This window comes from Bos javanicus, chromosome 25 (assembly GCF_032452875.1).
Source record: "Bos javanicus breed banteng chromosome 25, ARS-OSU_banteng_1.0, whole genome shotgun sequence".
Lineage (NCBI taxonomy): Eukaryota > Metazoa > Chordata > Mammalia > Artiodactyla > Bovidae > Bos > Bos javanicus.
Window position 1 is genome coordinate 41,594,381 of NC_083892.1, and position 69,623 is coordinate 41,664,003.

At 62.4% G+C, this 69,623-nt stretch overlaps 1 long non-coding RNA gene across 1 annotated transcript; it reads left to right on the forward strand.

The window, feature by feature from the left end:
* The first annotated feature begins 54,863 nt into the window (after nucleotides 1-54,863).
* Nucleotides 54,864-59,522, forward strand: LOC133238832 (uncharacterized). The gene is made up of 2 exons (XR_009733652.1): nucleotides 54,864-57,151; nucleotides 59,293-59,522. It is a non-coding gene; the product is annotated as an uncharacterized LOC133238832 (long non-coding RNA).
* Nucleotides 59,523-69,623: the final 10,101 nt, after the last annotated feature.

Consider the following 69,623-nt stretch of genomic DNA (forward strand, 5'->3'; position numbering starts at 1 on the left):
GACAGACAGAGACAGCGGGAGAGGAGAGAGCAGGACAGAACCAGCCGCTGCCCACTGTTCCCCGGGCATCAGGGGCCCTGTCTCAGCTCAGCTATCCCTCAAAACCTGTGTATCTGTCACAATCCAGCCCAGCTACGCCTGTGTCTGCCGAAGGCCCAGGCCTGACCAGGCTCTGGGGGCCGGGCCAGGACAGCCCCTAGGAGGTCCAGGCTGCAGTGGGCATCTGAGGGTGGACAGGACCCCAGGCGAGGCCCCAGGCGCCGAGTTAGCGGGGCCAGGATGACAGCAAGGTGGGCAGGCCCAACCCAGCACCGAGGTCCAGTGTTTGAACCGCTCAAATAAAAACAGTCCAGGCAGGAAAAGCTGTGTCTGAAAAGACACTTGCTCCTTGGAAGGAAAGTTATGACCAACCTAGATAGCATATTGAAAAGCAGAGACATTACTTTGCCAACAAAGGTCTGTCTAGTCAAGGCTATGGTTTTTCCAGTGGTTATGTATGGATGTGAGAGTTGGACAGTGAGGAAGGCTGAGCGCCGAAGAATTGATGCCTTTGAACTGTGGTGTTGGAGAAGACTCTTGAGAGTCCCTTGGACTGCAAGGAGATCCAACCAGTCCATTCTAAAGGAGATCAGTCCTAGGTGTTCATTGGAAGGACTGATGTTGAAGCTGAAACTCCAATACTTTGGCCACCTGATGTGGAGAGCTGACTCATTGGAAAAGACTCTGATGCTGGGAAAGATTGAGGGCAGGAGGAGAAGGGGACGACAGAGGATGAGATGGTTAGATGGCATCACCGACTCAGTGGACATGGGTTTGGGTGGACTCCGGGAGCTGGTGATGGACAGGGAGGCCTGGCGTGCTGTGGGTGTTGCAGAGTCGGACATGACTGAGCGACTGAGCTGCACTGACCTGATCTCCTTTCGGCCGTAGGCTGCAGTGGGCCTGGCTCCGCTTTCACCTCCAACCCCTGATGATGAGGTGGGGGCGAGGGGGGAGGGGGAGCGTGTGCTTCAGGTGGGCATCAGAGCCAGGGGCACCCCCAGCCCTGGGGCCGACAGGGATGGACAGGCACTGCGGAGGGTCTCGTCCATCCCGGGGCGGGTGGTGTGGGGAGATGGGGCGGGCCTGAGCAGGGCTGAGGGGCCCACCCCACTGCAGGCTCCCTGAGGCCGGCAGAGGACCGGGGGCACCTTTGGGACGTCTTCTCAGCGGGCCCTCAGTGAGGTGAAAGTCGCTCAGTCGTGTCCAATTCTTTGTGACCCATGGACTGTAGCTCGCCAGGCTCCTCTGTCCACGGGGTTGTCCAGGCAAGGACACTGGAGTGGGCTGCCATTCCCGTCTCCAGGGGATCTTCCCCATCCAGGGGTCAAGCCCGGGGCTCCTGCACAGCAGGTGGATTCTTCACCGTGGGGCCTTATTGTCCACACGTCAGATACCCCCGCCCCCGCGCCCCCCAGGGTCAGCGGGGACGAGCCCTGGGCTGCAGCCCCTCCTCGCCGCCTGGCCCTCTGTGCCCCGCACCTGTGCTGGGGTCACCCCAGGGCCCCTCTGGCCACGTGGCCGGTGTGTCCAAGCACGCTCCCAGCCACGCGTCGGGGGCCGCCTGCGAGAACACGCATCGTCCCGCGGGCGCTGCCCCCACAGGGAGAGCTGCGTCTGGATGGGCTGAGTGCCGGGCTCCTGGGAACAGGTCCTGGCGGGCTGACCCGGTGACCCTCCCTGGCCTTGCCCTCCACGTGATGCCCCCCAACCTCGCCTCTCCCAGCCTCCCTGGCTGTTCCTTCTGTCATCAGAAAACAGCATCTCCAGCGGGTGTGGGGGCAGGTGCAGGGAAACGGGGGACTTCAGCTGGGGGAGGCAGAGTTGGGGGGTCCACATGGAGAGACGGAGTGGCCCCAGGTCCTGGGCCCCACAGACCCTCAGGAGGTGCCCACTCTTGGTCTCGGGTGGACTGGCGCTCTCTGGGGATCTCGGATGCCCCCTCACCCCGGCCTGTTTCCTCTGGCCCTGGGCAGGTGCCATTGGGGTCCCAGCGGCCTCTGCAAGTGTAGAGGGGAGCTGAGAGTCCTGGCCGGGGTGACGGGAAGGCAGAAGCCCAGAGGCCGGGCCCTGAGCCCGGGGGCGTCTCTGGAGCCGCCTTGGCCCCTGTCGCTCCCCGACGCGGCAGCCTCTCCCCTGCCCTGTGGGCTCCGGTCCCAGGTGCCCGGGGGTCTCCCCCACCTCCCTCCCCACCACACCCCACCAGCCACGCTGCGGTTTCTGAGAGGTGGGAAGGGGGTGTCCTTGGAATTAAAACCTTGGGGGCCGGGAGGGGGCGAGGAGTGGGGCTGATGTATCTGAAATACAATGCATACAAAAACGTCATGAATGTTTAATTTTATTTTATTAAGTACCACAAGGGTGATGGCTGACACTTTATTAAAGTGTCAAAGCGAGTGTCCGAACGGTCTAATTACTTATTCCAACAAGGCAGGCGGCCCAGGCGTGTGGGGAGGTGTGGGCGGCAGCGCCCGGTAAGTCACACCTATTAAAGCATTATTTGCACCCAGAGGCATCTCATTAATACCTCGGCCAGCGCCTGCGCGCCGCCTCTGCAGGCTGACCCCAGGCTCGAGGGAAGCGGCGGCCGGATTCCGCCCCCGGCACAGCCTCCAGACCAGCAAAGCCTATACAATTAATAACGGCTCTGCCACCTAATTGAATTCCTGACAAACGGTGGGCCCACCGCTGTGGGCACCTCGATTCTGGGATTCGGGAGCCAGTCCCCACCCGGGGGCTCTGCCAGCAGGGAGGTGCAGGCCCGCTCCCGCCCAGGGCTGCCCACATGTGCCTCCGGGCCCTTCCGGCTCTGCCTTCCTCCTGTGCCACCTCTCGGGGGTGACCCATCCCCGTACCCTATACCCCCCATCCACCGTGCCCTGTCCCTTGCTGTGAGGGGCACCTCCACTGACCCTGCAGGTGCTGTGGGGAATAAGAGGGAGACGGGGCAGGGACAGCTCACAACCCGCCCCGCCTCCTGGGGCTTCCTGAGGCCCGCCCCGGTGCTGGGCTTTGGCAGGAAGCCCCCCCTGGCTCGGGCCCTCCTTGGCCCGGCCCCTCCTCCACCCTCTTGTCCGGCGGGCGGGCGACGCTGCTCCATGATGACCTCTCCCTCTTTGACCCAGGGGGCAGGGCACTAACTCCACCCTCTCTCCCACCTCCACCCTTCGCCCTGGCCGTCCCCACCTCCGAGCGTGCCTGTGCGTGCCTGGCGGTGCAGGCAGAGTCCAGCGCGTCCGGGGAGCCCTCCCTGCCGGCATCACCCACCCGCCACCCATCCGCACATCCGTCTGTCGTGTAGGGACCACTCAGCCATCAGTCATGCATCTGCTGACCTAGTCCCACCCCTCACTTGTCCATCTATCGACGATACATCGTTTACCTATCGGTCACCTCTCGTTTCTCCATCTAACACCTCTACCTACCATCTATATCATTTATGTATCGATCATTATCTGATTGCAAGAACACTCTGCTGACCATGCTCCTGGCAGTGTTTGGACGCCAGGGAGCACGCGTGCCACGATGCCGTGTCAGTGCGCGGGCCACCTCTGACCCCCGAGGTAAGAAGGACTCTGAGGTCTAAGCCAGGTGTGGCGCCCGAACCACGGCCCCGAGAGGTGTCCACGTCCTCGCCCCAGGTCCTGTGGCCAGCTCACCGCACGCAGCGGAAGGGACATAGCGTCTATGAGCAAGTTAGGGCTGCTGAGGTGAGCGAGGGAGCCTGGATTGTCCAAGTGGGTCTGACGGAGCCCAGGCGTCCTTAGGGTCAGAAAAGTGAGGAGAGCGGGGAGGGCCCCCAAGCCAAAGCGTTCAGGCGGCTGAAGAAGCTGCAAAAGGCCAGGAAATGGCCAAGAGCCTTCGGGAGGTACTGGCCCTGCACGTGCCTTAGACTTCTGACCTCCAGAATGGTACAAAAACTGATTTCTCTGTTTGCTGCCTTGCTCCAAGCTACTAAGTGCGGGGGAGTTTGGTACAGCGGCACTAGGGACCTGATGCACGAGGCTTGGCCAGAAAGGGTGCGAGGTCGGCCAGCGACCTCTGCCCTTGGCTTGGGCTGGCCCGCGGCAGGGCCCTTGCGTGTTTCATCATCTGTCAGAGGCTTTCTTTGAGGTGCGCACCCCCGTGGCAGGAATGACATTCACATGGTTGTGCCAGCATCTCCACCTTCCGTCTCCAGAAGTTTCTCACTTTCCCAAAGGAATGCTCTGTCCCCTAAACACTGAACGCCCTTCCCACCCCCAGCGTGTCTGGTGCCCAGCACAGAGCCCTATCTCCTCTGAGCCTCAGTTTTCTCCTCTGTAAAGTGGGGGATATCCTCCCCACATTACCATGAGGGTGCCTGAGGTCTGGCACACGGGGCACTCAGTCAAACCTTGCTCCCCGCCTCCTCTGCTCTGGTCTTGTGGGCCCTTCTCCCTTGACAAATGCTTGTCAAATCAATGTCTGTGGTATGCCTGGGTCCAGAGCTCAGTGTTGGAAACGGAGGGGCAGCGGGCTGAGAAAGGAGGAAGAATTCCCTCCAAATAAGAATGGACTTTCTAAATCTCCAAAATGCCCAGTCTAACCCTTTAGGCTACCTCGAGGGGTAGTGATCACCCCATCAGTAGGAGCATCCAAGTGGAAACCAATTGTGCGTCTGCACCTCACAGCTGGGCAGGGTGGGTGCTGGGCACTCCGGCCCCATCCAGGTGCAGCTGCTTGGCTGGCCTGTGCCCGACCCCCTGGTGAGCCTTGTCCTTCCCGGCACCCCAGGCCTGCACGGGACAGAAGTACTCGTACCCGTGCTCAGACATCCGTATGGGGCTGAGAGGGGATGCTGGGCCCGCCAGCCCTGCCCGGGTCCCAGCGTGTCACTGCTGGCTTCGGGCCAGTGGGCGGTCTTAGAGACCGTTCGGAAATCCTTTGTGCAAATACCCCAGGGAGACCCCATAACCCCTGTGAACACCTTCCCTGAGACCCCTCTCTCCTCCCTGGCCATGGACCTGTCTCGGAGTCTGTCTCCATCCTCTGACTCCGGGTTTCCTTCTGTTTCCGACACCCTGTCCGCGAGTCTGTCTCTGTTGCTGGGAGGAGGGGGCAGGGAAGGCCCCTGGACAGAGCCCCCAGCTGAGGCTGTGCGGGGGCCTTTGGCCTACCTCCCCTCTCCCCACCTCTCTGAACCTGTGTCTGTGCGTGGAGGGCCTCTGCTGTGAGGCTGGTGGGGTCCCCTACTGTACCCCAGAGCCCCCAGGACCTCTCCCCACGTCAGCAGGTGTGGTGGACAGGGTCCAGGAAGCCAAGCAGAGTCGCACCTGACCCAGGGCTCATGAACCGGGGTCCCCCCTCCCCACCTTGGCCACAGCCAGACTCAGCTGTCCTTACTCTCCTGCCCACTGCTCCCTGCTGACCCCACCGCCCTGCCCACCGGGCCTCAGCGTGCTGGTGAACAAGTGGCCAGGCTGCAGCTCAGAGCGGGAAGCGACTGGCCCCCGCTGCGCTGTGCACGCCCCGCAGGGGCCCCTCCCCGGGCTCTGCACCTGGGCGCCCCGCAGGGCCTCGGCGTCCTCGCCTGTGCAATGGGGTCGCGCGGCGGCTCGGGAGGGGCGGTTCTGCGCGCCGCCGCCAGGGGGCGGCCCTGGCCGCTCCGGAGGCCGCGCGCGGGGATCGCCCTGGATTTGCTTCTTTTCATCACCCCTGCGCGTCCAGCTGCTCCTGTCAACACCTTCTTACAGCGTGTAATTCATCGCCCCGCTGACAGCTGGAGCCGCCCGGCAGGCTGCGCACCTGGGGCTGGGCCTGGAGGTGGGCGTCTCCATGGGGGTGGGGGTCCCCCCAAGGACGGGCCAGGAGGCATCAGCAGGGCCTGGACTGGGCCGCCCTCCCCCTCCCCACCCCACCCTGCCCCTCACCCCTGGGGTTCCCCGGCCAGGGGTACAATTCCATCTGCCACCCCACCCCCAATTCCCTCCGCCTGGATTTCTCACCTAGCTTGATTTTATTCCATCTGCGCTCCCCTTGAAATCCCCTCAGGCAGGCAGGACCTCAGCCAATGAACAGAAATACACACTCCCACGGGGCAGGGGAGCATGGTGGCCACGGTCCTCGCCCGGGCCAGGGTCAGCGGGCCGACTGCCCTTGTTCCAGGCTCGCCAGGCTCTGCCTCAGTTTCCTTGACTGAAACAGGATGCTGGTAGCATCTGCCTTGAGAACTCACACGAGGGGAGCTGGGCCGGGCACTGCCACCTGGAGGCTGCCCAGGAAGCGGGCCTGCTGTGGTGTCCTGCCTGCTGGCTGTCCTCATCCACGGCCAGCTGAGTTCCTCCAGAGCTGAGAGGAAGCCAGCAGGAGGTGTGAGTGGATGGGTGAGTGCTGAGTTTTGTACAAGACGCTGTGTGGTTTGGGGTAATTACGTGCCCTCTCTGGGCCCCAGAACAGGAGCAGGTGGGGAGAGATGAGGGCTGGGGCTCCTGACACTGAGATCTTAGCTTTCCTGCTTGGTTTCAGCAAAGCTGCCTCCCTTCCTGGGGGGCAAGACTGAGACCCTGGGGAGAAAGAGCAAAAGCAAGCAGATTGTAATGTACGCCCAGAATAGGGCTTCCCAGGTGGCGCTAGTGGTAAAGAACCTGCCTGTCAGTGCAGGAGACCTAAGAGATGTGGGTTTAATCCCTGGGTCGGGAAGATCCCCTGGAGGAGGGCATGGCAAGCCACTCCAGTATTCTTGCCTGGAGAATCCCATGGTCAGAGGACCCGGGTGGGTGATAGTCCATGGGGTCGCAAAGAGTCAGACGCAACTGAGGGACTTAGCACACGCACACAGGATGGATATTTCCCTCCCCAGCCCTCTCCTGGCTTCCTCCAGAGCTGATGCAGTCACACAAAAGTGGACAGGGCAGTCCTTAGTCCTTCTGGGTGCCAGGGGTCAGCCTCCCATGAGGATGCCTGGGGGACACAGCCCACACAGACACGTGCCCGGCTGACAGGGGAACTGACGGCGTGGAGGTGTGGAGGGAGAAAGCTGTGCCCAGCCCCGCCCCGGGCAGAGCGGTGAGCAGGCCAGCGAGGAACAGATCCCAGCTTTCCAGGCCACCTTCCCACGCGCCTCACCCCGGGGGCGAGAGTGACCTTGCTGCCTTCCAGCGCCCTGGCCCCACCGTGATTTATGAGGGTTTCCAGTGTTTGTGTCTTCTTGGAAAGCAATTTGGGGCTGGAAGCTTTGATTGTGGAATCTGGAGTCTGGGAACCTCTCTGTGAAGAATGATCCAAAAACCACACATCGTCTGCAGCACAAAGATGTTCGGTGTGGTGTTTATAACCGCGAAGAATCGCTCCCAATCGCAGTGTCCAAGGAGGCCCTGGGGGCGACTATCCGTGAGCTGGGAACAGCCCCAGGGAAACGCTAATCCTGGGACCAAGTGAGAGGACAGGTGGGCACCCCAGTCCACATGGGGAGCTCGGCCCATGAAGGCCCCACACACAGACCGTGCAGGCGCGAGCGGCCCGGGGAGGCGCTGGACGCTGGGCCGCCGGGGTGGGCTCCCGCTCCCCGCTCCATCAGCCTGGACTGTACTGATCGTAGAAGAAACCAACATCATTTCAACAGCAGATTATTTAGAGCCCCATTTGTATACTGAAGTATTTATGAGTGAAATGATATGGTGTCTGGGATTTGTTTTAAAACTCACTGCAGATGTATTCGTGCATTACTTGTGCAATTAACAAGGAAGTTTAATAAAAACTCATCATGTGTGTTTGGGAAGGTCTGCACGGGCCTTGGCAGGACCGGGGGTAGAAGCTGCCGCTGGCGTCGCTTTGTCCCGAGCTGGGTTTGCGTTGGGCAAGGAGTCTGACCTTCTGGGCGACAGTCTTGCTCCCCCAGAGCCTGTGTGATGGGATGAGGCAGGAGGAGGGTCAGAATGGGGGGCGTGGGGGTGCAGCGTCCCAGCCAGTGGGGTTGGCGCCCGAGATCAGTCTTGGCTTCATCAGGACTGAGCGGGGGCTCTGGGCCCCAGAAATTCTGGCACGCCTAGGGCACGGGGAGAAACAGAAGCCTGAACTGGAGAAAGGATTCGCGTCCTGGCTGCAGCCCCAGGAAGGCCCTGGGCCAGGAGGGTGGGTGCCCTGGGCTGGCTCGGCTCCCGTGGGAACCCCGGGCTTGTTTATGCTCCTGGGGGCCCCCAGGGATGTGCTTCTTCTCGAAGCCTGCAGCCTGATTCTGCCTGCCCGCCTGGTCCCTGCTGAGCAGGGACAGCGTGTGTGTGTGTGTGTGTGCACGCGCATGTGTGTGTGTATGTGTGTGTGTAGTCTCCCCATGGCTTATGGGCTGGGCACCTTGACCCAGAACTCCTGACAGCATGTCCCTCCCGCCAAGGCGGAGCAGGGCTCAAGGACTCTGGAGCCCATCGGCTGGGACTGAGCCAGCCCTGCGGCGGGGTCGTCCTCCCCCTCCCCTGCACCTGTTTCCTGGTGGGGTCGACTGAGTTCCGGCAGTTCACACCTGCAGCAGCCCCAGGGTGGGGGGATGGAGTGGGGAGGGGCCCCGCGGTGGTCATCACAGCGGGACCACCGAAGCTCCACTCGGGACACCACGTCTCTGGGGGCTCTGGGGCCCCCTCACCACCTGCCAGTGCTAACTGGGGTCTGGAGCCTGGGGTGTCCCCCGCCCGGTGACCTCTGTCTGGCTGGGTCTTTGGGACATCGCACAGGGCCACCTGATCGGGGCATTTACCCCTGCAGCGGGTGCCTGGCTGGCGCTTGGGGGTTTGGGACGTGACTCTGAGTCCTGATTTCCAGCCCGGCAGGTCTCACTGTGTGACCCTGGGCAGGTGGGTCGCTTCTCTGAGCCTCAGTCCCCACCTCTCACCTGCAGGGCTCCGATGAGCCCCTGAGACCCTGTGGCCATGCTGTGAGGAGCCCCCGCAGACACCTGGAGGCGGCCGGGCCAGTGGGCCAGAGGGCCGGCTGGCGGCTGGCGGGGGCCCCAGAAATATGAGGGAAGATGTCTCCCAAAGGTCCCCAGGCAAGTCACCCTCAGCTCCTGAGGCTCCGAGGTCAGGCGAGACGCTGGGACAGACACGGGCCATCTCCTCCGCGCCCCGCCCGGATTCCTGAGTCCCTGGATCCGTCAGCACAAAGACAGACGCGGGTGTTGGTCTGTTTGGGGACCTCGACCCTCAGCTCTGGATGCTCCGCCAGACTGTTTGCTCCATGTTTCTAGCTTAGAATCACTTGTTGGTTCAAGCTTGGTATACTCCTCGCTGTCCCTCCCGGCGGATGGCTTGCTCCGGGCACAGGCCCTGTCCACTCACCATCTCCCCAGCACCCACTTCAGCCCCCGGTACACAGTAGGTGCTCAACACATTCTTTTGATGTGAATATAGTCCATTGGGCTTCCCTGGTGGCTCAGCTGGTAAAGAATCCGCCTGCAATGCAGGAGACCCTGGTTCGATTCCTGGGTGGGGAAGATCCACTGGAGAAGGGATAGGCTACCCACTCCAGTATTCTTGGGCTTCCCTGGTGGCTCAGCTGGTAAAGAATCCGCCCGCAATGCGGGAGACCTGGGCTCGATCCCTGGGTTGGGAAGATCCCCTGGAGGGGGCAACCCACTCCAGTATTCTTGCTTGGAGAATCCCCACGGACAGCGGAGCCTGGTGGGTTGTAGTCCTCCCATGGACAACGAGCAGCTCCAGGGGGTTCTGGAGGCTGGGGACGGTGGACACGAGTCCACCCTGTCCTCCTGCAGGGGTGAGCGGAGCTGAGGTAGGGACCACCTCTGCGAGCCCGGGCACGGTGGGCAGAAAGGCACGAGCGGTCAGCGAGGTCTCCCCGAGGAGGCCTGGGGGCTCCTTGTCTTGCTAGCCTGTGCCCTCAGTCCCCAAGGGACCCCGAGCTCCAGACCTGTCTGTCTGCAGTCCATCCCCGGGGGGCCAGCTGAGCCTCTGAGGTCCCCTTGGGGGTTCCGGGCCTTGGAACCTCTTCCCACCCCTTCCCTGCCTACCCCTCGCCACAGAGCTGCCCTGCGAGCCCAGCCCAGGAGGAGGGAAGTGCCGGCCTCCCCCAGGGACAGGCGGGCCCGAGCCCCCGAATCCTCTTTTACTGATTTTGCTCTGGAGGAGGCTGACACCTCCCGCCCATCCACAGCTGCTACAGACAGCTCGCCCCGGAAGGCAATAACCCGCTTCCCGCCATGTAGACCCTTCTTCCTGCTCAGAGGTGAGCTGGAAAACCAGGACGTGCCCGTGGGCAGTGTGCGGCCTGGCCAGGGCACCGTGTAAATGCCAGGCCGCAGGAAGCCGGTGAGGGTGCCCAGAGCTGGGAGGGAGACCCTCCCCCAAGCGAGCTGGGTGGGAGGCAGCTGGGTGAGTAGGCCCACCGACAGACGCAGGACCCAGGCCCCGAGCAGGTCACTCTGGCAGCGAGCCTGGGGCCCAGCGCAAACCACGGAGCTCTCCTGGGGAAATGCCAGTGACCAGCAGGCATCCAGGCTTTTGGGGCCCAGTGCGCGGCCAGGAAGGAGACAGAGTGGCCAGGGCAGCAAGTGGTCACCTAGGAGTCACCTCACTCTTCTTTCCTGGGGACGGTGCAGAGGGAAGGGCAGCTCTCCACCCAGCGCCCAGCAGCTTCTCCGACCGGTTGACCCTCCGTGGCCACCAGCCCACGCCTCCCCCTCAGCCCCGGCAAGACAGGCGGCGGGGCTGGTTACACAGCAAGGTGACAGGCATCCTGCCCCTGAGCTGGACCTTAAAACCGGTCAGAACACTTACCTGGTGTCCAGGGGCTAGGACTCCACACTCCCAGTGCCGGGGGCCGGGCTTCGATCCCCCGTGCCGCAACCAAAGTTCCCGAACGCGGCAGCCAAGCGCCGGGGCGGCCACATACACGTTTGAAGAAAGCGGTTGGGAGGGTGAATTTCGTGCCTTGCGCTTTGACCACAGTGGAAACGCACAGGCGTGGCACACGCTCCCGCAGCCGGAGGGCGGCGCCTGAGCAGGGGCAGCCCCGGAGCAAGGCTTCGGGGGGCCGGAGCTGGACCGGTGTCCGGGGCAGGGCCAGCCCGGGCGAGGGCAGGAGACCAGAGCCGGCGAGGGTGTCAAGGAGACCAGGCGGGTGACCCTGGCTGGGGAGGCCCCCAAGGAGCCCTGAGGTGGGAAAGGTCTGGAAGGCGGAGCCGCACCCTTTGTCTGGAGACCAACCCCCTCCAGGAGAAGACCCTGGGGGGTGGTCAGACCTAATTCGTTAATAAGAGGGAGCGGGAAGGGCATGGGCTGGCCATATTCCTATTATTATTCAAATGGATTGAATGTTTTAATCCTATAATAAAGTGACAATTTCCATTTTCCCAGGCAATTCATTTCCGTAAAATGACCAGGGTCGCGCCCCACTTGGTGGGGATCAGCCCTCCGAGATTAAATCACAGACACGAGACGTATTCTTACGGGACGTATGGGCTCCCCCTGGCCCTGCCTGCAGAGCTGGGGCGGGGGGCTAAGCGAGGGGGCGGGAGGGCCACCCCAGGACCGGCCGTCACCCCAGGAGCACCCTTCCGCCTTCCCCGAAAGCCACTCAAGTCTCAGCGCCAGTGTGTGGCCTCAGGCCCCGAACCTCTCTGGGGCTCAGTCTTTCTACCTCTGTAAATGGGGCGCCAGCGCTGTCTCCCTCCTGGGGGTTAATTAATGAATGAGGAAAACATGTAAAGCCTCAAGTGCTCAAACAATTTATTATCATCGCCCAGGCCCTGCATGGGGCGTGACCTTCTTTGGGGCTGGGTCTCCAGGAGCTCCCGTTCCCTTCCGGCCCCCTCCTGCTTCCCAGGTCGGCGTGACTTCCACTGCCCGGCCCTTACAGGGGATTGGGTCCCTGGGGTGAAGCTGGGCCCCTTCTCCCTGGCCAGGACCCCGTGGGGGGCTCAGGCCCCTCCCCAGATGGGCGAGTATTTCCGGGGTGCCTGCCTTGGGCCTGGTGGGTGTGACTTTTCCCGTCCCTGGGAATTGTGTGGACCGGTGCCAAGGTGCTTGCAGCAATCCTCACCCTCAGTTACTATAACGGGCTTTTAAAAGTTTTGTTTATTTATTGGCCAAGCCACGCAGCACAAGGGATCTTAATTCTCCGACCAGCAGTCAAACCTGCACCCCTGCAGGGGGAGCTCAGGGGCGTAACTGCTGGACCCCCAGGGACGCCCCTCTGTGTCATTCATACTTCTGATTCTCAGCATTTACGATCGCTATCACACATAAACCTCACCCCACCGCAGTGAGGCGGGTACTTACCCCCTTTAGACAGAGGAGGCACCGAGGGGCTCGGGGAGGCCCCAGGTCAGCAGGTGGAAGGCGGGTTCAGGAGAGAAGTCCAGCCCGTCCCCCTCCCCCTGAGAGCCCTCCCTGCAGCCCCCTCAGGACCCCCAAAGTGAGACCCAGAGTCTGTGCTGTTCCGGGGGGAGCCCATCCACCTCTGCGGGTTCGGCGTCCAAGCCTTGGAGCTGCCCAGGACAGAGCGCCCTCTCTCCCCTCAGCCGGACTGAGGCCCTGGATCCCCGAGAGCTGCGTGGAGCAGAGGCGCATCCACGGGGCTGCCCTCTGAGGCCTAGCCCTGTCCAGCCCCCTGCCCCTCCTGATGCAGAGCTGAGCCCCCAGGCAGCCCCGCGTGGGTGAGAAGTAAGCCAGCAGGCTGTCAGGACACGGGACCTGGCAGTCTATCCAATCCCTTCACATACAGCACTGCACGGTCACATCCCGACCCGGAGCTCTGTGACTGTGATGGCTGAGTGAGGGACACTGAGGCCCCAAGATGCAGCTGCTTTTGGGGGCAGCCCCAGAGCTCAGCACCCGCGGGGTCCAGACCGGGCTGGGTGGAGGCTTTCACAGACACGGCTGACCACGGCCCGGGCTGCCCCAGGGAGGCTGGCACCCTGAGGAGAGTAAAGGTCTCCAGGAGGGCCCAGGGGCCGACCCTCCAGGGAGATGCGGTCCGGTTTGTCAGAGGAAGTTCCCCTGACTGCTGGGGATGGATTCGGGGTGAGGGGTGCTGCTGGGGCGTCAACGAAGCTGGTGGAGGCGGACTTGGGGGCTTGAGAGGGAAACCGGGGCCACCAGGCTGCGGGACTGGGCGGCTGGGTGGTCAGTGGGGGCCGGGGAGGGGGCCGGGGGGTGAGGAGGGCCATCGCCGCCTGTCCACCCACCAGGCTGCGGGACTGGGCGGCTGGGCGGTCAGTGGGGGCCGGGGAGGGGGCCGGGGGGTGAGGAGGGCCATCGCTGCTTGTCCACCCACCAGGCTGGCGCGGGACCAAGTGGTACCGCCGCCCCGCCCCAGCGCAGGGAACACAGTCGCCTGGTAATTCTCCTGATCCCTTTATCCTGTGCTTTAATAAATAATTTACCTGAACTACTCACATGGAAATTTCAACATTATTAAAAATTAACTAACTTAAATGAGTCCATGGTAAATAGCTGGCGTGGCTCTTCCGAGGCGAGAAGCCGCAGGCCGCGCAGGACAGCGGGTCAGGGCAGGCAGACAGGGCGGGCTGCGCGCCCCGTCCCCCGAGGCTGAGCCGCCTGGGGAGAGCACACGCACCTCTCTGGGCCCCTGGTGTGGCACGACCACCCTGCCTGGCCCCCAGGACAGCAGGGAGGACCCAGAGGAGGGGAAGAAGCGTGTGAGGGACCCAGGGCTGGGAGCGTGGCCGCACGCTCCCTGCCTGGCTTGGCCGGGGATGGGGAGCTCCCAGAGCCGGCCGGGCTGTCCTGACGAGCTCCCCTTAGCCACGGGGCTAGGGTGCAGAGTGTGGAAGAGCGAGCAGAGGGTCAGCCCATGGGGCTTCTGAGCATGGTTCCAAGTCCCCCCACTGGTGTCTCTGCCTTGAGACAGCGCAGCACCCCTAGCCAGGCAGTCACCCCAAACAAGGGTCCGACTGGGTCTTGTCTATTTTCATTAAAGACTGCCGGTGCACCCTGGGATGCTGAGTTTGCAGAAGTGGTGCAGCTTCCTAAGCGAACTGTCTTTTATAAGCAGTGTTTTCACCAGAGATGTGACTACACACGGTTTGGGGAGATGCCTGAGGACAGGCTGGCTGCAGGGGCAGCTGAGAGCCCCTCAGGGAAGTCACACACGTCAATGCTGCCCCGACAGGCCTGGGCCGTGGGCACCTCTGGCCTAGGTCACAAGCAAGAGGCTCAAGGAAGGGAAGGGAAGTGACAGGTTGTCCCGCAAGGTCGGGGGCAGGGCACAGCGCTAGGGTTAGCACCTGGGGTCCTGACCCCTCCCCCTGTTCCCCTCTGAGTCCAGCGGGAAATGAACACCAAGCCAGGGGCTGATGTCCCCATGGGAGCTCCACAGTGGTGGTCTGGGGCAATCTGAAACATGATCCGGGCAGGCTGCCTGTGGAAATCGACGTACTGATTCTACAGGTCAAGTGGAAATGCACAGGATCTCGAACAGCCAGGACAGACTTTAGCGGCTAAGACTGTGCTCCCAACGCAGGGGCCCGGGTTCGATCCCTGGTCGGGGAAGAGACCCCACGTGCCACGACTAAAGATCCCACGTGCAGCAGTGAAGCTTGGAGGCCCTGTGTGCCACAGCTGGGACCACCTGATTCTGATTTGTTATCAAATGACAATAATCAGGACAGGGTGGCCCCGGTACGAGAGACAGACAGAGCAACGGAACCAAACAGAGGCCAGAGCTGCACACGTGTGTCGTGGGCAGCAAGTGCGCAGAGGAGCTCAGGGGAGACAGGGCAGTCTTTCGGAATACACACATACGCCCCAGAAAAGAATCAACTTGGATCCCAATCTCATACCACATATAAAAAGGAATTCCACACACATGACAGGCCAGGAGGGGCAGGAGGAGCCTTTTGGGGTGATGGCTGGATGGCGTCACTGACTCAGTGGACATGAGTCTGAGGAAACTCCGGGAGATAGTGAAGGACAGGGAGGCCTGGTGTGCTGCGGTCCCTGGGGGTCTCACGACTTAGAGCCTGGACAACAACGCTCCCGCCCTGCCTGCAAATAAGATCAAGGAATCGTTTTCCTCTAATCCTCCACCCCTCATCTCCCACCTTCTGGACCTGACGGGTGACCGCAGGGGCCAGAGGCCAGGGTGGTGACCCTGCTGGCATTCCTGGTGTGCGGAGCCCACACCCGGGGCCGGGGCCTCTGCAGACAAGTCACCTCTGATGTTCAGCCCCCACGACAAGCCCTTGGGCAGCGTCTTTGTCTCATTTCACAGACAGGAGCACGGGGCTCCGAGGGGTATGGTGCCCGGGTCAGGGCTGGACCTCAGCGGCGGGGGTAGGCTGGGGTGCCGGGACCCTGCTCTGCACCAGGCCTGGTCGACGGAAGCCTCGTGCGGGCCCCTGATGCCACTTAAAGCTCCAGGTGCGTTTAGAAAGCACTGGGGACAGGTGACGTCGATTTCAACAACACGCCGTGTTGACTCATGTTCAAATGTCAGCGTTTAATAGGTAATCAGTATGGAGATCGTTAGTGAGATATTCTGGCGCTTTTTTTCTCCTCCTAGGCTAAGTCCTGGAAACGCAGTGTGCATTTCATGCACGCGGCACACTTCAGCGGGGCCCAGTCGCCTCTCAAGTGCTCAGGGGCTCACACAGCCCGGGGCCCCCGAGCTACATGGGGATAGGGGCCCCGACTGGACCGTGGAGCTGTTTCACAAGAGCGGGCTTGTCAAAACTCATCGAACCATCTGCTGACAGTGGGAGCGGCCTATCTTGTGTAAATTATACTTCAATACAATTGATTAATTGTAGAATTAAATACAATCGATTGATTTTGATTGATTACATACAAAAAGATTCATTTAAAAACCCAGGCCTGCTGTTCGGGGGGCAGGTGGGCGGGGGCTCTGCGGAGACGAGGCGGGTGGCGCCTGGGTGGTAGGAGCCGCCGGGGGCTTCCTGCTGTCGCTGGGAGGAGGCAGGGTTTAATTAAACCGGTCCACACCACACCTGGAGTGGGAGACCAGGCGTCCAGCCGGTGCAGCCCAGCGGGAGGAAGGGCTGCTTAACCTGCCGCGGGCCCGACTTTAGTTAATAAAATCGCATCCAAAGGATGACCTCGGAGCCTTCCTCTGCTCTCCTGAAGGCCAGGGCGAGGCCCCTCATAAAAGGTTATTAAGGAAAGTAAATAACTCGGCTGTTGCAGGGGGTGGGTTTCTGGCAGAGGCATCCTGGCCCCCAGAAGCTGAGGGCCCACCCGCAACCACAGCCAGGAGCGGGCAGGAGGCTGAGCCCTGCCATTCAACTATCCATCACTGTCGGAATCCCGCCTGGAAACTCCGTCATAAATGTGGGGAGAGGACTGCAGGCTGGAGCAAACTGGGGTTCTTCCAGGAGCCCCGGCTTCCATCCCTCTGGGACGCAGAGGCAAGCTTACCTGGAGAGAGGCCCGCTATCCATGTGGGGACAGAGGGGAGCCTGCCCCCCACTCACTGAGTGGCTGGTCAGGGTCTGGAGGGCTAGGAGAGACCCTCTCTCTCTGCATTGTGACTGGGGGCCCCTGAGGCTGCAGGCGGGCCTGGGACCTGAGTCCCCCGGGGCTCTGAGTTGGAGCCTCCGGCTGACTGGCATGCCCTGCAGTCTGGGTGTGAGTGTGGGCGCCTGTCCCCAGCCACGCGACAGGCCCAGCCCAGGGTCAGAGTCAACCGTATTCTGGAGAAGACTTTGCAAACTGTAAAGGGCTGTGCACGCGTGAGAAGGAACAGGCGTAGCTCCCATGGTGTGCAGTGGCCTCCCTGAGCCTAGGGTTGACGCGCTCTGCTCTGGGCCAGCTTGGGGTGCAGTCAGTAGAGGCCTAAGGCCCGGGGACCCCGACAGAGCAGGGCTGAGGGCCGGCCCGCCCTGAGGCCTCCTGACTCAGCCCCCCAGCTCCAGGCACTGGGCCTGAGTGTTGCTCGCCAGAGGCCAGATGCCCAGAAACACCTGTGGCCACGGCTCCACCGCTGTCGCCCAGAGCGGCCGCCTGCGCTGGCTCTGAAGTCTGTCCGTAGAAAGGTGGCAGCCTCGTCCCTGCCCTTGAGCGTGGGCTGGACTTGTGACCGCTAAGGAGGAGCGTCGGCGGCAGGGATGGCGTGTGGGATCCGGCGGCGAGGGGCACGGCAGCACCTCCCCGAGCTGGGTCACCTGCCCTCAGCGAGGAGGCACCACGTGGTAAGGGACCCCGGAAGCCCTGGGGGCCACGAGGCGGGGAAGCCGCGCCTTCTGCCAGCAGCTGTGGGCGGCGCCCCCGGGGAAGGGCCCACACCGGACGGCGGCTCCTGAGAGACCACCCCCAGCCAGGCCCACCCAGCTCAGCTGCTCCCCACTCCTGAGCCGCAGACGCCTCGAGATGAGACGCAAGTTGTGTTTCAAGCTGCTACAGTCGGGGGTAAATTTTCTGCAGAGACAGCTAACTGGGGGTGACCCTCCCTCGCCCAGTCCTGCCTTCTCCACTGTGTTGGGGATCGTCTTACCTCCCCTGCAGAAGCCAACACCAGAGGGTTTCCGCAGTGTGTGCAAAACAAGAGGGAAAGGCTCAGGAACAGGTTTAGCATCCCCCTGCTTTGCGGGGACGGAGGTGCTCTAAAACTGACGTGTGGTGCAGGCTGCCCAGTTCCCGAATACGCTAAACCAGTGAGCACCCACGTCAACCGGTGCTTTGCATCCCAGGATGGCTGCTGAGCACACGTGTGTGCATGTGTGCACCTGTGTTTGCACACGTGTGCGTGTACATGCGTGTGTGCCCATCTACTGAGCAGCCCATGGGGTCAGGCGCCGTCAGCCTCGCTGAGCTCCACAGCTGGTTTCAGGCTCCGCTTCCTCCCCGGGGGAAGTCCTTTGTCAGGACAGCGACCCTCACCTCCTCCAGCTGCTGGCGGCTCACGGGGGCCTCCTCCCCAGAGCAGTGTCTCCACTGGCCACGGGGAGACCCCGGGCCACCTTTGTCCCTCCCCCAGGGGCAGCCTGCACTGAGCGCCCCAGCCCTGGACCCTGGGATGGGCCATCGCCCCGAGGGGGCACGGGATGCAGCCTCGGCTGGACCACACCTCTCCGAGCCCCGACCTCATCCTACTCCCCTGCTCCCACAGGCCTCTTCTGCGAGCCCTCCCCCAACACACGCTGATCAAGGAGCCCTGTCACCTGGTCTGCCCCAGCGTGGGGCCTCCCTACTAGGTGATTGGGGGTCACCCTGGCTGTGCATGCGAGCTGGGGTGCTCAGTGGAGGGAACACTCTGGGCCCTGAATCCGGCTCACCTCTGAAGTGGGAGCCAGACCATGCATGTGTGTGCATGTGTACACAATGTGTGAGCGTGTGTGTGTGCACGCGTGCATGCACCTGGGTGTGCTCCCCATGGGGAGCCTGGTGTGCCCTGCTCCCCAGCCTAGCGCCAGGTCCCAGAGCTGAGGTCACTCCCCACCAGCCCACACTCCCAGCCAGCCTGTCTCGGACCCAGAGTTTCCAGCACCTCCGAGGGAAGCAATGCAGAGGAGGGTCCCCGGGGAACCAGCCTCCCCAGGGACCCGGAACCAGCGCCTGCTTGGGCCCAGCAAGGCCTCTTTCCAGCAGTCGACTTCGACTCTGGATTAATCTGGATTTTTAAGCACAATTAAAGAGGTAATCAGGGTCGGCGGTGCCTTTCAAACACAGTTTAGCACAAAATCCTAATGCAGGAATTACACAAATGGATATTGTCAATATAATGGATTCCCACCAATTGCGGCGAGCTGGGCTGGCCGGGGCTGTGTGCCGGGCGCCGCCAGGCTAATTCAGCCGCGGGAACCGGGTGCGCCCGGCCTGCTGCTCCACGTTCATTACCGGGGAGCTTGTAACATGTTTCTGAGAATTCATTAGGGAAAGAAAACAGTAAAATTTGAAGTTATTTGTAAACCCGATGGGGAAAACATGCATCCTTTCGAGAAAGGAAATGTGTCGATTGCAGACAGAGCAGGCGTGGGGGATGGAGGCTGTGGGGGGTGCCTCCCCGAGGGTGGGGGCTCCCCGAGGCTGGAGGCTGCGGGCCTGGAGGTCTGGGGGCCTCCCGAAGCTGTAGGGGGTGGGGGCTCCCCAAGGCTGGAGCCTCCCCAAAGCTGGAAGCTGTGGGCTTGGGGGGTGGGGGCCTCCCCGAGGGTGGGGGCTCCCCAAGGCCGGAGACTGCGGGCCTGGGGGTGGGTGGGCACCCTCTATCCATGCACCTTCTTGGGCCTGTGTATGCAGGGGGCCCCACGAGAAGGCAGGTGAGCAGTACCAGGGTGCAGGGGGTCTGGACGGGCAGGGCCTTGCCCACAATCACACCCCAGAGGCAAAGCCCACAGACTGGCCTCCTGCTGCGGTCTGTGCGCCCCGGGAGCTGTGACGGAGGTTGCATGGCCCAAGGCACCCTGGTAGGAAGACAGCCCCTCTGCAGAAACTTTCAGCTGAAAAGCCCCCCAGTCCCACTGCACGAGCTCTTTCCCGCCTCTCTCTTCCGGGCAGAATCCGCTGGATTCCTGCCGTCTCCACCTAAGCCCCCTCCCTGGGCTCCCTGAGACTCTCCCAGACCCACCAATCAGGCCTCCTCTGCCCTGGCACTCCACACACCCCTGGCGACAACCCCCATGGTGCCTGTGGCCTCCGGACCCCAAGCGCCAGGATGGGAGCTGTTTATTTGTTCACCGCCACACCCGTAAATTGGGGAACCCCTGTAAACACACGCTGAGCACTGGACTTGGGAGAGAGACCTCATTCATGGCATGCCCTGCTTGCCCCTGTGCTCCCTGTGGTGGCGGGGGGCAGTGCTCCCCCATTTACAGATGCTCTGTCTGGACCTGGGCCACATGGGGTGAGTGGGGACTTGGGGAGCCCCTGCCCTCGGTCCAGTGGGCCGGGCAAGGGAAGCGCATTGCATCTGGTGAGGCAGAGCTGACGGTCTGGGGGTCTCAGTGGGCTCCGTGGGCTCAGGGCAGTGACGGCTGCCCTGTCCCCTCGGGGACAGATGACAAGCACCATGACAGCGTGACAGCGTGGTGAGCGGGGGGCAGAGAGGTGGCCTGTCGTGTGCAGAATCTGAGGGCTTGCTGGGAGGAGCAGGGGTGTCCCCTGGGCCTGGGGGCAGACCTGGGTGGGGCTGCATGCCAGCCTGAGGTCCCCAGAGGGTCCAGGTGGGCGTCCCCCTGCACAGGGGCAGCACGCTGAGGGCACTCGCCACACCAGCGTGGGGCAGAAGGAGCCCTGGAGGAAGATGGCGGGGGCTGGGAGGGGGCGGGGGGTCACAGGGAGTGGGCAGGAAGAGAGGCACCCCAAGGCTCTCCTGGGGCAGGACGAGCCCTCGGAACAAAGAAGCTTCCCTGCTGGGGGTGCCGGGCCCGTGGGGCCAGGCTGAGTCTGCCGGCGTCCACTCTCTCTGGCAGAAGTGCTGGCCCGGGTCACCCAAGGCCCAGCCTTTCAGGATGGCTGCTTGGGGGGGCCTCTCCCCTGCAGGACCTCCCGAAGCCCCACCCTCGGGGCACCCCCACCGTGGGAACTGGCCAGGGCTGCAGCTGCCCCTTCCGGCCGGAACACAGAGGTTAATGGAGGCAGTGGGGTGGGAAGGCCCAGTGTGGAGGGGGCGGGCTGGGAGGACCCCTGTCTTTTCCGGCTGGGATGGAGCGAGGACAGATCAAAGCCCAGGGGTTTATGAGCCGCGGGGGTGGCCGCCGGAACCAAGTGGGGGCATGCTTTGGGGCTGGCGCTGGGATCCCAAGATTCCCAGCCTTGACGGATGGGCTGGGGCACCTGGCAGGGCCCTGCTAAGAGTCCCTTCTGCATGCTGGGTGTTTACCATGCTCACAGCCACCAGGAGGCTGGGGTCCTCGTCCCCTTGACAGCTGGAGAAACGGAGGCTGGGGCCAGATGACTTGCCCACAGCCACCCAGCCGGCCAGCGGCCAAACCAGGAGTGGACCCAGGCCTGGATGGCCTCACAGGCTCCCTGGGGCCCGACTGCCACGGAGAGGTCTCCCTTTTGGTGGGCAGACGGGCCTGAGTGCTGTGGTGGGGACACCCTGGGCTTTCGGGGCTGGAGCTGGGGGTGGGGGGAATCCCCATTGTGTGGGGTTGACAGCGCTCTTGGGGGCCAGCGCAAGGCCCTGGAGTCTCCAGGTCACAAGCCGAGGCCACTGGTTATGTCTCTGCAGTGACACCTTCCTGCTCCCACGCCAGGGGTCTCTCCCCCAATCTCTCTGTTTCTCCCTCTGTCCCAGCCCTTCAGCACCTCCCCACACACCTCCATCCTCACAGCCCCTCCCACCTCCTCAGCCGTGTTTGTCCCCCCAGGGCATCGGGCCCCTCTGGGGTCCTGGTCCCATCCCTCCAGGCCCAGCAGGGCCCCAGCCATGAGGGCGGGAGTTCTTTGCTCCTGGGAAGGCAAAGGGTCCAGAAGCTTTGCCCCATGACCAGTGAGCTCTGCCCCCCCTCCCTGGGGTCTGCTGCCCACCCTCAGGGCTGCCCCGCTCAGGGAGTGAGGCAGACAGACCAGAACCCCCTTGGGGCTTGGGGTTCAGGGCAGCCCGGCTCCTCTCCCTGCCTCAGGCTGAGCCCAGGCCCCAAGCCCCACATCCCAGTGGCCTCATGTGGCCTCCCTGCCTCCTCCCTTTCTGGCCCCGACAAGAGGCCGCCTCTGAATCTCCGGGCCGTCCCATCTCCGGGCCCTGGCCTCTGCCGTGCCCTCCCCACGACAGCTCTTCTTCAGTGAACAAGTCCAGCTCGTCCTGTGAGGCCCAGTGCCACCGTCTCCTGCAGAGGGGGGACGTGCCTGGGCTGCAAGGTCCTGCAGACCCCAGACCCCCATGCTGACCACATTGTGGGGCTGGCTGCATCCTCTGGGACCCTGTGCACCCATTCCTGTGAGGGTCAGGCCTGGAAGGGAGGCCCCTGCCTGCCCCAGGGTCAAGTTTAGCCCCACTAGGCACTGCTGTGCAGCCTGAGCAAGGCCCTTGGCCTCTCTGAGCAGGTGAGCTCTGCATTCAACGCTCCTGACAGTCTTTCTGGGTCAGGGGTTAGTATTGTCCCTACTTTACGTCTGGGGAAACCGAGTCTTGTCCCAAGAAAAGCCCCCCACCATCTTCCTTCCCTGCCGGGCTGCCCCCCAGTGCCTTCTGAGGGTAGATTTTAATTAAGACAGTTTGTAATTACCTAGCTAGCTAATAAAACTCGAGGGAGTTTTAATTTTTTTGGCCTTATTTAAAAATTTCATCACTGTCTGCCAACATGGGGGAAAGAGGTCCTGGCAGAGTTGCCCGTGTGCCTGGCTCCGGGCTCAGGAGGCAGCAGGCAGGGGTGGCCGGGCTGTCCAGCAGAGACGGGGCCCATCGTGGGTGTCCCCGCCCAGCCCTGACCGTAGCCCCCATCTGGGTAACGTCTACCCAAGGACACCCTCCAGGGGTCTGAGGGTTCCTCCTCCCCCAGCCCCACAGGCCCTGCCGCCTCCCCAGCACATGCTGGGACTCAAAGCCCCTTTTCAGGGCAGTCACAGCTCCTGCCAATATCCTGGGGCTTTGTGGGCGGGGCCGTGGGTGGGGGCGTGGCCAGGACTTGGAGGCCCATTGGGGCGGGGCCAGATGCAGAGGCCACAGCAGAGCAGTGGGCAGTCTCCCGTCCACCACCTCCAGATCCATCCCACCCCTGCCCTTCTCAGTGTGGTCTGCTGAGGACCCACTGTGCGCTGGGACGCAGGTGTCAGCGTGGGTCTCTTCACACAAGGGCTGTCAGGCTCACCTAGCTTTTGGAACGCGGAGTCTTATCCTGGAACTGAAAGAGCAGGAAAATTCACACAAAGCTCACTTCTCTGGCTTCTTGTAACTCCCCCGCCCCTGCCCCCAGCCCGAGGGTAACCTTGGGCCCCCATTTAGGGCTCGTTGCCCCCGTCTGGCAGCACCGCCTATGGTAGCAGGGCCCTGCCTGGCCCAGTCCCATCACTCCCGGGCCTCAGCATGGAGCTGCCCCCCAAATCCTGGGCCCCATCCTCCCTCCCCCATAAGTCAGCCCCAGGAACTGAGCCCAGAGGGGCTGGGTCCCTGAGCTGGAGCCGGCCCCGAGCGCTGCTCAGAGTCCCCCAGCCTGATGAAGGGCACCCTGCCCTCACGCTGCCCTCCCCACTGAGGCCCAGAGACCTGGGCCAGGTTACCCAAGCTCAGCCCTGGGACCCCAGTGCAGCCCAGCGGGGGGACGCCAGGGCCAAGGGCTGGTCTGGCGGAGGAGCGGGTGGGGGTCCAGGAGGCCTTGGAGCCGGGGCATCTGGTCTGTGTCCTCCTGCCTGGAGCCCTGTCGGTCCCAGGCCCAGCCCAGCAGGTTGACGTAGCAGGTTGACAAGTGCCTTCCCTTCCTTCTGGAGGCTAATTAAATATTAATTGGCCTGGTGAGGTCAGCAGAAACCACTCCGTGGCTGAGAGTGAGACGTGTTTAATTCATTCTCCCACGGGGTGTCTGGCCGAGGGACCCCACGCGCCCCCAGCTGCCTCCACACTGGCCCGGCCTCTGTTCATCGGCCCGGCCCCTCTGACCGCTCACTGTCCATGCCCTGCAGTTGGCCTGCAGCTGCAAGAGGCCGCGGCCTGCTGGGCTGGGGCTTCCTCCGGTCTGTGGGAGGTGTGAGACAGTGCGGGGCTAGGGGGCCGGGACGTGCCTGGGGCAGAGCCGCCAGGGCAGGCGGGGTAGGCCTGGGGCAGAGCCGCCAGGGCAGGCGGGGTGGGCCTGGGGTGGAGCTACTGGGGCCGGCAGGGAATGGGCTCTCCATCCACCATCTGGTCCCCATCAGGGAGGCCCTGCCCGCCTGCCCTTGCAGCCTGGGCCATCTGGGGCTGGGAAGGGCTGGGCTACCCCCAAAACCTCCCCCAGAGAGGCCCCCATGCCATGGGTGGGCCCAGAGGTGCAGCCAAGGGCTGGCCGTGGCCCCGTCCCCAGGCGCTCAAAAAAAAAGGCAGGGCCCCCGTGGGTGGAGCTCGATGGGAGAGATTCAAGGGCATTCGGGGGTCACCTTGTCAACCCCCTGGCTTATTTATGGAGGTCACAGCTGAAGCCTGGAGGGTGGGCTGGGAGGAAGGAGGCTGAGGCCCACACGTTGGCAGGGTGCTGGGCCCGGGGCCTGGCTGGAGCCCACAGTGCCCTCGGCTCGCAGGAGGGCCCTGGCAGTGGTCTGCAGGGCGGGAGCCCCTCGCCACCGCTGAGACCCTAGACGTGACAGGTGGGCCCTAGGCCAGGGTCAGAGGTGTGCCAGGCCTCCAGCTCTTCCCCTGACTCTGGCCTGGAGCCCTGCCGAGGGGCGGGACACAGGACTCCCCAGGGGCACTGCCCACCCCGGCCTGGGCACACCTCAGGGAGGGGGCTGGGACCCCCACACCTGGGTCTCTGGTCGGTCCCATGTTAATTTTTTATTTATTTGAAAGTGGGACTGGAAGCGGTTTCAAAGTGAGTCTAAAGTAATTAGGAGCGCCTGCTGATGGATCGCACTAGAGGGACATGGGGATTATTTATTACCAAGTCACTTGCCGGAAAGGTTAGAGGCTGAGAAGTAATTATTTTTCCCTCTTCACTCCCCCACCCGTCCTCTCTGGTGGAAGGGGATGTTTTGCGGGGAGGGCGGCTTGGAGGTCTAGGACCAGGCCTCTCCGGGCCCTGCCCCAGGGAGGTTGACCAACAATGCGGCCTGTTCTAGGAAATTCTGGGGTCACAGGAGCCTCTGAGGGACCCACCCCTCTCCTTCTAGTCCCGTTCCTGGCATAAGTTCCCAGGAAGGGGAAGGGCGTGGCCTCGCTGTGTGTCCAGACCTGTGTGGGGCTCTAGGGCACCTGAGGGGTGTTGTGGGGCCGCACAGACACCTGGGGGTGTGGCCCTGGCAACTGGACAGTGGGAGCAAAGGCGCTGGGTGGGAACGGGCCCGGAGACTGGGGCAGGACAGTGGGCATCAGAGCCCTGACCGGGGCAGTTCACCCTGAGGGCTCTAGGTTCTGAGTGTTCGGAGGAATCTTTGGAGGGCTGGGAGTGGGGAGCGTGGGGCCCGTGAAGCACCTGCCAGGTGAGCACAGCCCCTTCACCTGCCCCAGCCTGGCCCAGCCTCGCCCTCGCTCCCAGGCTCTCCTACAGCTGTGTCTCGCACCTCCAGGGAGCTGCCTTGCGCAGCCAGGCTTGGATAGGAAGCTGGCAGTAGCAAGGGGCAGCTTAAACAGAAGACGGAATCTGCTGCTTCCTAGAGCTGAACTGTCTGGGATCCATCTCTGGCTTCAGGCCTGGCTTGATCCAGGGTTCCAGTGTCTCCCCCAGGATTCATGTCTGGGCTCCAATTACCTTGCAGTGTGAACTCAGGATTTCTACTTCCACCCAAGATAAGGTCAGGGGACTAGATTTACCTTCCCATCCAAAACAACTATTTTTTAAAAAACAGACAAAATATAAAAAAGAATGATTTTTAAGATACTGGATATCAGGCAGTGAAGGACAGAGGTTCCTGAAAAATGGAAGAGAAACGAGGTGGGTCCTGACATGGGGAGAATTCTCATGCTGTGAGGCAGAGAGGAAGGACCCAGACATGGCCTGGCAAACTCCCTGAGAAAGAGCTAAGAATCTGGGGCCATCAAGGTGGAATTTGTGGGACAGGAACCCAAAGGAGAGAAAGAGCTCTGTACTGATTACTGCATGAAGTAGGAAATCATCTATGTCCTGGGAAAGAACCATCCCAGGATGAGAGGACAATGTCCTGGCCTCATTCAGGGCTGGGAGAAATGTCTTTTTCTACCAGCAGACTCAAGTTGGAAGAATCCATCGTTCACAGGGCCTTAGGGAGGATATTCGCGGAGGTCTTGCCTTGTACTGGGGAATTATTAGCTCTAAGTTGAGAGTTGCACAGAACCAACAACAGCAGCAAGACCGGAAAGGATCAGTTTCCCAGTAACTTCACTGCGTTCCCCAAAACACAGCTCATGTATGTTTCAGATCAGATCAGATCTGCTGGATTACAAACACATCCAGCAAACAACAAGGCAAGATTCACAATGTCTGGCATCTAATCAAAGATGATCAGGCATTAACAGAAGCAGAAAAACATGCCCCACAATGAGAACACTCAGCTAATTAAAACTGACCCTGCATGGACACAGATATTAGAATGGACAAAAGCATTAAATAAGTTATTATAGCTACTCTGTATGTTTGAAAAGCTAAATAGAGACATAGAAGATATTAAAAAAAGAAAGACTCAAACTTTTAGAGTTGAAATCAACAATGACTCAGACAAAAAAATATGCCAGCTGGTATTAATAGTAGATTAGACGCAGCGGAAGAAAAGACAGGCGACCTTGAAGACACAGTAAGACAATTTACCCAGAATGAAAATGGAACAAATAATTTTTTTTTTAATGAAAGATTATCAGTTTTCTGAAAGACAGCATCCAGTGGCCTAACACACGTGTAACTGGAGTTTCTGAAGGAAAATGCATAAGCAAATATATTTGAAGAACTTTGGCAGAAAATTTACAAAATTTGATGAAACCTATAAACTCACAGATAAAAGCTCAAAATACTCTAAGAAAACTGCAAGGTACATCAACCAAACTGCTCGAAAGATGGCATAAGACAAGAAAACCTTAAAATCAGTCAGAGAAAAAAGCCATACACAGAGGAATTGGAGAGGGAAATGGCAGCCCACTCGAGTATGCTTGTCTGGAAGACCCCGTGGACGTTGGAGCCCGGCGGGCTACCGTCTACAGGGTCACAGCGATTCAGACACAGCTCAGCGCCTAAATCACCACAAAGGAGGAAAGACAAGAGTGTTAACAGGTTTATCGCAAGACTAACGAAGCAGGAAGACAGTAGAGCAGTATCTTTAAAGTGCCTGAAACCCCATCAATCTAGAATTCAGTACCCAGCAAAAATTCTTTCAGAACTGGAGATAAAGATGTCCTCAGACAAATGGAAACCGCAAGGACGTGTGTTGCTAGAAACGTTAAAGCAAGTCCTTCCAGCAGAAGACTGCTGCGAATCCCCACAGGGGTGAAAAGGACTGGAAATAGTAACTGCACTCCTTCCAATACCTCACGTCCTGACACCGCAAGCTCAGAAGACGAGAGGAACCTTTCTGATGCTCCATTTCTATGTCTGTAAAGTGAACATGATTATTATACCTACTTCCCAAGCTGGCTGATACCCACACGACAGAATGCGATTTGGCCACAAAGGAATGAGGCTCTGACCCCTGCTACAGTGTGGCTGAACCTCGTGGGCACCATGCGGAGCAAAACAAGCCCGACGCAAAAGCATGCGGGCCGCACGATTCCACTCGCGTGACGCGTCCGGAACAGAGGGTTTGGGAGCTAGGTACAGGCAGAGGCTGAACAGTACTGTTAACCTGCTAAATGCCACTGAGTTATTCACCCTAAAGTGGTCAGTGGTTAACATTACGTTGTGTGAATTTTACCTCCATTAAAAAAGTGCTTGGAGGATTCGATCAAACAAGATGAGCTTTGTGAAGACCCGCGCCAGCCCGGCAGTGGCTGGGGGTGCGCCTACAGCAGCTGTCCACACTGACCTCCCTGTCGTGTCCTTCCAGTTGCCCAGCGTCTCTGCTCCTGTTCCCGCAGCAGTGCCATCTGTGGGTGCTGTTATTTGCCCCCCCATTTCCCAGATGAGGAAACAAGGCTCCGAGAGGGCAGGCGGCTTGCCCAGGGTCGCGCAGTGAGGCTGGGGCCCCAGCCGGGGTCCCCGATTCTGGCCCAGCTCTTTCTGTGTGCCGTCCACAAGGTAACGCATTTGCACCTGAAGGGCGAGGGGCTGTGGCGTGTGAAGGCACGTCCCCACGACCGCGACCTGAACAGGGTTCAGGCAAGGCTGGCGAATGTGGCTCTGGGGCAGGAGATTTAACAGGGAGGCCGTTCCAGAAGCTATGGGCCAGCCTGAGGGAGGAGGCGGGCAGGGGCCCTGCTGGGCCGGCCTGGGGCAGCGGGGGGCTGGAGGCAGGGCGTGGGCTTCAGAGGCTGGGCCCCTCTTGGGCCCATGCGGGCCTCCTGGAGCCCGGAGCCCGAGCCCACAGCACCCCCGCTCCCCAGGCCCTGGCCCCTCAGCCTCCCCTTGGGCCCCGTCCAGCCTCCTCAGAGCCGGTCTTTTAAAAACGTCAGGTGAACAGCCTCGTGCCGGCTTGCTCACGCTCCTGCTCAGTCACTCCAGCTGTGTCCGACTCTGTGACCCCATGAACTGCAGCGCGCCAGGCTCCTCTGTCCGTGGGATTTTCCAGGCAGGGATACTGCTGGAGTGGGATGCCATGCCCTCCTCCAGGGGATCTTCCCAGCCCAGGGATTGCACACTGTCCCCTTAATTGTCCTCACAGGCCCCCCGACTGCCAGAACAAGACCCCCTCCCCTGGCCCCCTCCCGACGTCTCCCCAACTCCACCTGCGGCTCCAGGGCCTCCTACCTTCCCCTTGCCTCAGGGACCTTGCATCTTCTGTTTCACCAACGTGGAATGCTTTTCCCTCTGCTCTCCTCACTTGCCCCGTCCCCTCCTTCAGGCCCTGAGCTCAGGCTTGGGGGAGCGCCCCCACTCTACTTCCCCCATGAAGACTCTCACAGCATGTCCCCCACAACTCCAGGTGCCCCGAGGAAATCGGCAGGGGCAGACGTCAGGTCCGCCTGGTCGCTGCCATGTGCCCCCACCCAGCAGAGGAAGAGCCCGGTGCTGGGAAGGACCCAAGGGTGGGTCACAGAGGATGCGGGTGACCAGCACGGGGCAGCAGGCACCCGCCTGCTCACAGCAGCAGGCATCAGGCGAGGACTCAGCCTCTCTCCACGGGCCCAACCCCCTGCTCCCACTGACACTCCTCTGCCGCCAAGCGCTTCCCCTGCTGATGACCACCCCTCCTGCAGGGACAGGGTTCTGGGCACAGGGAGCAGATGGGCTATGCTGCCCAGGCTGGGCCCACCTCCAGGGGCTGCTGATCCCGGGGGAGACCTGGCTCCACTCCAGGCTGCTTGGTCCCTCTGGCCTCAGCTTCCCTATCTATACAATGGGCGCATTGATGGTTTTCACCTGCAGGGCTGTGCAGAGCGTCAGAGTCCTGTGGATGGGCTCCTGCTCTGTAAGCTACAAAGGGCTGTGCATGCGGAGGTACCGCGGATGTGCCAGAGCCCCTCGCCCCGGCCCCGCCGCCCCAGGAACTCGGTCCCCTCCCTGGGGGTGCAGGAGGGCCAGGAGGAGGGCGACCGGGGGGCGGGAGGCCCTGGGCCCCGGCGCAGCTGCCCACCGTCAGTGTAGGGGGGCGGCCTGCCTGGCGGGGCTCGCGGGTGGCTGCAGGGCGCACAGCTGTTTGCTGGGCCTTGTCATGAACCAAACACGGTAACTGTGTAACGATTGAACTGCACTAATGAATATTGGGCCAGATATTTTCGAGGCCTGTTCCGACTGATTACTTGGAGAGCTGAGTACGTCTCCCAATTACCCAGGCAATTAGGCGACTAATTAAACACTTACCCTCCGCTCCATAAACAGGCGCAGGCGGGTGGGAGCCACAGCGGCTCCAGAGCATGCAGATCGCCGGCTGGCGGGGCCCCGCGCCGCGCACCCGCTCCGGGGCCTTGGCCACCCGCGGGCAGCCCGGCTGGCCGGGGGTCAGACAAGCAGGGGGCTGGTCCAGATGTTCCGGAGGGTCTGTCCCCCAGATCTCCTCTGGCCAGCACCGCCTGCTCAGGCCCTGTCAGTCCCTCCAGCTCCAGGAAAGTCTTGAAAATCTGTCCAAGCCCTCTGGCCGGCCCTGTGCCCGCTCTGTGCGTGTCTGCCCTTGCTCAGCCCCCAGCCCGGCCCGCGCCCGGGGTGCCTCTCCTCTCCCCGGCCTGCCCTCTGCTCCTCTGCAGAGGCGGTTGTGATCTGCTCGGAGGAGCAAAGCTCACAGACCTCCAGCCTCTGGCCTCCACTCCTGGCTTCCAGCCAGGGTGATTTTTCTGGAAAATCTATCCCACCATGTCAGTTAGGGTGGTTTTAAAACATGGCTTCAAAAGAAAGCATGGCCCCGTTGTTCTGCTGTTCCTTGTGGAGGGGGTCTGTACATGGCCCCTGGACTCTGGGCGAGCTTGTGGCAGCTTGGAGGCACAGGGAGGGGCTGGAGGGATACTCGTATCCCAAAGGCCAGGTCGGGTGAGGCAGGCAGCCTCCTGGAACTTCTAGAATGCTCTGCTCAGGGCTGTATATACACGTGTGTACAGACACATGCACGCACGCAGGCTTGCACACTCACACACGCACATCAAATCCAGCTCTGGACACAGCTGTCCACGCTCCATGGGCCCTGCAGACAGGCGTGCCCCGTGTCCTGTGGACAGGCGTGTCCCGTGCTCCGTGGGCCCCGTGGTCCAACTTCCCTGCAGCGCTCTTCAGGGAGCATCTCGCTCATCTGCTCACAGGCCCACCTCTCCTGCCGGAGGGAACATCTTAGCCGGACTCCAAACTCTCTGAGGCTCAGTGCCCCCCTGCACTCCAGGGAGAAACTGCTTCGGGAAGCCCCAGGCCTGCGGCGCTCTCCGGGGGCTCATCTGGGCATCCATCCCTGGGGGAAACATCAGGAGGAAGGGGTGAGGGCCTGCTACGCACTCTGGTGGCCGGGTCTCTGCTCCCGAGATCCAAAGGCTTCCTAGGCGCTGCTGGGGGCGCTTGGCAGACGTGGCTGGCACGATGAGTGTGGCCAGCGTGGACAGATGCGGCCAGCGTGGACAGATGTGGCGGTGTGGACAGGTGAGGCTGGGGTGGACAGTCAGCTGCCTTTAAGTCCAGGAGATGATCCTAGATTACCTGGTGGCGGGGTTTCATCAGCTACAGGCTTTGGAGCAGAACTGAGCTTTCCTGAGCAAGAAGGAATTTCACGGTGGCCGGCAGCTCCAGCCTGTGCCCGGGAGTTCCAGCTGCCCTCCTGGAGGCCGGCCTGTGGACTGTGGCCTTGCCTGCCAGCCCCCACCTCAGCCGCCGATTACTGGCGATATCCGTGTATCTGTCTATCTGTCTACCTACTCATTATATACAGATTAACCTACACTTTCTCTGGTGGACTCTGACTGATAGAAGTGCGTCTGCTCTCTCTTCATTTAACAGATGTATATTGAGCACCCACTGAATGCCAGGATCTATGCTAAGGTTTAGGGTCTACAGTCTGGGGGTAGAGTTGAGGCGTAGAGACTGACATTTGCTAATTAACAACACTTGAACATTATACAGAGCTGCAGACGGGGCCTGTGCCCTGAAGGATGAAAGAAACGTCTGGGCAGAAATCAGGAAAGGCTTCCCTGAGCTGGTGACCCCAGGCTGAGCCCCAGAGTGGACTTGGTGTGGACTAAGGTCGGGGTCAGGCCTTACCCTCTGGGCCTTACGTGGCCGCCGATGCCTCGTGTGACCGGGTGCGCGTTCCAAGGACAGGTGCAACAGCTTCTCTCACCCTACATGCTCTTCTAGAACCTTCCTTTCCTCCAGCAAGAGAAGGGTCTATTTCCCCTGCCCTGGAAGGTGGGCCCAGCTTAGCGCCCTGCTCCCGCGGAGCATTGCCAGGCAGGAGGGCAGCATGTGGCGTCCAGCTCAAGGGGAACAAGGGCTGCAGCCTCTGCCCACCCACGCTTCAGCCCTGGCCCTGGCTCCCTCCTGCAGGCTGTGAGGAGGCCCGGGCCCCGGAGGAAGCTGCAGCTCGGTGCCACGACCATGATGTGGGAGCTGGCAGGTGGTTCCAGCTGATGGGACCCCAGGTAGAGCGGAGACCAGCCCATCTGGCCGAGGTGCAGGTTTGTGAGCAAAACAGATGTGGTTTTGAGATGCGGTTTGTGGGTTTTGCAGAGTGATCCGGGTGCAGGGGCTGTGAGCTCTCAGTGACCCCTGGATGCCTGCGTGAGCTGCCACAGCGGGTGCTGGGGCCCAGGGAGGAGCTCCCTGGCGGGGGGCAGCCCAGGCCTGTAGGTGCATAAATAAGGAGGAGAGCGGGGGGAGGCAGGAGCACGCTGCTGGGTGAAAGGAGCTCCTGGATGTGTGGACGACGTGAGTGAAGGAGCAGCTGAGCTGGCAGGCTGGCCGGCCGCATGCGGCTGGTCCGAGGCCTGGGGCTCCCGAGAAATCCAGGTGACCCAGCAGTCACTTCTCCACGTTGAGCCTGTTTTCTCGTCTCTCCAGTGGCGCCATCGTCCCCACCTGAAGGGGTCCATTCAGCTTGCTGAGAAGATCCCAAAGGGGCTTACCAGGGCTCAGCGCCCACACAGTCCCCGGGAAGGGTGGGGTCCCGCCATCCAAGGAACCGAGGCCCAGGGCAGAAAGGAGGTGAGTGGGCCTGGCTCTGGGCCACCCGCTGGAATGGGCACAACTCCTGGGACAGCTTCCCCGGATCAGGGTTTCGGCTCCACCCTCATTTCTGGGTTGCAATCTTCCTGCTCCCCTGGGACAGGGGAGTGTCGGGGGGGCTCCAGTGGGCACGGGCCCACAGGCCAGCAGGCAGGACGCCCTGGGACCCATCCACGGGCAGCAACAGCCCAGGGACCCGCCCTGCCCAGCCGGCAGCTGGCGGGGTTCGCCAAGCCAGACAAAGGCTCTGTGTCAGCCCAGCGGCGCCCGGAGTTTAAGAAAACAGGGGCCTTGCGTCCACGGGCGAGCGCGGCCAGCTGGGGAAGCCCGGAGCTAATTAAATCTGCGCGGCCAGGGCCACAGAGGCCGATTGTGCAGCGAGAGGATGTTAATGTGCATTTTAAATATTTATTGTAACTGAGGTAGGTTATGAAAACAGACATTCCTCCTTTCAACACTCCGTGCGTCAGATTTAGGGCTTGTCTGGCCGCTGAGTGATTTCGCAGCGGTCGGCGGGGCTGGGAGCCCATCCATCACACCCGCGAGAGGCCAGCGGATGCTGAAAGATTAGCGGCCTGATGGATGGGCCGGGCGCGGGGCTGCGGCGGCCGCACACCTGTCTGGGCCAGTGGCCGCCCGGTGCCCTGGCGACAGCGGCAAGGCTCCACAGCCGCCCTCCTGGGTCCCCCTGCAGCCGGGCGGGGGGTCAGGCGCCCTGCTCCCTGCCCGGCTCAGCGTCCTTGTCCAGAACTTGGGAGCAGAGGAGCCACTGAATGAGTCTTGGAAGTAAAATAAGACAGTGGTGTTTGAGGGTTTCCGTGGTGGGAACACGTCCCCCACACGGCCTGCCTCAAGCTGCCAACACGGCGTCTCTGGAGGCAGAGCCGGGAACAAGGGGTTCTTTGACGGCCAGGCCAAACGTCTAGGCTGGAGTCTCCATGGCGCATAGTCAGGCCTTAGCAAGTGCAGAGGCCCCGATCACCCTGTGTGAGGAGCGCAGAAGACCCCGGCCTGGGGGCTGTGGGTGGGGGGGCATGCAGCTGGGGACGTCGGGGCAGGAGCAGTGGGCACCAGGCAGCTGCAGCTGGGCGGCAGGCCTTGGAGGGAACGGATGGTCTGCCATTCTCCGGGCATCAGTGTCCCCACAGAGGTCGCTCCCATCGGGAAACCACCTGATGGGCGAGCGGCTGGATTCCGGGGCGCTGAGGGAATTGGGGTGAGGAGAGCCCCCAGCCAAGCCAGTGATGGGCCTGATGCAGAGTTGGAAACCCAGCTGGGTCCTCTGGCTTCGGGTCCTCCCTTGGGAGAGGGACTCTGGGAACAAGGACCTGGTTCCCTGCAGCCACCTTAGCGCCATGCTCAGCTGAGCAGACCCCGGGGGCATTTCTGAGGTTTAGCGCGTCCACGCTAAGAGCCCCCCTATCTCGTGCAGAGCTGGAGTCCTCCTTCAGGCCTCTAGCTTGCACACCCCCATGGACGGGCAGCTCACTACCTTCCAGGTGGCTTCAGTTCACCAGCCCTCACTTGCCCAGGCCCACGAGGGCTCCCCATGGGCGGGACAGAATAGCTGACGAGGTGAGCGGCCGTCACCCCCGTCCTGCCCCTCTGGGGCTGCCCCACTCCCCTTCCTTGTGTGAGTAACCCCCAGCCTCCTTTGCTCCAAGAGCCAGGGGCCCGGGTCCCCACACCACATGCCTGCCTCTCCTCTTCCCAGCCCCTGCCTGCTCCCCTCCTGTGGGACAGCTCTAGGCTGCCTCCAGGCTTGTGGGGGCCCAGGAACTCGCTCCTTATCCCCATTGACATCCCTGCTGATGACCTGCCTTGGGTGTTTCCTCCAGAAACCAGGTGGCCTCAGCCGGCAGCCCACGGGGCCAGACCCCTCTGGGGCCACACTCCAATGTCCGCCTCAAGCTGCGGGGGCTGGGGCGCGCGCAGCCAGGCTCCCAGACAGACACGCACCTGCCGGTCCCGCCAATTAGGCCCCACAGTACCGTGAGATCGGCTCGTTAGCGCAGAGCGGAGGGAGCCAGCTGCTGATGCGTCTGGTCGATGGGGGATGCGCTGCCTGCCTGCGCGGACGGCCCCCTGTCTCGAGGATCAATGGTCCCCCCACCGTGGGGCTGAGGGCATAGCGGAGGCTCCCTGAGGCTTGGGCCCAGTGGGAGGCAGCCTCCCAGCCCCCTGCCGGCCGTGGCAGGCAAGACTGGACCACGTCCCCCATTTATAGAAGCAGAGACCGAGGCTCGGAGGTGCTCCCCAGCTGCCCAGCTCCTCTGCGCACTCTCCTAGGCTCAGCCTCCCCACAGTGATGATGCGGGGACCCCACTGCTGACAGGCAGGGAGCGGGCAGGGAGCAGGCCAGAGTGCCCAGAACCGTGGAAGGCAGGACCTCGGCCCGCTGGCATCCTGGGATGAGTCTGAGACCTCTCTGGGCCTGTCGGCCAGCTCCTGCTCTCCTTGGCTTGGATCCCATGAGGCTGAGCCCAACAGCAGGGCCTCAGGCGGCTCTGGCCCAGCTGGAGTTGACTCTGGCCAGCACCCCCAGCACATCTGCCCCCGCCCCACAGGAGCCACTGGTCCTCGTGGCCTCGGCCCTCCTCCCAGAAGCCACATCCTGGGAAGAAGCCCTCTGCTCCTCGCTGACCGGCGGTAATGGCAGGTGGGTGGGGGGTGCCCAGGGGTTGGGGTGGGGTAGGGTGCTCTGGGTGCTCTGGGACCAGGTTCTGAGCCCTGAGGAGCCCTGGGATCTGAGGAGGAAAGTGGGGGCTCATCTCCAGGGTGGGCTGCTGGGATGGGCAGAGACCTGACTGTCCCCCAGGACGGTGGGGCCGTGGGGTCAGCGTGTTTAGGGGTTGGGGTGGCGTGACTCCGTGGGGTCTCTCCCGCCCACCCCCCCTCTCAGCACCACTTCCCATGCGCACTCATGTCCAGGTATACAGACACAGGTGTGCTCAGACACAAACTGAACTCCTCCCATCCGGAGAGCTACCTGGGGGCCGCACACGCGCACGCACACACATCCACGCGCCTTCATGTGAACAGGAAGCCTCAGACACGCGAGCACGCAGTGAGTGTTTGTGGTCCACGCACACACACGCGTGCAATCACACTCACCTCTCTAAGGCATCCCCACACACCTCCGGGCCCTCAGCTCCCGCAGCGTGAGGACGCGACCCTCTCTAAGGCATCCCCACACACCTCCGGGCCCTCAGCTCCCGCAGCGTGAGGACGCGACCCTCTCTAAGGCATCCCCACACACCTCCGGGCCCTCAGCTCCCGCAGCGTGAGGACGCGACCCTTTCTAAGGCATCCCCACACACCTCCGGGCCCTCAGCTCCTGCAGCGTGAGGACGCGACCCTCTCTAAGGCATCCCCCCACACCTCTGGGCCCTCAGCTCCTGCAGCGTAAGGACACGACCCTCTGTAAGGCATCCCCACACACCTCCGGGCCCTCAGCTCCTGCAGCGTGAGGACACGACCCTCTGTAAGGCATCCCCACACACCTCCGGGCCCTCAGCTCCTGCAGCGTGAGGACGCGACCCTCTCTAAGGCATCCCCACACACCTCCGGGCCCTCAGCTCCTGCAGCGTGAGGACGCAACCCTCTCTAAGGCATCCCCACACAGCTCCGGGCCCTCAGCTCTCGCAGCGTGAGGACACGGACACAGAAACACACGTGTGGGATCACACAGGGGCCTTGGGACGCCTCACTGTGCGTGACCACATCCAGATGTGCATGTGAACACGTGTCCGTGAGCACACGCCAAGCACACACATGTGCACACTCTGGCACCCTCACTCTGCGGCGTGTGCTGGTGGCTGCCCACTCAGCGGGCACTTGGGCCCTACTCTGGGGCACTGACTGGGTCACCCGTGGTCACGGCCTGTGACACAGGAGCAGGAGCTGCAGGTGTGGACGGGAGGGCATGCCTCAGGCCCATTGTGGGTGCAGACTCTGGGTGCTAAACCCCAGGTTCCCCAAGCACACACCTGGAGGCCCCAGGGTCACCTCCCTGCCAGCCCCAGGGGGACCACCTCCTCGGGCAGTGACTCCTGTCAGACTGGAAACCAGCCCTGAAGAAGCAGCAGACCAACCCCACTGAATGTGACTCCACGAAAGGGCCTGTTACCCTCCAGGCTGTCAGTTCCTGTAAGTCCAGGAACAGTCACTCCAGATTGAAGGACACTAAATGGCCGTGATGACCAAGGGCACTGAGGGAGTCTAAACTGGACCCTGAGCTGTGAAGGCATCAGTGGGACACCTTGGAGCTGGAACAGGTCTGAGGGGTAGGGGGCAGTCATGCATCAGCGTGTCTGGTCTTCTGCTGCATAACAAACTAGCCCAACTGATCAGCAGCTTTGACAACAGCCATTTCGCTGTCCCTCGCTGGTGTCTGGTCAGGAACTCGGGCAAGGCTCAGCTGGGTGGCTGTTCTGCTCCACGTGTCATCATCTGAAGTCACTCAGCAGGTCTCAGCTGCCCTGGGGCTGGTCTGGGGAGCCCTCGTGGGGACAGCTGGAAGGCTGGGCTCAGACAGGGCAGCAGACAGGACTCAGACAGCTGAGTGCCACTGGGCGCCTCTCTAGTAAACAGACTTCTTCCCTGGCAGCTCAGGGTCACAAGAGAGAGAAGCCGTATGCCCCCTCATGACCTGGCCTCGGGGTCCAGACACCACTCCCACCATGACCTATTGATCAGGTGAGTCACCAGGTCCAGCCCCGCCTCTCACAGGACCAGGCTCCAGCCTGGTACTCTCGGCCGTGCCAGCCTCCCCCACCCCGCCAGCAGCCCCACCCCGGTTTACATCGTTGAAGGCACTCATGGGAATACTATTCGTAGCAGCACCGTCCTGAGAAATAGAACAGAACCACACAGGTATGTGATTCAGAATTTTCCAGAAGCCATAGTGAAAAAAGTGAAAAGAAGCCGGTGAAATTAACCCTGATATACTTTCATTAGCCCAATAGATCCCAAACATCATCGTCTCAAACGTGGTGAAAGCAAGCAGAGTCGCTGCACATCTTTGGAGCCTCCCGGCTCTGCACGCACAGCACCTCTCAGCCCAGTGGCCGGCTGCCCCCATTTTGGGCAGCGTAGGCCTGAGGGTGGCCAGAGGGCAGTCGGCCCTGGACGCCTGCCTTGCCTACCCCGGGGCCCTACATGGTGAGGCTCAGCCTGGGCCATCCTGTGTGAAGAGCTGGGCCACCCCTAATCCTTAAGAAAATAGCAAACCCAGCTCCTGAGTCAGACATGCAAACACCCACTTAGCATGATGACCAGGAGCCGCCCCCGCAACTCTCCACCTCTGGTTGGTGGAGGGGCTTCTGCTGAGTCCCTGGGCTCCCACCGGGGTCCCCACGGCACAGGCACACAGACACGAGGGCCAGACTGTGGGCAGGGGCTGGCAGGGCCTCTCCTGATGACCCCGCCCAGGCAGCACCCAGGCCCCCTGTCGCTCCTGCAGGCTTCAGAGTTTGTCCCAGAAGGGCTGTGAGGGAAGGGCAACGCCCCCACCCCCTTTACAGAGGGAGGAGCCAGGGGCCAGACAGGGCCCTCAGCCGCCCACTGCCACCTGGCCAGCGAGCAGAGGTGCTGAGCCTGAAGCCCAGATGTGGCTGACAACACGGAGAGGGGCCTGGAGGGGCAGAGAGGCCTCAGGCAGCCCACCCGGGCAGCAGTCCAGCCTGGGCCCCCTCCGACATGGATGTATTTGTCATCGTAGCAGACGTCAGGGCTCCCCAGGCGGCACTAGTGAAGAAGACCCACCAACGCCAAGGTGGGAGGTGCAGAGGTGTGGATTCCATCCCCGGGTCAGGAAGACCCTGCTGCCAACGCCAAGGCGGGAGGTGCAGAGATGTGGATTCCATCCCCGGGTCAGCAAGACCCCGCTGCCAACGCCAAGGCAGGAGGTGCAGAGATGTGGATTCCATCCCCGGGTCAGCAAGACCCCTGCGGGAGGAAATGGCAACCCACTCCAGTCTTGGCGGGAGAATCCCGTGGACAGAGGAACCTGGCGGAGTGTGGTGCACAGGCTGCAAAGAGTCGGACACGACTGAAGCACCTTCACTCACGCACTCGATAGGTGTGAAGCGGCCCCATTTATTTTTTAATATCCATTTATTTTCTGCGTGTGGGGGCTCAGCGGCAGCACGTGGGATCCCTATTGCAGCATGCGGCCCTAGTTGCCTGACCACAGATCGAACCCCGGGTCCCTGCAGTGGGAGCGCAGTCTTAACCACTGGGCCAGGGAAGTCCCTGACTTTTGAAATAATATATGTCTTAGAAAAATGTTTTGGTGCCCCTGCTTTACTGAGGGTCGGCTTTGCGGGCTTCCAGCCCATCCCTCCCCTGGCTCCAGAGAAATGACATTTCCCAGCCCTCATGGCCCCAGTGGGACCACCTGATCACATCCAGCTTGTGCCTTCCTGGGCTCTGCCTCTCACCCCACGCTGTTGACACGGGACGTTCATACAACCACACGACGTGGGCTGTGGTGGCCAGGCCACTGGAGGCCAGGGCCCCGAGGGCGGCCAGGACTGGATCCCTCGTCGACCCAGACAGACGTGGATGCGATCAAGGCCTCGCCACTTGATTCTGCTCAGCCGGGGTGTTTGTCACAGCCACCTGTCTCGTGCCACCAGGATCCCGTGGCCCGGGCACACGCACGCGTGGAGGACCACACATCTCACCCAAGTGCACACCTGCTCGGGGCCACACACGTCCGTGCACACAGGAGCCCAGTTCCCAGGCTGAGGATCGGGGGCCAGCGGGGCAGTTCTTCTCGGGCAGCGCCCACCCTGGCAGGGCCTGGACTGCCCAGGAACTCTCAGCCTCAATCTCGCCCCGTCTAGGACCCCCAACCGGAGCCCAGCCCTTGGGGAGGCCATGGACGTGGGGCCCTGGGAGCTCTCAGCCTCATGCCTGCCCCCACCCCGTCTAGGTACCTGAACCCCGGAGCCCAGCCCTTGGGGAGGCCCTGGACGTGGGGCCCTGGGAGCTCTCAGCCTCATGCCCGCCCCCACCCCATCTAGGCACTGCCCCCAGAGCCCAGCCCTCGGGGAGGCCGTGGACGTGGGGGCCCGGGAGCTCTCAGCCTCATGCCCGCCCCGTCTAGGCACCTGAATCCCGGAGCCCAGCCCTTGGGGAGGCCCTGGATGTGGGGCCCTGGGAGCTCTCAGCCTCATGCCCGCCCCCACCCCATCTAGGTGCCCCCCCACCGGAGCCCAGCCCTCAGGGAGGCCGCAGACGTGGCTCCAAGGAGTGGCTTAGCCTCAGTTCCTGGGTCAGCGTGTTGGCCCAGCCCTGGCCTGGCAGCCAGATGGTCGCTGCAACGGGGAGAGAAGAGCCTGACACACCGTTTCAAACCAATTTCACGGCAGGCCTCTGGAGAGCCCCGCAAGCTCCTGACAATCCGATCTGTTGTGAATAAATATGACAAAATTGCCAATTACAGGAGGGAGGCTTCAATGTCAGGCCAGCGGGGCTGGCCATGGCCCTGCTCCGGGGAGGCAGCCCAGTGGACGGAGGAAGGGGAGCTGGGCCGCAGCCAGACGCCGACCAGCAGGCACAGGCTGAGGCGGCCGGGGCACCCCCTGGCCATCGCCCGGCCCCCACTCCACAGCCTGGCATCTGGCCCCGCCCACCCTCTGCTGCCTCCAGGGGCCTGAGCAGGGCGGCAGCTCTCCTAGGCCCCTCTGGCGCCCTCCGGCTTGGCTCCGACAGCACCCTCTGGGCAGCGGCAGCTCCTGGGCCCAGGTCTCCAGTCCACAGAGAAGGCCCAGAGACGGGCAGAGACCCGCTCCCGTCACCCAGCAGCTGGACAGGAGAGAGTTCAGAAGGCGCATCTCCCCGCCTGCTCCGTGGTCCGCCCACCCCGCAGCACCACGGTGGCCCCTCTGGACGCCTGCTCACCTCCGCTCACCCCACCACAGCCCCCCGTGATGGGCCAGACAGCCCATCCGTGATGACTGCACCCCAATCCTCCTGCCAGATGGCCCAAGGCCACCCCTGCCATCTTGACATTTGCACCGAGGATGTGTTTTAACCAGATACGTACTGTGGCAGACGTGGAGACTGCTGCCATGAAAGAAGAATTTTTCACTCACACTTCCCCAGGGAAGAGGGCAGCCCCCCAGGGCCACAGGGGCCGCACCGGTGGCCGGGGGCAGGAGGAACACGGGTGGGGCTGGGCCCGGAGCCTCCAGTGCGGCTCTCACAGGGAGGCCTGGCTAAGCGGCCCGCAGTGCAGAGGGCTTAGGGCTGGGTGGGGACCAGAGCCAGGCTGGGGCTGGGGCAGGTGGCGGTCTCCAGCTGTCTGGCTCCTGGCCAGGGTGACCAGGGGCAGGGGAGTACTGGCCTGGGAGCCTGAGAGCCTGGGTGGGGGGTAAAGAATGTGGCTGCAATGTGGGAGACACAGGCTTCATCCCTGGGTTGAGAAGATCCCCTCTAGAAGGAAATGGCAACCCACTGCAATATTCTTGCCTGGAGAATCCCATGGACAGAGGAGCCTGGTGGGCTACAGTCTACAGGGTTGCAAAGTCAGACACAACTCAGCGACTAACACTTTCACTTTTCTGCAGGACCCAACCTCCACCCGAAAAAAGGAACGTGAGCAGGTGGACCCCTACAGGCCCCTGACATCTGCACCCCTGGGGCTTTCTGCCCCAGAGCTGCTTGTCTCCTCACTGCTGGGCTGGCATCACCCCTCCAGGGAAGGACCACGTCTCCCTCATCCCCTCACTCTGTGCAGATTGACTCTGCCCACCACATTTCCTCTCCTTCTGCTGGGGCGGGGGGTGCGCTCCATCTGCACAGACCCCAGTCCTAGCCCCTTTCACCCAGCCTCCCCCAGGCCTTGGTCCAGCCCAGGCCCAGAAAACGTGTGGACTTAGGTGAAAATAGCAGCCCCTCCTTGACCAAATGGACAGGCATTACCCACCACCCAAATGCTTTCTCTGGAAGACAGCCAGTGCCCAGTCCACAAAGGGCACTGAGTAAACGCTGGTCGCCGTCCCCACCACCGCCTGACCACCGGGACCCTCACCATCTTCACCATTAGCACTGGTCGCCGTCCCCACCACCGCCTGACCACCGGGACCCTCACCATCTTCACCATTAGCACTGGTCGCCGTCCCCACCATCGCCTGACCACCGGGACCCTCACCATCTTCACCATTAGCACCAGCGTCATTATCGTCTTCCCTCCTCTCTCTTGCCCACCCAAGTACTAACCAGGCCGGATCCTGCTTAGCTTCCGAGATCAGACGAGATCAGGCGTGTTCAGGGTGGTACGGCCTTAGACTCTACTCTCTTTCTCTCTAGTTTCTGAGTTCCCTGAGGACCAGGACAACGTCTCGTCGCATGGTTCTGGCACAGGACTTGGGGCCACATGGGGAAGTCCTACAGCTCAGGTTGACCTGGGTTGAACCCTGATGCGGGTCTTGGACGGTGGTGCAAGTTGCACACTGCACAATCCTACGAGAGCCGTTGCTGTGGTGCTCACCCACCTACCAGCTGCACAACGCCAGGCAAGCTACTTGAGGTCTCCAAGCCTCCATTTCCTCCTCTGAAAACGAGACTTGTCATTTGCAGGGTGTTTCTAGGCATGAATGAGCTGGTGCAGGTGACTCCTGGGCAGGGTGGGCACAGGGCAACCTCCAACTGATCTCTGCGTGCACCCCACAGCCCTCTGACCACCTGGTTCTCTGGGCAGAGACCCCTGCATAAGAGCCCAGAACCTTGGCCTGAAGCTTCCTGGTGATAGGGACACCCCAGGATACCCAGCCCTTCCTTCAGGGCAGCTTGTGATTCCCACCAAGGGGCCAGTCCGCCCCTGGGACCTTGCGGGTACATCTGCTTGTCCACTGAGACGGCCCATCTGTGGAGTGGGCCATCTGAGGGTGTCTCTGTGCCAATGACCCCATAAGAGGTCGCCCCCTGGCCACCCTGACACTCTTCGGCCCCACCCCACCTCCTCCCACCACAGGACCAGAGCCATCCTCTTTGTAGGAGAGCATTTGGAAAACCCAGAAAGCGCAAAGAGAAGACAAAACTTACCCCAGTCCCGACATCCTGCAGGAACTCCGTTAATTAAGTATAGGCACATGTCGGAGACGCCGCGGGTGCGGCTCCAGACCACCAGGAAGAGGCGGGCATCACAGAAAAGCGAGTCATGCCGACATCTCGGTTTCCCAGCGCAGATAAAAGTGTGTTTACCCTACACTTAAGTGGGTCTCTTAAGTGTGGTAAAAAACGACACACACGTTTATGAAAAATAAGCATTGCTAAGGGTGCTGCCCACCACCTGAGCCTCCAGGTTGTGATCTTTGGGCTGGTGGAGGGTTTGAAATAGTTCTAGAATTACCAAAATGAGACACTGACACGAAGTGAGCAGGTGCGCTTGGAAACATGGCACCACCAGACTCCCTGGACGCAGGGTCCGCACAGACTCTCAGTCTGTGAAAAATGCAGTATCTTTGAAGCACAGGAAAGCGAGGTATGTGTGTGTGCGTCGCTCAGTCGTGCCTGACTCTTTGCGACCCCATGGACTGCAGCCCGCCAGGCTCCTCTGTCCATGGGATTCTCTGAGCAAGAATCCTGGAGTGGGTTGTCATTCCCTTCTCCAGGGGGTCTTCCCAACCCAGGGATCGAACCTGGGTCTCCTGCATTGTAGGCAGAGTCTTTACCGTCTGAGCCATCACGTGCCTGACTCCTAAGTCACTAAAGCAATTCCATAGTTTAGTCAGAAAACAGCAAACAGCAGTCGCCCCCTGCCTCCCCAGCCCACCGCACCACCCTCTGCTGCTCGACCCCTCCCGGGCTTCCTTCCACTGCATATGTTTCTTGCATCATTACCCCCCTAATGTACACATAATTCTGCACGCTGCTCCCCCCTCGGCCTACACGGTGGACGCGTCTGCATGTTATGGCCCAGTCTTCGTAATTGTCACTTTTAATGACCATCTAGTATTCCATCGAGTCTGTGGACTATATTTTCTAAACTACTCCCCGATCATTGGACATTTCAGCTGCTTCCAGTTTTTTTTTTGGTCATTAAAAATAATGTTGCAGTGAATATCTTTAATCTAACACTCTCCCCCTGTTTTGGATAATTTCCTTGGAAGAGCCTCCCACACGTGGCATTACTGTGTCAAAGGTGCTGAGTGTTTCCACAATGCTGGGTTCACGCTCCCAAATTCCTTGCCAGGGCCAGCCTGGCTTCCAGGACCCCTGGCAAGGGGGCCCCATCTCGCTGTGCCTCAGTGAACTGGGGATCCTGATTTCAAGAGCATGCCTGCCCTTGGACGTCAGGGTCCATCAAACGCTGTCTAACTCACTTCACTTTTCCCATGTGCCCGGATCAAACGATGGGGTGGTCACAGGCTTGGAGCTGACGATGAATCTCAGGGGTGGGGGGAGGCGGAGGGTGTGATCGTGGTCCCCAGGATGTGCTGGGGGCCGGGGGCTGGGCAGCCACAGCTCCCAGCTTTATGTCTCTTCCCCCAGCCCTTCCTTCTTCTCTTGCTGGCTTGCTTTTCTCCCCGTTGGTACATGAACTCCGGGAGGTCAGGGGCTCTGTCTGTTTTACTCATTACTGAGCAATAAACCAGAGCAATTCCCTGCATTTATGTTGCTCAAAACACACAGTAAATGGACGGATGGAGGGATAGAGGGGAGGAGGGTGGGGCGAATGGGTAGATGTGTAGGTGAGGGGATGGGTGGATGATGGATGGATGGACGCGAGACAGATGAGTGAGTGGATGGGTGGATGGGTGGGTGACTAGGTGAAGGGAAGGGTGGATGGATGGATGGAAGAAATTAGAGCCTGTTTTAAAAGCTGAAAGGGACTGAGGAAAAGAAAGAAGCCAGGAGATGTGGTTACCCAGAGCTGAGGGAAGAGGGTGTCAGGCGTGGACGGTATCTGATGCCTCAGGACACAGAGAGGGAGTTGGTTTGCCAGGAGCTAAGTCTCTGATCTTAGAATTTTTAAAGAACTTTTTATTTAGAAGTAATTTCAGCCTTGGAAAAAGACTGCAAAATCATGCACAGGATTCTGGTTGGCCCTCAGCCAGCTTCTCCTCACAGAAGTGGGGTGTGAGTGTAAGCTGTGCCCCGCCTCCTAAGAGCCCACTTGCCGATGTCCGCTGCCTAAAGACGCCCACCACGGTCGATCTCAGTAATTACAGCTGGTTTGTGAAAGTCCTGATTAACGGTCACCTCCTGCCAGCCGGCCTGGGCGGCTCCTGCACCCCGAGTGTGGACCGAGCTCCTGACTCGGGTCTTACTCGAGAGTCGCCAGTCATCCCACTGACGCCCGTGTCTGGTCCCAGGACTCCATGCTGCAGGAACCGTCACATCACCGTCATCACCGTCATCCTGGGACAGCATCTCCGTCCTTTTGGTGATGCTATTTTGTCCAGAGCCCTGGCTGGCTGTTTCACAGGATGCCCCCAATGCGGCTCTGTGGGGTCTGCTAGTGATGGGCTGCAGTCAGGCTATGCGTCTGGGGCAGGAACACCCTGGAAGACGTGAGCAGAGGGACTTCTGGTCTTGCCCCTCATGGTGCCCCCGCACCCCGGACCCGGCCACATCTCAGGGGCTGCCCGAAGCCTAGGAGCACCTCTGGGCCCAAGACATGGGTGCCTGTCTGTGGGGGCTCAGCCTGAGTTTCCTCCAGGTGTCAAATGTCTTAGAAAGTGTGCTCAGAACCTCCTGCCCTACTCTCCTGCTTGGGCAGAGGGACGGACGGGTGGACCAGGGGCCCTTCCCAGGCAGGCGGCCGCAACCCCTTGGCTCCCCCGCGCCTTGGAGCCTCTGCCTGGCTTCTGTGTCGCCTCTCTCCCAGGCCTTCCAGCCAGAGCTGCGGCCATTCATCATGGCCAGATGAACACTGTCCCGAGCGGGGAGCCGAGGCCCAGGTGATGAAAGGCCCCGTGGGCCCCCACAGTTCCCAGGGGCCAAGCGTGAAACTCCGCCTGTGACAGGCGTGACAACCGTAACACACCTTGTGGGCTCATCTTTGCAGCTGGGCCTGGCTCACGCTTCTCCCGGCAGCCCCTGGGGGAAGGGGAGGGGGAGGGGACAGGGCAGGAGGGGCCCGGCCTCCGTCCAGGGGGAAACCGAGGCCCGGGGGGAGGAGGCACTCACCCGTGACATGGCAGCTGAGCCTGCACGGCCGCTCCGTCCCCTGCCGGGGCCTCCTTGCAGACAGTGGCCATTTCTGGAGGGTGCCCTGGTAGGGGTGAGCGGCGGGACCCCCAGAACCCAGCCTGGAATCTCTGGGGGAAGCGGTGTGGCCCCCTGAGCACCATGAGAACAGCAGGCGCTCAGAGCATGGAGCGGGCAGGAGGAGGGTCCTCGGGCCTTCCCGGGTGGGCGGACCGCGGGCACCAGGCCCCTTCACTCTGAGATCACCATGCCAGCGGGGGCGGCCAGGTCCCCGTTCTGTTGGTGAGAACTTCCCGCGGCCGCCCTTCTCACTTGCCTCTGTGGCCTCCCCCTGCACCTGACCCCACAGGGCACCCCCCCAAGCTGCCAGAGGCCTTATCCAGCAGCCGTGAGGGCCCCCGCCTGCCCCCGCCTGCCCGGGGACGGGCTGGGCTGGGGAGGGCCTGCTCATGCCACAGAGCCCCAGGCCAGGACAGGAGGCCGGCTTCCCTGCAGCTTCAGCAGGCCCCTGCCTGTCTCCGGGCCACGGCTCCCATGTCTGGAAAATGCAGGTTCTGGCCACCTGCAGCTCCCCTGCACCGTGCCGGCGGCCGGGGTCCCAGTCCCAGAGGGGCCGCTCGCTGCTTATCTGAGACCCCGCAAGCCCCTCCTCTCCTGAGCCTCCGTGTCTTCATCTGTAAGGTGGGAGGAGAAGACCCTCGAGGCCTCTAGGGATGGAGGAGACCCAGGAGGCAGTTGAGGAGCCGGGCAGACTCCGGGGACCCCTTCCAGCCCGGCCCCCACCCACAGCTGTCGCTGGGCGCACAGGGCTCTCTGACCTGGACTCCCCAGCGGGCTGCAGCGCCCCTCCAGGCCGACACATGGCCTGCTGTGGAGCGCCCCCCACAGCCCCTCCCCGCCTGTCTGGCTCTGCTGTGAGGCCTCTCACCCATCTGCTGGACTCAGATGAAACCTGCAGTGTGTTTCTTTTTTTGGTGGGGGGGCGCTGATCTGCTGAACACGGGCCTCTCAGCCAGCCTGGGGCTGCCGGCTCTCAGGGCGGCCAGAAGTCAGGGGTCAGGACAAAGACAGGGCTGGTGATGGGACCCTGCAGGAGCCGGGCCAGGGGTCTGGGGCCCCCGAAACTATGCCAGTGTGCGCCCAGCACTGTGCGTCAGTTACCTCACCCCTGGGGGGCACCTCACACCTCTGTGGTCCAGGCCCAGCTCTGAGTGCTCCCTCCCCCACAGCTGGCCGTCCACTCTCGCCAGGACGGCCGCTCAGCCGCTGTCCAGCAGCGTGTCCCCACCACCCTCCAAAGAGCCGGCTAGGGCCCTCCCCAGGCCTGGACAGCTGGGCTGATGCGGCCCCTCCCGTCGGCCCACTCCCTTCCACCTTCCTCTGGTCCCCCGTGGCCTCTGCACACACCCCCTGGCCTCGCCCAAAGGCCCAGCCCGGCCCGGAAGGGCTCAGCCTGCCCACACCATTATCCACATCTTGGCTTCATGAGACCCTGAGAAGTCGTACAGACAGGCTTGTCCATTAGCCTCCCGCATCCCAAGGAGCCCAGGTCAAGGGTTGGGAAGGGTTGTGGAACACCCAGACGTTGAGACAGGGTCCTGATGCCCATGCTAACTCGTGCTAACCCCGGGCTAGCTCACCAAACCAGGGTGGGGACCCCACGGGAGTTGGCAGGGGCACCAAGTCCATCCAAGGAGCCCAGCTCCCCTCCATCCGGCTATGTGAGCTTGCCCACGCCCATTCTCTCCCATTTCCCGTCTGTGGGATGGAGCACTGCTGTCCAAGGTCAGGGAGGGACAGTGCTCTGTGGGTCAGGGGTGCTCCAGGGTGCTCCCCAAAGGGCTCTTGCCTGAGAGGCCTGGGGCCACCTCCTCGCGGCCAGGGGACCTCTTACACATTCCAGCCTCCAGGAAGGTGGCCAGTCTGCCACTGGCCAGCTCCAGGGCAGGCCTTCCTTCCCCACACGTGGGCCCAGGGCTCCACAGGCCATTGCCTTCCACTCACGTTCTCACTGACCTGCCTGTGGCCATAAGCACAGCTGACCTGGCCCCCCCACCACCGCTCAAATGGGCTGGACCCGTGGGACCCGGAGGAGATGGGTAGGTGGTCTCCTCACAACCCAACCTAGAGTCCTACCTGGTGCCACGGCGGCCATGATGTGGGGAAGCCTAATGACCCATGAGAGCCAGTGCAGGGCTCCCGGCCTGACCAAGAGGGTGGGGGGTCAGAGCAGCCCGACCTCCGAGCTGAGCTCCAGAGTGGGACTGAGGCTCCTGGGACACCACGCAGCCGAGCTCGGGCGCCACCCAGCAGCCCCGGTCTGGCCCAGCATTGGGCACAGGGTTGCCAGCTACCCCGGCCCTGTATCCAGACCCTGAGTGCCCCCTGCCCACCATCTCCAAAGCACGGTCCTGCCCTCCTTCATCGAGAATGTGTGTCCAGGTCGTCTCCTGCAGCCTAGTGCTGAGGATTCGGGCTTCCACTGCAGGGGCCCGGGTTCAGTCCCTGGTCGGGGAACCGAGATCCTGCAAGCCAGGAAGGGCAAAAAAAAAAAAAAATGTGTGTCTAGAGAGAGTTTGGGGGAGGTCCCTTGGGGTCTTCAGCACTGGTGGAGTTAAACAGGACTGGTTAAAAACCAAGTTTGCTGAACAGGCCGACCGTCCACTTGGCTGTGTGACCCGGACTCCGGGCTCCGGGCCTCAGCGTCCCCAGCCACACGAGGTGGAGCGCAGCGCTCAGTCCCGGGTCCCAGGGCCGGTCGTTTGAATTCTGCCGGGGGGTGGGGGCGTTCCCTGCCCCCACCCCTCCCCGGGGCTCCCCTCGCTGTGGTCCACCCCACAGCAAGCAGTGCTTGCTTGGACCATCGGCTCCTCCCCGACTTGCTCCTCTGCCCCGGGGGTCACTTGGTCCTGAACTTGGGTGAGTGAGGTAGATAGGCCCTGCCCTCCCGGAACCGGGCGTGGCCCGAGTGTCAGCCCAGGACGGCTGCTCCAGGCTGCAGAGCTCGCAGCGGGCCGGCTGTGGGCGTCCGGCCGGCCACTGGGCCGACTGAGCCTTGGTTTCCTCCTCTGAGAACTGGGGACGAGAACTGGGCCTGCTCCCCCACTGGGGCCACAACAAGGGTTCACTGGGATCTCCGCTTGTTTGTGGCTGATGCTCAGTAAGCCTCTCAGCCCAAAGCCGCCTCCAGGCAGCCCCCAAGCACCCTCTACGTCCTCCGCGCCTGCCGCCCGCCAAGACTGCGACTTCCTGCAGACACATGCGGCCTTCTGCCTCACTTAGGGCCTGATCACGCCTGCAGGCACCCACTCTCCTGACCCCATCGCCTCTGGAGCTGCTGCCCCCTCCCACCCCCCAACACACAGTCCCGGCAGAGGCTGGGGAGGCGGGGAGGCCTGGGGGTGGGCGGGGCCCTGCCCCGGGCTCCAGGGTCCCTGACGCTGTTTCCTGCCACGCCACCTCATAGGTGTCCTACTCCCCTCGCCACCGCTGGGAGATTTTGCATCAGCTTCCAGGGAGGACGACAATCTCACTATATGGAGAATGGGCTGGTGACGGCTAATTGATTTTACAGCGGTACCGAAGGACAGACAATGAAAGTGCCATCAATTTAATCCACTATTTAATGGTTCCAATTTAGCCTCTGTAAATGCTCACTAAACTAATTTCTCTGGGTTCAGCAATCTGAAAAGCTATCATATCTCTAATCTCCTTCAATATATTCATCTGGAAAAGGGAATTTAGCCAATTCTGATGTGCGGAGATGATCTGTTAGCACAGTGTAAATGTTTATAACACGGCAATCGAGTTCGTTTATAAGGATATGAAAAGTTTTATTGGGGAGGGCACTGGAGTGGAACCGGTGGATAATAGGCAGTTACCCAGCAGGCTCTGGGCGCCCGGGAGCGGGCAGGCATGCAGAAAAATACTCGGATTTGCTCTAATCCCAAATTGTGAGCTAAAGTTCGGCCCAGTACACAATGCGCCAGGAACTTGCTGCACAAAGGAGTGGCCGCCGTCCCCCCGGCCCCGGCCTTCCCGCCAGCACGGCGCGCCCCCACCACCCACACAAAGACGGCGCTGAGTGGGGGGCTGCTGGGCCACGGGGTCCCCGCCTGGGTCTTCCCGTCCGGCTTCGAGAGCCCAGGGCTGACAGACACCTGGCCCTTCTCCTCCAGAAGGACAGCTGAGCTGGCGGGTCCCTCCCCGGCGGTACAGTCGGATGGGGTTTACTGGAAAAAGAAAGACGGCCAGCTGTTGTCCATCTTCACTGAGGATGGAGCAGGGACGCAAGCTTGAATTACCGAGTCGGGTTCCGGTTACCACAAAGGGTCTTGTCCCTGGGAGGGGCTGGGAGGCCTGACCTCCTCCATCCCCACTGGGGGCACCACTTCCAAATGACCTTTCCCAGGGTGGGTGCCCGGCAAAGGCTGTGGAGGAAGGCAGTCCCCTCCAGGACGCCCGCACTCCTGCCTTCTGGGACCCGGGACCCAGGTACCAACTGGGGGTTGCTGCGTGTGGAACTCCCCAGCTCTGGTGCCCTGGGTGGGTTGTTTATTTTTGTTTCCCATCAGTGAGGTTGCAGCTCGATTATTCAGCGCTAACGAGCCAGCCCGATCCACCCCTTGAGTGTGGTTTTGGGGTATTGTTGTTTTTCTCACATCCATCCTGTTTTTAAAGAAAATACTCTCTGTAGCAGCAGCACATAAATTAGGGAGGGCTAAGATCCGGAGAAATGCCGCTGCCTCCTGCAAACGTAGGAGTGACCAGGCGGCTTGTGGGCAGGCGGAGTGCACAGCCCCGGGGAGAGTGGGCAGGAGGCAGGAGGCCCGAGGGGCAGCTGCGTGAGCCTGGACACCACGGACCCTGGCAGGGCCGCCCCAGGGACCCCCCGAGGCCCGGGGACCCAGGTGGCCCATCCTGGGCCCAGCCCCACCCCGCCCAGGGCCTGGCTGATGAGGCCAGAAATCGATCAGCCACACAGCCGTGACCGCCAGTCCCGTCCCCCCCACCCCCCAAGAGCAGGGCCCCAGAGGGCAGGGGCCACATCTGGTCCTGGGGCCCCAGATCCTGGCTTGCGGCCTGGGAGGCACTGGGCAGCTTGGTGAGTGGGTGGGTGGTTGCGTAGCTGCGTGTGTTTGGGGGTGGGCTGGAGCCGGCGGTGGGGCACTGGTCAGAGCCGGGTGGCCTGGGCTGGGACCCTGGCCCTGGATGCTCCTCCCCCAAGGGGGGCTGGAGGAGATGCCGCGAGCACACAGCCCGGCCCTGAGGACAGGGACGCCACCCAATGGGCACCCGGGGTGTCTGGGCCAGGGTCCATGTGCTGCTGATGACTGGGGGCCCTCCCCACAGTCCTGGCCCACCTTCCCATCCAGGTTAAGGCAGCCCATCCGGGCCTACAAGCCTCAGCTCTTGTGCCCAAGAGCCAAAGTCAAGACTGGCCGGGGGGAGGAGCGGGGCCTCATTTCACACTAAGCTGACCACAGGAAACAGGGGTCCTGCACCTGGCCCCCGCCCCTGCCCACGGCTCACACACAGGCTCCAGGTCAGGCGGAAGGGGTGGGGGCAGGGACGTGGTAAGGGAACCAGGTCGCTCATTCTCCTTCAGAGCCTGGGCGCCCAGGGCTTGGGGGTCCACCTCCAGCCCACACCCCCCAGGGCTGCCTGCCTGGGCAAGGGCTACCCCACAGTTCAGGGAGGAGGAGCCACAGCTGCCCTGGGCACACACTGACCCTGCCACTCCCAGGGACACACAGGCGTCCTTACATTCTCACAGACACACGGACACACTCGGGTCCCATTCGGAGGCACGTCACACAGATAGCTACACACGCCTGCACCCTCACGCACACACACCTACATCCATCCACACGCACCTCAAGTGCAGGGTGTGATTTGGGCCTCTGGGGGCTGCTGCTCTGGATAAATATCCCAGCCAAGACCTCTGAGCTCAGCTGTTCTCTCCAGAGGCCTGGAAGGAGAGTTCCATCGGAACTCACCTGGAATCAGGTGGGTGACTCTGGGTGGCTCTCCCACCCCAAGCCTCTCCATGCCAGTGGATTTCCCGGGTCGACAAAGATGCCACAGAAAGAGAGAAGAGCCCTGTCCTCGGGGGGGGGGGGGGCAAGATAAAGGAGCTCATTCTCACTAGAGTGTAAGTGACTATCTTCCTGTGCCAGGATCTGAGTGGGAGGAGGGGGGAGGCCAAGGAATGTGGATGCCTCAACCCCATACCCTGGCCCCGGGAACTTGCATCTCTGGGTGGGAGCACACCAGGCCTGTGTTGGTGGGAGGGGCCCCAGGACCAAGACCAGGTGGGACCAGGAACCAGTCAGCACCTGGGTGGCCCCTCACTGCCGGCTTTTCTGTTTGGAGAGATTTCTTTCCCTGAGCTCTGCCTGAGCTACCTACCGCAGTGCCCAAGTACAGGGCAAATTAGCAGCGACAACTAGCTCCAGACCCCCCTCCAAGAAAGGAACGCCAGCTGGGCCTGCAGTGAGTGTCCACCACCCCAGGGACCCTGGGCCCAGCCACCCCTGGCCAGGCCCAGCAGTGTGGCCCACGGAACTCAGCTTCCCGGCACCCGGATAGTGATACCACGCGCATAGGTTTATGACGATAAGGAACATTCTTTCCACTGTAAATTATATTTAACATTCCACAGAACTTTATTGCATTTGTGTTTGGGTTTATGAAAAAATCTGTATTTAACTTCAAGGCCTGGTAAACATCTTTGCTTATGTTGTTCTGCGATTCCTTATTTGAGTATTTCGATTTAATTTCACAGTTCATATACCTTAAAGTTTTGGCGTTCCCCGCCTCCCTTCCCCACTCGTTCAGAGACGTCAGCCTGGCCTTGCCCGGCCCAGGGTGGGTCCACGGTGAGGCAAGGCCAGGCCTGGCCCAGCCCCATCCAAGGACCCCACCCCCCCGGGGTCTCGTTGTGAGGTGGCCCACCGCCCCCGGGCAGAGTGTCAGGGTGTCTCAGGGCCTCGCGGGGCAGCCTCGCTGGGCAGCCGCTGGGAGGAGGGCGGCCGAAGGGCAGGGGACAGAGCAGGAGGCCAAGGCCAGCTGCACGCTGGACCCACGGCCTCCGAAGGCAGGAGTGTCTGCAAGCGGTATTGTGGTGCAGCCCACTGCCCGCTCTGCGGTCTCAGCCACGCTGCTGTGTCGGGGAGGGGAGAGGAGGCAGCCAGGCAGAGGCCGGCCACCTCAGACCCGCATCTGCGGTCTCAGCCATGCTGCTGTGTCGGGGAGGGGAGAGGAGGCAGCCAGGCAGAGGCCGGCCACCTCGGACCCGCATGTGAAGAGGACAGCACCGCGTGCCCCCAGCCCTGAGCCCTGCAGCCCCGGCCCAGCGTCCCCTTCGCCTGACCGCTCTCGCTGCATGGCCAGCGCAGGGGCTGGCCCCTCTGGCCTCCGCCTCTCCCAAGGAGGCAGGAGCAGGCCATCCTCAGGCCGGGCCAGCATGCCTCTGCCGAGACCTGCCCTTCACCTGCTGTTCTGAGTCCCTGGGGATGGGCAGGGGTGTTGCGTGCGGAGGGGTGGAGACCCCAGGAGCCTCTCTGCCCCAGGCTGGCAGAGCACATGGGGAGAGGCTCACCTGCTCCTGTTCCTCACTGGGTCCTCGCTTACATCACCTCTGTTCTCAGCCTGAGTAGGAAAATCTCCTCCTGGGACTTCGTTGTCTGGAGAGCCCTGGGTCGGGTGAGGACGGGGCAGCCCGCCCGTTTGAGCCCTGGGTCAGGGGAGGACGGGGCGGCCCGCCCGTGTGAGCCCCGGGTCGGGTGAAGACGGGTCAGGGGAGGACGGGGCGGCCCGCCCGTGTGAGCCCTGGGTCAGGTGAGGACGGGGCGGCCCGCCTGTGTGAGCGGCCCTGACTCGGGGCACCCTGGCACGGGAACGGGGCTGCCCCGTGGCCTTCTCCTTCCATTGGATGATGATGAGCTGGCGTCTGGGCCCCTGCTGGCTCTCCAGAGAGGGAGGCTGGGGTCCTGGGGTCCCCAGGATTCACACCTGAGCCTCTAAGAGGCCCACTCATGTCCCTGGAGCCCCACACAGCTCATCCTCCCCCATCGGCCCATCCTTTTGGGGACCCGAATTCCAGGGTGGCCCCAGGCAATGCCCCCACCCCCAGACCCCAGCTCTGTCCCACCCGCACTGCCCAGCGTGACCTCCCGCCCCTGGTGTCTCAGGAAACAAACCGTCCCTGCCCCAGGGCCCTGCCCCTGCTCACAGCGGCCTCACTGCCTGGCCGTCAGGGCTGGCAACAGAGACCTGGCAGGCCTGGCTGCCCCAGTGTGTGGACAGACTGGCAGTGCCTGAGGGCCACTCCCGGAACGGGTGAAGGGAAGGATGGTGGCTGAGAGGGCCAGCCAGTGAGCCCAGCGTCAGGGAGCTTGCCCAGCAGCCGTCAGTGAGACGCAAGCCCTTCACGCCTTCCCAGGCAGGACCACAGGGCCCTCCACACCAGGTGCTCCAGAGGCTCCTCCCCGACAGCCTGCAGGGAAACCTGGTTGCTGCCCCTGGACTCAATCACCCTGCATTTCTCCACGGCTCCCTGGGAGCTGCCGGTGAATCAAACCACAGAGTGGGGCCCTTGCCATCACCAGCGACACAAGATGCCCCTCCGGTCAAAGCCCCGCCCTGGGGCCACCCGGCCCCATGGCTACTGCACACAGCCCTTGGGTGGGGCGTTTAACAAGCGGGCCCTGTGGAGGCCCAGCAACAGCAGCTCCAGTCGCTTCGCTGAACTTCAGCCATGTCATTCCCAAAGGATCTGAAGCGTTAAGAGCAAGATAACAGCTAATCGAGTGAATGTGGAGAGAAGCCAGAGCCGAGGTCAGGGTTCACAAGTGCATGCCATGGAGCCACACAGGTAAAAACAGACGGTGGTTTGACTCTGAGCTTCCCAGGGGCCAGGGCAAAAAGGGAAACACACTCCATTTCAATGAACCCAGGGCAGCACCCACACGAGAAACGGCAGCCTGGCAGCCGGGAGGACATTGCTTCCCCGTCCAGGAGGCCTGAGACACTCCCAGACACGGTGGCCCACGGTGGACCTCTGCAGGCATGCAGGCCCATGGAGGGGATGCCAGCCTGAACGTGTGTCGTGGGCTCGCCAAGGAAACCCATGTGGTTGCTGGTGTCAGCTTCCCCATCTGGAAAACGGGCACTGCCCCCTGCCGTGGTGAGAGCCGGGAGGGCCTGGCCAGGGGCCCAGCTACAGCGGGCAGTGCAGCCACGGTCCGGGAAGCCTGCCGCCCGCCCGCCCACCGCCAGGCAGGATCGCTGCGCGTGTAATTTAGCGTCATTGTTTCATCAGTCACAAAATCCGAAGGGAACAACAAAGACATAAATACCCTCTCCCGGGAAGCTGCTGGACTGTGCGTGGGCCCAGCAGAGGGAGCGTGGGCCCCGCTCCCCGGCCGGGGGGATGCCTGCCCCCTGGGGCCAGGTCAGGCAGAGCTGGGGCTGGGAGAGGCAGAGCAGGGGGCGCGGAGCCCTGAGCAGGAGACAGCCTAGGAGGGCAGCAGGGGGCCCTGCCGGGCCTCTGCTCCGTCTCTTCACAGACTGGCTCGCGCCCCAGGAGGCCCCAGAAAATCCATGGCCTGAAAAAGCAATTCAGATTTCACAGGCTGCCCGGGGCGTGGGCCGGCCCTGCCGGACAAAGGGTGGGTAGCCTCGGAGGTGGGGTGGGTGGTCTGCACGAGGCAGATGCACCGCTGGGGGTCACGGCGTGGCAGAGGGGCCCCAAGCGGTGGCAAAGCCTCTGAAGGAGGAGGCCCGGCGCTCTGGGGCCCTGACTCCCCCTGGACCTCAGCCTCAGTTTCCCCCGCCTGCAGAACAGAAACCTCCCCCGGGGGTGTCTGCGGGGCAGGGGGCCTCCAGCTGTGCTGAGCGCGGGGTGGGGGCAGGGCCGCGATCGTGGCCCGCAGTCGCCGTGGCGACGACTGCGGTGAAAGGCGGCGGGCTGTCCCTGGAACGCTGCCGTGTGTCTGCGACTGTTGTGTGACACCCACACTCTGCCAGGCTTGTTTTCAAACGTTTTGTTCGCCGGCGCGAGCGAGCGCACGGGCTCGCCAGCCTCCCCTCTCCCTGCCAACCTCGGGGGTGGCACCGCAGCTTCCAAAATCTCATTACTGCCGCCGCCTCCCGCTCTCCGAGGCTCCCTCCTCTGCTGCCCCCGCTCTCCTTTCGGAGGATAAATTTCTGTAGCAGCCAATTACAGCCGTTTGATGTGCGTAATGATGAAGCCGTGGAAATTGGAATTGACACCTTGGAGGATCGCGGAGGGGGGAGGCCGGGCGAACACGGATCCGGCATCTTCTTGGGGGTTTTCTCCCACTGACGTCGTGGCTGGCGGGCCGACTCGGCAGGCGGGCGGGGGGCGCGGCCGGGCCGACGGGGGCTGGGGCAGCCCCGGTCCTAAGCACCGATCAATTACAGCGCAGACAAGCCAGTGTCACATGTGATTCACAATGTCAATTTCATGCTCGTGGTAACCATTTAAGAAAGAGCTGGGCCGGTTTTACATTTGATAAGAAATCAGCGGCGTTTGTGTTTGTAAAAAGACGGATCACAGAGTGTGACAGGTCCCAGAGATTGCCAGGCGGCGTCGACGGCCGTCTGGAGTCTGTCAGGGGCCCGCAAGTATTTATTTCAAATGGGTTTCCCCCTGCCGCCCCCCACAAGCCGGGATGTGAAAATAAACTGTCAGTCTCCATTCACAGCTGTACAAGCTGGAAATACAGAGGATTTTAGGTTAAATTGTCAGTTAACAGAATTCAAAATAGAAAAAAGAAATGGGCCTCGCTGCCTTTATTGCACATTTTGATAGGAAGAGTCATCTTTGCGTCTGGAGGGGTGGAAGGAGCCGGTGGGATCGAGGAGCCCTCCGGAAGGGCCAGCGGTGCCCAGCTGACTTCCCGGCATTCGGGAGGTTTAGGGTGGTATCGGGGCTAATTGGACAGGAGCTGACGGGGTATCCTGGCCTGGCCCTGCTCTCTGCCAATTTGCAGATTTAGTGTCTTCAGGAGCGTGGGCACGGCTAATCTGGCCGGGAGGACATCCTCCGGTGCGCTTGGCTTCCACGACGGATGGGGAGTTGCCTGGGGGCCCGCCTCTCGGACTTGGGTCTGGACAGGAGCCCACGGGCTCTGCTCGGACAGGACGCTCCTGCCCAGCTCAGGGGGCATGGACGCTCGGGGAGGCTCCGCATGCCCCCTCCTTGCAGGAGGAGTCGACACCCAGGCCTTGGGGCCGTGCCCACAGGACCCATGGCTTCTTACCAGCCTAGTCCAGGATGGAGTCCGTGGAGCTGGCCCCACAGTCCCCCTGTCTGATGCCCGGAGCCGTGTCTGGCCGGGGGCGGGGCCAAGGGGCCGCTGAGGGCCTGGCACTGAGACCAGCAGGCAGGCCCCCTCGCATCTCCAGGGCAACGAGCGCACAAGCTGTCTGGCTTCTCCGGTTTCCAGGCGCCAAGGCTCCTTGGCACCAGCCTGGCCTGGCGGGCGGGACTGCGGGCCCCAGGAGGTGCTCGCTGGCCCAGGGCATGGCCTGGACTTGGGAGCCTCCGTTGTCTTATCTGTGCAACAGGGATAGAATGGGCGCTAAGAAGCGGGGGCTCCAGCGAGCTGTGTGACCCTGAGCCCTGCCCCTGCTCTGGGCCCAGCGACAGAGGTAAGGCTTGGCCTCTGGACAGCAGGGGCTTGATTTCAGCCAGGGGAGGACCCCTCCCCAGCCCCTCCTGGGAGTCAGATGGCTTCGCCCACACAGAGAGGCCTCTCTCCCAGGGACCTTGGTAGGGAGCACCGAGAATTCAGGACAGCCGCTCTGATGGCTCATAGACCTCAGGAGTGCCACTGAACAAGGGCCTCCGGCCTGCAAGACGCCAGGGAGGGGCTGCACGGGCCAGCCACATCCCCAGGGCGCTGGCCTTGCCCTGCCCACTGCTTCTCCATGGCCTGCGTTTCAGCCCCTCCACACCTAGACCTCACCCAGCCTGTGGGGCCAGGCACGTGGGGACGCTGCCCACTGGGGTCAGGGTGCTGCGTGCACAGCCCCCCACCTGCTGCCTCTGGGGCCCCTGGGGGGCAGTGCAGCCCCCGATGTGCACGCAGGGCTGTGGGCCGACCCCCAGGCTTGCGTCCATCAGTGCTCGGGCACCACGCAGGCCGCTCCCGGGGTGGGGTGGGGGCGGAAGCCACAGGAGGCAGGGGCATCTGCAGAGAGACATGCTGTACCAGATGGAGAGCAGAGTCTGGCCCCACGTCCCAGCCACGTGGCGTCCCCTGGGGCCGGCTGGGCAGGCGGCCCACCACTCTGCCCCGGCGAGCAAGCGGTGGAGGCGGCCTCAGTCTGGGCTGACAGGCCAGTAGGCTGTATGCACGCACTGCTGCCCCACGCTCTACAGTGTGCAGACGGGCCAGCCTCCCCTGTCCCCCACCCCGACCTCTCAGGAGCTCTCCAGGGTGCCCTGGTGTCCACCAGACAGAGGAGGAAACTGAGGCTCGAGATGGCAGGGACCCGGCTCAGGACTCTCAGCCGCCTGACGCCCAAACTGCATGCTCTTGGACCCACCCCCGTGGCGACCCTGACCCGGGCCTGGAGAAGATGTGGGTCCCGTCTCAGCCACCGCAGCCCCTGCGCCCTCGTCAGGAGCCCCGCCCTCAAGGAGGAGGCGGTGAGGGGTTGGGGGAGCTCCACAGAGCTCCATGGTTTATGGACCAAAGGCAGCCATCGATCTGTTAAGAGCTTCTGCACTTCCCTTCGATGGGAAATATTGTCCTCTTGCCCTGGCCAGCCGGAACCCCGGGCAAGAGGCTCTCTCCTCAACACCGTAAATTTCCATCTGGGCCGCGGCAGCCCCATGCAGGGTGGGCCGGGGGCCTGCTATTATGGCTCCTCGGGGTCAGGCCTGCCAGAGCTGCTGGCCCAGAAAAGATCACTCCCTCCAAATGGTCCCAGACCCACACCCAGGACCCCATGTCAGACCCTTGGCAAGTCTCCAGGGACCCTGGACGCCCTGGAGCAGCGTTGACCAGGTCACTCCCTGACCCACAGCGCTACAGCCAATCGGGGCCAAACGCCGTGGGGGCTCCCGGCCACCGCTCAGCCTTCCAGGGCTTGGCCTCCCTACTCCGTCTAGGCACCTGGCCCTCTCGTCACGGGAACCCGCCACCTCTGCGACCCTCCCGGGGGCCTCCGGGACTGCAGGTCCAGAGCCCCACCCTTGGGCGCCCCCACCCCGTACTCTGACCCTGAGCTCCTCCCTGTTTGGGGGTGCGTGCCCCAGAGTGAGACAGGCTCCTGGGGCAGGGGACAGGATCCAGGGTCTCGGGAGGTCCCTCCCAGGCTGGCTTGGGGCCTGGGAGACACACAGCCAGGACCGCCAGGTTTCCAGCTCATCAGAAGGGAGCCCATGGGTGTCGGCCTGTGCGTCCAGCCCCAAGCCTCTGACCCGATGGACAGGAGTGGCGCAAGCGTGGGCCTCACCTAGGCCCTGCCCGCCCTGGTCGCTCTGCCCCAAGGCGGCCCTGGCAGGTGGGTGTCCAGGGCCCACACTGAGCAGGTGGGGTGGGGGTCATCCACAGGCCAGCAGGCGCCTGACACCCCAGCAGGTGGCCTCTCCTGACACCCCTGCTGGAGCCTCACCCGGGGCCAGTCAAGGCTGGAGGGCCAGGCCCCGCGGATGCGCACATCTATGGAAGGGTGGGAGGGACGAGCCCGACCTGGGGGTCCCGACGCCTCTGGGCTAGGAGAGAGCGACAGGGAGAGGTCTGAATTCTCTCAGTCCTGCATCTTTTGATTCTGATTCACAGAAAACTTGCTGTCTTCAAGTGAAGCGATCCACACCACCCAGAACACTCAGTGCTGAGCAGCCAGCACCTCCATCCTGCTCAAACCCAACTTCACCACCCGGAGGGGGCCCACAGCCCATGACGTCACTCCCAGCCCCTCCCCGGGAGCCCCAGCGCCCGGCATCCCCGACCCGCCTCCTGTCTGCCGATTCGCCCGTCCCGACGAGTCACATAAATGGAATCGCACACTCTGTGGCCACTTTTATCTGCCTTCTTTCAACTAAGCAGCATGTTTTCACCTTTAACGTTTTCATTTGGGGAGAATGTCAAACCTAGAGGGAGATTGCAAGAGTCGCACACGCGCCTCGTCCGGAGGATTCGGGTTGTACCTGTCGGCCTCAGAATGAGGACCCCCAGGCCGCAGCGGCTGCTGGATGCTTGTCTCCTGAGTCCTCCTCGACACTCACAACTTCGGCCCCTGTGGAGGCGGCAGGCCCGTTGTTTCCCAGGAGGCCCCTCCATCTGGGTTGGATGGAGTTTCCTGGTGATAAGACTTGGGATGGGCGTTCTGGCAGGAAGGTCGCTGGGTGACTCTGTGTTACAGGAGGGCACACAGGGGCCTGTCCCGGCCTTAGTGAGGCTCACTGTGGTTAGCTGGGTTTTCAGCCATGACCCCAGTCTCCCATTCTCCCCCGTGGTCAACGAACACGACCTGCTGGGGAGATGCTTTGAAACGATGTAAAATCACACTCCTCACCCAGCATCACTCACCACTTTTACACCCGCCGCTGGCTCTTGCCAGAATCAATGGTCGCTGTGAAGGTTGACAAATGGCCCCTTTCAAACCCCTGCCCCTCCTCCCCTGGTGATTATCTGTTTATCTGCGTCGCTGTGGACGTGTGGTTTCTATTTCACTCCGTGGGTTATAACCTTGTTACTTATTTGATGCTTGAATTAGCCCGGTTGACCAGCGGGCACCCCTTGGCGCTGGCTCCCAGGTCCCCTACTTTCTGAACAGACGTGCCTGGCTCAGCCTCAGTGCCGCCCTGGCCCTGGCCTTGGCCAAGTAGAGGCTGGTGTTGAGGAACCAAGAGCCAGGCGGGAAGTGTGCTCGGAGCCGCTGAGACGCTGCTGCTCCAGGCCTCCCGGAGGTGACAGGCAGAGCGTGGCGTACTTCACACGCGCACGGCGCTCCTGTTGATTCTTCATCCGTCTGCATGTCGCAGAACCGACTCCAGCCCGACAAGTGGCGCGAGGACCAGCTGTCTGTCTGCCTTGCGTTGCCCCGGTTTGGAAATGAGAAACCCGGTTCCACTGTCCCGACAACGCGGCCCGTCTCCTGGCCTCACTTGGACACCCTCCTCACAGGGACCCTGACATCACCAGGCCACTTTCCCTCTGGGCGGGGTGGGGGTGGGGGGGGAGGGAGAAGGGGGAGGGAGAAGGGGGAGGGGAGCAGGAAGGAGGGGAGGAGGGGGAGGGGAGCAGGAGGGAGGTAAAGGGAGGGGGAGGGGAGCAGGGGGGAGGGGAGCAGGAGGGAGGGGAGGAGGGGAAAGGAGAAGGGGGAGGGAAGGGGGAGGGGAGCGGGGGGGAGTGGGAAGGACAACTCTCCGCTGCCTTTTCAAAACTCACTCTGAATGAGGGACGGATGGGGGAGGAGGGACATGGGCAGAAGATTCGAGAGATGAGGGCTCAGGGCACCAAAGTCACGTGAGAGACACGTTCACGAGAGATCAACTGACACGGCCCAAGGCCAGCAATGACGGTGGAGAGTGGAGCCCGCACCACGGAATACTACGCAGCAATGAAAAAGAGCCAAATACAGGCGAAACAGCCCAAAATCCCAGACACACAACCGATACGTTTTACAATCCCACTTCCATGAAGCTCAAAATCTGGCAAAATCAACGTGATAAAATCAGAACACGGTTACCCTACTGGGGTCCCTGAGTGGGAGGCGGAACCGGAGTGTCCTGGCCCCCATTTGAGGGGAACTCCATGGACACGAGAACTACCTCGTGAACACCAATCGCTCCAATCTCGGGACATTTGTGGACTTTCCACCTGGACTCCAACTAAGAAAAGCAAGAGTCCAGCTGGAGACAGAGGCGTCCAGGGTCCCCAGGCCCTGGCACTGCAGGCTTGCATCCCCCGCCCTCAGCTTCCCTACCTGTCGAATGGGCCCACTGTCCACTCCTGAAACCCTCTGCTGGCCCTCGAGCCCGCCCTGCCTCTGGCCTGGAGCCCGCGCACCTCGGGTCCCCGGCCCCTCAGGCCCCCATGGGCGGCGGGGACGCCGACCCTGCAGGCCCGGCCCGATTAGCACATCGTGGGCTGTTTGTGAGTGAGGGGCGGACGGGCGGGCGAGGGAGCGGGCAGGGGAAGGGTTTATAATGATGATTAGGCCCGAAATTGGCGGAGATTTACAGCGCGGGCCAGGAGCGGAGGGAGAGGGGGCCGGCGCCCCGGCGGCCTAATGGATCCGTCAGCTCGTTCCGCTGCTCAGCGGGCCGAGGCCGGTCACCCGGCTTTCCGCTGGCAGCACAAAGCACTTCAATTTCGTTAGGAAATGTATCAATTTAACTGACTTGAGCGGCACACTGAAAAACCTAATGAATCTGGACTCAATTTTCCGCCACACTGCTCCTGAGAACTGTCGGAGACAATGTCTGTGGTCGGAGGTGACGGGGTGGCCGCCGATAGGCCGCCTGGGCGACCCGCGCCTTCCCGCCCGGCCGGCCGGCCCGGCAGGGTTAGTGGAGAGAGACGGACCTGTCTCCTCGACCCGGGGCGCCCCGCCCGCGCCTCCCTAACAATGATGTCATTATAGGTAAATTGGCCTCTATTTCAGCAGGATGATAGTGCTAATTGAGTGAGAAAATATAATACAGGGAGCTGTTGTCTGCACTAAAGGGAGGAGGGGGACGACTAACTGGCCTGCCTGTCGACGGCAGGGAGGCAGATGTTGCTTTCTGCTGATAACTGCTCTGACATCCCCAGCTTGTCGCCGCGGCTTCTGCCGGAGACCCGCCGCTCTGGCGGCAGATGGCTCCACCGATCAGTGGGGAGGGTCCCAGCGGCCAGGCGGGGCAGGAGGGGCAGCCTGGTAAACACGGGGGGCTCCCTGGGGGCCGGGGAGGGGGCACTGGGAGCCGATCCTCCAGGGCCAGAGTCAGGGTGGCTGGAGGGCTCTGGGAAGCCCGCAGTGCCCATGGTTAGGGGCGGATCGGCGCTGGAGGGAACGGGGGCTGGGCCCTCAGCCGCCCCGAGAATGGGGGAGAGCCAGGCACGGGGGCATCTGGGCCGGAGGGGCAGGGCTCTCTCTGGCGCCCCCTCCCAGGGGACGACACACTGGCTGCTTACCGCCAGGGCCCCAGGCTCCTCCTGGAGGCCAGGCCGGTTGGCATCTCACTCCTGTTCTGACCCAACCCCCAGCCCGTCCCCTCCCAACACGCGGGGCCTGGGCCTCCAGGTAGGACTCCAGTCATCCAGGGGGTCCCCTCAGCCCTGCCTGCACCCCAGCCTCAGACGGTCTGGGACACGCTCACCCCTGAAAGGCCCCCGCGGACGTGGGTGTCTGTGGAGGTCAGGGCTCCCCGCGGCTGCTACATCTGAGGTCTCCTTCCGGAATTCAGGTGCCCTCCAGTCGAGCCTTCGTTGCTCCCCGACCTCAGCTGCAGCAGAGGAGGCCACCCCCAGCCCACCCTAGGGCCATGCGGGCTGCTGGCCACCCGCCCCCAAGCTGGAGCAGCCAGACCAGGTGACAGAGAGGTCACCTTGGGCCCAGGGCTGAGCCAGATGAACCAGAGAGGGTGCTCCTGCCTATGGATGCTTCCGGCAAAGATTCGCCAAAACCAGCTCTGGGCTAGGGGCACACTGAGTCAGATGAGGCCCCTGCTCTCAAGGGCAGCGCAGGGCTGAGCCATCATGAGTACTGTCATGGAAGCGTGCCCGCCTGCTTCAGGGAAGGAAAGGCCTTCCAGAGGAGGAGGTAATTGGGAGGGCCTTGACGGATGAATAGGAGTTCACGGACTGAGAGAGAGGCACAGGGCACCCCAAGCAGAGGTCACAACACAAGGTCACAGCACGAGGAGGGTGTGACCCTTAGCAACCAGGCTCGCCTCGGGCTGCGGTGTAATCAGCTTGAAAATATATCAAAGAACCTGTGCCCTGCCTCGGAATCAGAGCAATGCACCATTACGAAGGCCTACCACATCCTGGCCCCTCCCTTGACTGCACGCCACTCGGGGCACCCCTGTCCTTCACGAGGAGGCTGAGGCCGTGGGGCCTTCACCCAAGGGCACTTGGTTGAGGAACGTGAGGCCCCTGCCACCCGCCGCCCAAGGGGGAGGGCGACAGAGGCCAGGTTCCTGGGTGGCAGCCACTCCTGACCTCCAGGTGCAAGGGGCCCCAGGGGGCAGGGGAGAAGAGGGGAGAGCGGGGGGGCCCAGATTCCGACTCTGCTCCATCCCCTCTGCCTGCCAGGCAGGCTGCCTCCCTGGCCCTGGACGCTTATCTGGGGGCAGGCAGGAGATGGCTCTCGGCCACCGTGGGCTCTGATCGGGGGGCAGGCACACCTGAGCGTGCTCTTATGCGGGGGTCGGGGGGGCTGCAGCCCCAGGCTCGGGCGTCCAGGCGGGCCTCCACCTGCCTGGGGCCCCTCCAGGCCCTTTCCAAGGCCTCAGACATCCGAGGACATGCTGACCCGGCCTGGGGCCGGGGAAGGGCTCCAGAGCCCACTGCCACAAAGCCTGCCCCTCCCCAGCCTCAGCCCTGCTCACCCTCAGGCAGGTGGGTGGACCTTCCTGAACCTGTTTCCTCATCTGTAAATGGGGGCCACTCAAGAGGTTAGCTGAGAAGGAGAATGGTGGGCATGTCCAAGGCCTCCGTGTGTCCACCCCAAGGTCTGGCTGTCCTGGCCCGGCCTGGATACCCACAGGGGACAGCTTCACAGACCCACGGCCTCGCCAAGGCCACCCCGGCCCCGCTCACAGCTGCTCCCCACTGTGGCCTTCCTCACCCATCGGCCTGGGAGCCATTCTCACCACGCGACCCAGTGAGGGTGCATGGGGGATCCAGGGAAGCCAGGCCCGCCTGGTGGGAGGGGTGAGTGCTCGGGTCAGTGCTGAGTCCTGGGCACCCCAGCGGGGGTCAGCTTCCACTCTGCTGTCCAGCTGGGTGACCCAGGAGGCCTGGCTTGACCCCAGCCTCTGCACCAGCTGTGAGTGGGTGGCTGACATCCTCCCCGTCGGGCACCAAACAGGAGGAAACACTTGGATCCCGGCTGCTGAGCTGGTGGGAGGGGCAGGAGGGGCGGGTGGCTGCAATGGTCAGCAAGGACCTCTAATAAGTGACCCGATGGAGCCCTGAAGGGCCAGGCTCTCAGGGGTGGCGAGCAGGGCTTGGGTGGCCCTGAGGGGTTGGGGTGCCAGGCAGTGAGCACTGAGACACACGGGGTGCTGCCCTGCCAAGCTGGGGGCCGGGGCACTCTGGGGGCAGCAGTGCTTTGGGGCCAGATCTGGCCTCCCCGGGGCAGGCAGAGGCCCAGGGGTGCCACCTGGGACGGCCCCCGGCTCCCCGGACAGAGGGCAGGCCCCACCCCGCCCACCTGGCACTCAGAGTCCCCTCGGATGGTCCCACCGACAGGCGAGTATGCTGCCTGTTAGCTCCCCCAGGCTTGTTCCCAGTACAGCGGGCAAGCTCCCGGCAGGGCAGCCTCACGGCCCCCCTGCCGCTGTCGGCAGGCTCGGGGTGGGTGCAGCCTCGGCCGGACAGGGACGCCCCAACTTTCCTGAGGGTGCTGGCTGGGGCAGGCTGGGAAGGCTGCCTGACAGCTCAGAGATGGGCAGGAGGGGTGTGGGGGGCACGTCCCCCAGATGAGTCAGAAGAGCAGGAGCGAGTGAGGATGCCCCACGACCGCCTCCAGCAGTGGGAGCTCTGCACCGCCCTGGGGCCAGAGGGCCAGCAGCCTGCGCACTGTGGTGCCCGCATCCTGGACATGGTGAGCTCGGCCTCGCCCCCAGACCCCGGGCCAAAGCCAGCGCGTGAGGAAGGTGTGTGTGTGCTGAGTCACCCCAGTCGTGTCTGACTCTTTGCGACCCCATGAACTGCACCTCCCCAGGCTCCTCTGTCCATGGGATTCTCCACGAAGGAATACTGGAGTGGGTTGCTATGCCCTCCTCCAGGGGATCTTCCAGACCCAGGGACTGAACCCACATCTCCCGTGGCTCCTGCCTGTAGGCGGGTTCTTTACCGCTGAGCCACTGGGGAAGCTGGGGCCAAAGCCAGGGTCAGATTCTCTAGGGAAGGGGATGGCAGGTGGGCGGAGGAGGGCAGGCCTTAGTCCCCCATCCACTGTCTGCAGGAAGCCCCACCGGGGGGGCTTGGTCCTCCGAGCCCACCTGAGCCAGCCCGAGCCGCAGGCCGGAGGGGAGTGGGCTGCAAGGATGGCGGGTCTGCGCGGTTAACAGAACAGGCAGCCTCCCGCTCTTCATCTCCGGGTCCCCACAGCTTTGTTATTTAAAGTCAGGTTAAGGGAAGAAAAAAACCCACAGACAGGTTTGGCTGGGAGGCCCGAGGACAGGAAAAGTTAGAGATATTTATTTGACAGGGTCAAGGTTGGTGCCTTTCTCTTCTCTCTCCCCAGGTCCCATAGGTGTTAGGCTGAGAGACATTTAATCGCGGGAGTAGCGGTTTCATATCTATAACAAAAATCAAATAATGCAAGATGATTTACTCCCCCTAGCAACCGCGGAGCTCACCCTTAGCAACCAGGCTCGCCTCGGGCTGCGGTGTAATCAGCTTGAAAATATTTCAATTATTGTGTTGATTTTAGTGGATTTGAGAAGCGCTGTGTGGAGAGCTGGGCACATTCTCCCCGCGACCTGGAGAGGAAGATATTGATTTAAACAGGTGTCAGGGAGGGAAAGTGAAGTAAATTTAAATGCAACGGGAGCAGCGCGGTGCGCGCGGAGCAGGGCGGGGTGGCATTTTGTGCGCTGCCTTGAACGAAAGTGACTCAACTGAACTAGAAATTTCACCTTGAAAATCATCTCCCATCGACACAATCAAGGCGGCCCGCCACGTCCCCTGCGGCCCCGGCGGGCAGCTAGTGTGGGCTGGCGCGGCTGGAGAGGGGCCTGTGGGCATCAGAGTCTTCTGTGGACAGCGGCTCAGGACCCGGTGCCGGCGAGGGAGAGGCGGGAAGGACCCAGGCCTGCCACAGCCGCCCTCTCAGCCTCGGTATTCCCGCCCCCGTAAAGCAGGCAGGAGCTTCCTGAGGGCCCTGCGGCCAGGCTGCCTTCCCCAGGACCTGCCACCGGGGTCCCGGCCTCACCAGGCTGCCCGGTCCGTCCCTGACCCTGAGACGCAGCCCCGTGCTCCAGCCTCAGCACGGAGCCCTGCCCTGCCCTGCCAGCCGTCTCTCCAGCGACCGCTCTTCCCTGTCACCCCCAAACAGGGCTGTTCCTGGCCCCTGGGCACCCCAGCACCCACCCCCTCTTTGCTGCCTGGAGGAGCACCCGGGAAGGCAGCAAGGCGGTGGGGAGGAAAGCCCACGCTGACCACCCTCTGGTCTCGCCTGTGGAGCCCCGCCGGCCACCTCCCCGAAGCCCAGCTCTCTTCCCGAGAATCAGGGGCTTCACCCTTCTCGGGGTGCAGCTCCAGGGTCACCAGGGAACCAGCGCACTCTCCTGTGCCTGCTCCAGCGATGCCCAGGCCACACCAGAAGGAGCCCACTGGGATCACCCACAGCCTCCTCCGGGTAGATGGGAACCCTCCGGAAGCACTGCACTGGGCTTGGGGCCCTCCCTCTCCACTCGCCCCACTAGTTTGGCACCTCACCCCCTGCCTGGGCCCTCTCCCTGCAGGAGCAGGAGGGAAGGGGCACTGGCCTCCTGGGCTGGACCCTGGCCGGCCAGAGCCCATCCAGCTCAGGGGCCTGCGCTTGGGGGCGCCCTTCAGTGGCTCCAGGGAGCATCTCCCCGAAGGACCCAGGTGATCCGGAATCTCCCAGAGCCTGAGAGCCAGGATCCAGAGACGACAAATGAGCCAGAGGGGACAGGGCTGGGCGCCCAGCCACACCAGAGCCTCAGCAGTGGGGAGGGACCAAGCCCCTGGGACCACAGGAGCCCCGGTCCTGAGCCAGTCCTGAAAAACGTCCCACTCGGCTCTCCCTCACACAGGGACACAGTGGCCGCTCGCCGGGGCCTCATGGAGAGTGGACACGCCGTGTGTGCCCCGGGAGGCCACAGCTGGGACCCCCTGGGCCCGTCTCCCCTCTAGGCTCCGCGTTCAATTCCTGGCTCTGGTCAGAATGCCCGGGACCCCAGGCCACATGTCACTCCTGCTCTCAGTCCTCTAGCAGCTTCCCACCCCCCTCCCCCTTCCTGCCGCGCTGTCCACTCCGGGCCCGGGCCAGCCCTAGGGCCTGTGCACATGCAGTCTGCTCTACTGGGACAGTTTCTCCCAAGATCTCACAGTGTCTGTGTTCTCTACCCCTTCTGAGCCTCAGTTTCTTCATCTGTAAATGGCGGCCGTAACGCCCCCTCTGCCTCCGACTGCTAGGCTGGCAAGGTCGGGGGTAGGGGCTGGGGCCAGGGGCCTGGTATGTCCCTGCCGGTGCCTCCCCTCGGGGGGCAGAGCCTGCCAGCTTGGTCAGTACCCAGGCGTGCATGCTGCGTGCATGCTCAGTCGCTTCAGTCGTGTCCGACTCTCTGTGAGTCTGTCCATGAGATTTCCCAATAATAATATTGGACTGTGTTGCCATTTCCTTCTCCAGGGGATCTTCCTGACCCAAGGATCGAACCTGCATCTCTTATGTCTCCTGCATTGCAGGGGGGTTCCTTACCTCCTGAGCTGCCTGGGAAGCCCCAGTACCTGGCAGGTTCCTCCAAATCCTCCAGCAATCCCTCAAGTCCCAGCAAAGACAGGAGGAACGGCCGGCAGTCCTCAGAGGCCCCCACAGTGCCTGTGGGCTGGCTGACCAGCCTCAGGGCCTGGGATGCTGGGACTCGGGGAGGCCAGAGGCAGGAACGCCGGCCACACCCTGACGCCGTGGGGCCTCAGACAAGCCCTCTCCCCGGGAAGCCTCAGCTGCTCACCCACAGGATGGGAGCAGCCAGGTAATGGCTGTGGCCAGCAGATAAAGTCCTAGAGCTCCCTGGGGCATCCTCGTGGGTGACTGCGTCACACCCGGGGCCTCGAGAACTCACTGACAAATGGCACTTGTCGCTTCTCGGGAGCCAGGGTCCCCAGGTCTCACCGGCTGCCCCAGGGGTCTCCAGCCTCTGGGGGCGGCACCCCACAGGTGACCCCTGAAGATCAAGAAGCAGGTGATCCCGCTGCACAGGTCGGGAAACTGAGGTCAGCCGTACCGAGGACCAGACCCGCCAAAGTCGCCTCTACACGGGGCCCAGCCCTGCCGGCCACTCATTGCTGCAACGTGGTGGTGCCTCGGGCTGTGGGACCGCCGGCCACAGCCCTGGCTGGGCGTAATTCTGGCTCTGAATTTATACCAAAGCTCAGGTCTGTCCCCAGGCCTCCAGGCCCCTTTGGAACAGCAATATGCTACTCGAACGTGTACTTTTATTTCTTCCTCTGTTATAAGTACCACGTGTGACGCTCCCCCACCTGTCTGTGGGGAGCAGGAGGCCCCATCCCGAAGTGGAGTCTGGGTGGGCTGCTCTGCACGCTGTCTGGGGAGGCACATGGGGTTTCTGCTGAGGTTGACCCCACGTATGCCAGGCCACATGTCCCCCGTCTGGGAACTGGGTAATTGTGCCCATCTATCTTGCTGCAGTTGAAAGTGCAAGCGTTATAAAACCACTCCAGTGCTGGTGGCAGCCTGCGGAGGAGCAGGGGCCGGCAGGCATAAGGGGGCATGGTCCCCGGGAATGCAGGGCTGCAGCAGGGAGACGACAGCGGGGAGGGACCCAGGCAGACGGTCTCAGCGCCTCCCTGCCCAGACCCCTCCTGGTGGAAGCCAGTATCGTCACAGTGAGGCCGGCTGACGTGGCCAATGACAGCAGCAGGCAGTGCTCGGCAAACAGATCTGTACTTAACGATGTCCGCAGACGCTCGCTCACAGCAGAAACAACCTCTTCGCCGAGACCAGAGCTTGCAAACTGAGCCTACAGGTCGAATCTGGACAACAGACATTTGGTCTATGTGGTTTGGTTTTTTTTTTTTAATTTTTGAAATAGTTGCCAACATTTGGAAATCAGGAGATCTCGTAAGCTAACCCAGACTCCGGCTTCTCTTGAAAGCCCAGACCTCTGGCAACAGTGAGCCTTGGCTCACTACACCCCCACTGCAGCCCCATCCAGCAGAGGCGAGGGGATCAGGGCCAGGCG